This window comes from Leucopleurus acutus (assembly GCF_964270905.1).
Source record: "Leucopleurus acutus genome assembly, chromosome: 1".
NCBI lineage: Eukaryota > Metazoa > Chordata > Mammalia > Artiodactyla > Delphinidae > Leucopleurus > Leucopleurus acutus.
Window position 1 is genome coordinate 180,946,704 of NC_139142.1, and position 72,089 is coordinate 181,018,792.

Here is a 72,089-nt window from a genome sequence, read left to right on the forward strand (position 1 = left end):
TTAAGTGGCCTCCAACACAGAACCCCATTCATGAAGACTGAGAGTAGAATTGCTCTAGAAGCAGAGGGAGGACCATGGTCTTATTCTCAGGACTTTACCTCCTGAAGTTGTCAAGGGAATTATAAAACTCTAAAACTTTGGATAAAGCTGCTTTAAGATCACTGATCTAGCCTAATTTTCTTTGTCCTATCGAAAAAGAGGGAATATATATATATATGAAAAGGACTTTAGAACAACTTCCTATTTTTACATATGAGAAAATTGACATTTAGATGGTGCATTAGTCAGGGTTCTCCAGAGAAACAGAAACAACAGGATAGGTAAATAGATAGATAAAGAGGAGATGTATTATGGAAATTGGCTCACGTGACTATGGAGGCCAAAGAGCCCCAGATATGCTGCCTATAACCTGGAGACCCAGAAGCGCTGGTGGTGTGATTCATTCCTAGTCTGAAGGCATAACTGAGGAACTTTGATAGCAGTACAGCAACATATGGATGGCCCAGCTCAATAAGAGAATTAATTCCCCTTCCTCCATCTTTTTGTTCTATTCGAGCCCTCAATGGGTTGGATGGTGCCCACCCACACTGGTGAGGGCAGTTTTCTTCACTCAGTCTATTGTTTCAAACGTTAATCTCTTCCAGTAACACCCACACAAAAACACCCAGAAATAATGTTTTACCAGCTCTCTGGGCATCCCTTAGCCCAGCCGAGGTGACACATAAAATTAACCATCAGAGATGGGCAAATTAATTATATCTTTGAGATATTTTCATAGTAGAGAAAAGCACAAAGAGTAACTATCGATAAGAAACAAGCAGAATGACACAGCTCATATATTTCAAAGAAAGTAGAAGGAAAAGTAAATGAAGAAAAAATATTAATACAATAGAAGGAAAGACAGGAGGAACAAATAATCAGAAAGTACAAATTATGGTAGAATTAATAAAAGGTTAGTAATAGATGTCAATATAAATACAAGGCTAAATTCTCCAGTGGAGAGACAAAGATTATCACACTGAATTAAAAAGGAAAGTTCAGTCAAATTGTCTATATAAATAATACCCTAACATATAGGGACTTAACAAATGAAAGTAAAGAGACTAATAAAGATAAAACCAGAAAATTAGTGATGTAGTTATAACAATAAATTTTTTTCATTAAAAGCATAATTTGGACAAAATAATTATTAAATAGAAAAGGGATATCTTTTCAGTAACAAAATAATACAGAATTTTTAAAACTTTAACAACATAGTAACAATATGAAGTAAAAATGGGGAGAATTAAAAAAAACTGAAACTGAAAAATTGAGAAATTGAAAACCACAGTCACAGTGAGATATTTTTATTATCATTCTCAGAAACTGATAGCTTAAGCAGACCAAAAACACTAGAGTTTCCCTGTGATATTATGATTTATAGTAAATATATATTTGGTATTTGTCCAGTGTTCCTGACACAAAGCTCCTAAAACCCTTGGAATTTCCTAAGTATTGAGAGCAATCAAGGTATCTCTTGTTGTACTAATGAGGTGACTTTTGGACCATTCCTAAGGATGGGGCTGGTTGCCAGAACCAACTTTGTGACTAGAAGGTTGGAACTTTTAGTCCCACCACCCTGACCTCCAGGGAAGGGAGAGGGGCTAGAGATTGAGTTCAATCACCAATGGCCAATGATTTAATCAATCATGACTACGTAATGACACCTCCACGAAAATCCAAAAGGACGGGGTTCAGAGAGATTTTGGGTTGGTGAACCTGTGGAGATTCCAGGAGAGCGGTGTGCTCAGAGTGTACAGAATCTCCAAGCCCTTCTCCCATACGTTGCCCTAGCATCTCTTCCCTCTGGCTCTTCCTGAGTTATATCCTTTCATACCGAGCTGGTAATCTAGGGAGTGAAATGTTTCTCTGAGTTCTATGAGCTGCTCTAGCAAACTAATTGAATCCAAGGAAGGAGGGGGCTGTGGGAACCTCTGATTTATAGCCAGCTGATCAGAAGTACAGGTAATTACCTGGGCTTGCAGCTGGTGTCTGAAGGAGGTGGGGTGGAGGGGCAGTCTTCTGAGACTGAGCCTTTGACCTGTGGGATCTGGTGCTATCTCCAGGTAGATAGTGTCCAGATTGAGTTGAATTTTAGGACACCCAGCTGGTGTCCAGAGATTTGCTTCTTGTTGGTGTGGGGGAAATCCCCCACCTCCACACATACACACTGGGATTGAGTCCAGGAAGCCAAAAGATTCCCGTATGTTTTCTAATGGTTCTTTTAGAGCTCACCTTTCATGGTAATTATTTTCCACTGGATATAGTTTTGGTAGCCTTGCTTTGGGAGTAGTTTCATAGTTATCTCTGTCTATGACGTGCAAAATTCACAGGTCTCAAACTAGGTTTTAATGTCATATTTCAACACAGAGTCATTATACTCTAATCAGTAGAATCTAATAGATTGAATAGAATGGATCTGAGTCCCACACGCTGTAATGGCACATACTCTTGGTTCTGATGTAGTTTGAGGCACTATTTCTACTCATGGTCAGCAGCAGGTCTTTTGCATTAGCTGTGATCTAGGTACCTCGCTTAGGGATATTCTGAATTCCTACTTGTGAAAAACAAAACATACAAACAAACAAACAAAAACAGTGAGTTGCTGGACCTCAGATTCATGAATGGAATTCAATAACCTATCTCATTTAGAACCGATGGCTACAGTTCCGAAAACTGCCCCACTGTCTCGGCACCACTATAGGCCACAAAAATTGAGCTCCTATTTACTGAAATATTTCCTTTCCATTTCTGACTCCTGGAAATTTCCTTTCTTACTTTCAAACCAAATTATTTGTTTTAAATATATGTGTCTATATTCATATTTTTTCGGATTCATATATTTTCATAAAACTGCATTGTGCATGTGTTTGGAACAGAGGGAAAGGGGTCTACAGGTGCTCGATTTATCACTTTGTCTAAGAACTGGTGACATAACTTTTTAAAGTTACATATCACGTCTGAGAAAGAACTCAAACCAGAATCCTGTTCATTTATCTCTACTTCTACTATATCCCATTGCCTCATGACTTTGAAAGACATTGACCAAAATTTTGCTAAAACTGAAGTTCAAGAAAGTCATGGCAAATAAGTTCATCTCCTACCATTTTTCTAAATTTCATGTATAAGTGATATTATACGATATTTGTTTTTCTCTTTCTGACTTACTTCACTCTGTATGGCAGTCTCTAGGTGTTTGCAAAGCAGAAATAAAGTCACAGATGCAGAGGACAAACTTATGGTTACCAAGAGGGGAAGGGGGTGGTGGGATGAATTGGGAGAATGGGACTGACATATATACACTACTATGTATCTAACAGATAACTAATGAGAACCTACTGTATAGAACAGGGAACTCTACTTAATGCTCTGTGGTGACCTAAATGGGAAGGAAATCTAAAAAAGAGGGGATATATGTATACGTATGACTGATTCACATTGCTGTACAGCAAGAAACTAACACAACATTGTAAAGCGACTATACTCCAATAAAAAAATATATTTTTAAGTTGCTTAAGAGCTACAGCAATTTAAAGAAAGCTTTCTAATTTGGTATTGCTATCAATAAAACTTGAATTATAAGAAAATTTAAAAAAAGGTCATGGCAGTCCTCTGATAAACCATTCTAGTAATGTTGTCTAAAAGTGAGATTGGTATAATTTATTTTCAGTGAATTTATGCAAGTTTCCAATGGTCACAGTTTGAGGCTGGCTTTAGGTATATAATTTTCCCTAGAGAACTTTTAGATAAACTCAGATCATGTCTACATTGGCAAAGCAGAGTTATCTAATAAAATATGGTTGTAGAATTGTCTGCATTAACTTTCTAGGCTGTCCAGATGATTGCTCAAGCCTCTGAATTATTGACAGTTTAGATGTGAGTTTATGATAATAGCATATTTTATTGCCTATTTCTGAGAGATTAAAGTACTGACTTTACTGCATAGATGTGCATCAGATATTATCTCTTTTGATGACCTTAGGGGCCAGTTCTGACCAACCTGAATTGATCACAAGTTTCAAGGAATAAAGGAAAGATTACGAAGAGGGAGTATTTACTATTATCTCCTGAAATAGTGCAGAAATATTTGTGAACATGATTTTTTCAAGGGATTCATAAATTGAATATCAACCTCTCTTTAAACTGCGAACTATTGAGAAATGTGTAATATTTACACTATACTCATGATAAAAAATATACTTGCTCTTGTGAGCTATGTCCTCCCCACTCAAGTCATTGTTCCTGGATCCAGCATCTCTTTCATGATACAGGATTTTAAAAGTCTAGGAGAAACAGGGTACTCAAAGCAAGTGGAAATAACTGGTGTATTTTATTCATATTTCTAATATTCACATATAATTAGATCTGTGTAGGTATAATTAGCCAGTGTAGCTTTAATAAGGGCAGAAATGCAAAAGCCCTTTACTTTCTCTTGTACCTTCATACAAATATCTTCCTACACTCAAGGTTCCTGTGTAGCCAGTTAGCATTATCAATCATGTCAGTTTCTTTCCACCAACATTTAACAGCGCAAGTTCCTGCAAAATGACTCTTGGTCCATCTCCCTTAATATACTGCTAAAGGATAATTTTTAAATGCTCTGAGGCTTTGATTTCTAAAAGTCATTTGCCAAAACAAAATCTGTTTTGATCTTCAAGCAGGCAATGGGGAAGCCAGCCTCCACGGATGGTTCCTCACTCCAGGTGGATACCAACCCTTTCCAGAACACCCCGTGGAGGCTCCTGGAGAGAACCTGCCTCTGCCTGCTTGTGCACCATGGGTCCCACCAGCCTGGAGGATGCCAGGAAAGGAGACAACCTCCCTTCTACAAGAAGTTCAGGGTTATCCAGACAGCAGCAACACACTTCTGGCTACCAGCTTTATTTCCAGTTCTACGATCTTTAAAAGTTGCTTCGCTTAAAAGACTTCATAATGTGTATTTGAATGTAAGAATTCTTATGGCATTTCCTTCTGAGAGTGATTTCTAATATTGAAGTTTGGATCAACTCAGGCAGGGTGAAGGAAAGGATTCAAATTAACTCTCATTTCTTTTATTTCCAAACACCATCAGAAATTGATTCTGCCCATTTCAACTATGTTAAAGGTTAAACTTATTCTCTAAGAAGCTAAAATCAGTATTCTTCGTGGAATATTTTTCTCTCTTCATTTTATTCTGGGAAACATACATTTCTGTTTTGGCTAATTACTTATGGAACATCCAGAAATCACGTGTTATAATTTCAGGCAAGTTCAAAAGGATCTCTGTCCTTTTACCATATAGCTCCAGCAGAGGCTAAGTTGTTTCTCTTAAGTCTTGTGCCTTCGATAGAACCAGGGTACCTAATATTTGTTCCCGTTCCCGACATGTTTACCACTTCGTTCGCCTGCTTACTACCTACTATCTTCTTCTCTAGAGAGACTGGCACCAATCTGGTTTGGTTTGGGAATATTATCATTTGTTGATAATGTGTTTAAGTTTTTCTCACATGATTTAAGAACGTAATTATAACATATCATCTCAGGGTAATAAAAATGTACAATACACATTAAGTAAAGTTTTATTCAAGCCTTTGGCAGCCTTGAATTCCTTCCAGGTCTTTTTAGGGGAAATTTTCACCCCCAGGGGTTGGGGAACTTGGCAGGGAACATCCATTAAGTGTAACGAGGGCTTGGTTCCCAGGGCTCAGCAGTGAGAGCTTGCCTTTCAAAAATTCCCTTTGATTTCATTTCAACAGATTGAAAAAAATCTCTGCTTTGTGTTTTGGACTTCAGTTTATGATTGGAGGTAACTGGTATTAATCAATTATTTTTGTCCTTATACCATAACGTTGTTTTCTTCTGCATTAGTGTTCCAATATAGTAAAGCCCATTAGTGTCTATAGATATTTCATGAATTAAACAAAAATGTGACAAATGTTTCTTTTTAGCAACTTATGAAGGAGGCTCCTAGGTCCTCAGTGCTTCCTGCCCCATGACTAGGTCGTGTTAATTCTCCTTCAGGGAGGTTAAGGGGGGGCAGTGACAGGTGCGGGAAGAGCAAAACAAGGAAATTCCTGGTTTTCTACTAAAGCACGTAAGTTCATTTAGACAGGAACACTGTTCTGTCAGCCTCATTCTTAGCAGTTTTGCAACAAACCTAAATGTTTATGAAGTTATTCATCTAATACACATATTTTCATCTAATTTTATAAAAAGTAATGTTAAAATGGCTGTTGGAAACCTCACTGATAGTAACGAAATCTGACAGGGACCTTATCCAAAGGGAAAGATCGGGGAGAACCTTCCTTGGTTCTCTTATGTTGAGCCCCCCAAACACCCTAACCTTCTACCTGAGATTTTTAAGAGTTTTAATTTTATCTGCTTGAGCTCTTAAATAAAACGAAGTGATCTCAGGATAAGGGGTATGATATAACTGAGGTCCTGGAACTTTGAGTATGGGCAATATATTTTTTAAATTACAAAGCATGACAGTCTTCTTTTGACTGGCATTATTTGGGAGTTTGCCAAAATTGCTACATCTATCTGGAAATGTAAAAATGAGAAGGTACAACCTTAACAAGGAAACGGAGCCAGAGTCTTTATCTTTTCCTTCCCTTGATATCCTTTCTCATCAAGCTTATGTTTTACTTTTTCTTTTTTTTTTTTTAAGCTTATGTTTTTCTTGAGGAAAGAATACCTAGCCAGTTTGAAGCTCAAGAAAATGAATTCAAATAGTAATATTTAAATGTTTTTAAAAAGCAAAGAAATGCAAAAAATCTTTTGGAGGTGATGAATATGTTTATTTCCTTGTTTGTGGTGATGGTATCATGAGTGCATGCAAATGTGTAAACTCATCAGAATGTATATATTAAGTATGTGTAATTTTTGTATATTAACTATACCTTAATAAAATTGAAAGAAAACTTTATACCTATATGGAAATTTTAAAGGATGTTGGAAAGGTTCCATATTGAATATATTCCCCCTGTATGTTGATGCTGGAAATATACCTTAAAATACACCTCTTTTGGCTCAAAGGACTTCTTTTAAGTTAAAATGTAAATACAAATACTATAGAAAAAAAGTCTTATATGCAATAGCAATTTTGCCATAAGGGAATTTATCCATCCTTCTTCTGTATTTTGACAATATGCTAAAACCATGAGATCAAAAGTTGATGATACTAGAAGAGGGAATGGTGGCAGGTTTAAAACCCAGAGTTACAGGGCTGCCCTGGCAGAGCAGATCTGGGAGGGACTTCTGGTTGGCCAGAGGCATTGTAATTTGTCACCTAAGAAAGAGATAAAGGAAGGGAGATATCTAGAGGATGGTGTGTGTGAGAGTAGGATCCTGAGGACAAAATTGGCTTCATCCACAATTTTGTCTAGAGTTGGTCCTAAGCATTGTTTCAGATTCAGATATAGGAACGTGTTTTGTGCTCACCGCTACTCTGGGTATTATCTACTTTGATCTTCACACACACACACAAAACAAAACAAGGATACTGACATGATTATCCTCATTTTAGGGTTCAGAGACCAATTGTGGGTTGCCTGCTTTGGACACCCTGATGTTATGAACCTGCTTGTCGGAGCCTCTACTTGAAAGTCAACCATTGGAGGTCCCTTACTTTTTATCTATCTCGTGGCCTATTTTTTCAGAAGATAGTGAATGGAATAACTAGCTAGTGAGATAAATTTAGTTGAGGTTCTCGGGCTTGAATTTCTCTTAGTTCAATACTTCTGAAAGGTAATAGTTTGAGTTTTTAAAGTTGTTTTCTTCCGTATTCTACTTTGAATTGTATGACTATTGAATAGCCAACTGGAAATGAATGTGTGAGGTGTAGGAGCTATACTGACGTACCAGAGCTGGCTAGTTCTCTACAGAAGTATCCATGCTTCTTTGTGAGCAAATCCTGAGTCTAGCCTGGTAAAAGGCTGTTTCTCAGCCTCCCTTGCAACAAGAGGATGACATTCTGCTAATGAGACATGAGCAGAAGCATGCAGAGCACCCAGGGATGTCTCCTGAAGGAGGGGTGGATGGGAAGCACGTGTTTGAAGAACACCCCTTCCTCCCTCCTACTGCTGGGAACCAAAGGAGTCTGAAGTGGGAAATTCAGGGCTTTAAGCCATTTTTCTTCTGGGTCTTCTGTGCTATGTAACCCAAACTAATTCTAATTGGAGAGTAACCTTGGAAGGTCCCAGAGCTCGTCACCCACACAGCCCCCTTAAGAACTTCGTCTCAAGTGGCTGGAGTGACTGGATGTGCACTGGAGTCAGGTGACCTGGCAGCCTCATCCATTCAGGGATTGGCCTCTGGCCCCCAAGTGGCCTTCTTTAATCTGGCCTTCAGCCCCGAGGTGCCTGGCACAAGAACTCTGATTGAAGGGCAGTGCTTCCGTGTACGACGGAGGGTAGTTGGGTTTCTGAAGCAGGTAGAGAGAGAAGGCGTAACGAAGGATGGAGCCGTACAGTCAGACCATGTCCTGATCCTCGTTCCAGACCTCCAGGGAGCCTGGCTGGACAAACTTCCCTGCAGGCTTCTTGTACTGCCCGGCCTCCCTGCATCTCCTAAGGCCATCAGGGCCACCTGATACGAAGGACACCCCACCACCCAAGGTAACCTACCTATGTATGTTCTCTGTAAGTTCAGAGAACACATCTAAAACAGGGGTGTCCCTGGGGTCCTTCAATATGTTCCCTGGAGGACTCTGTTCTGTTTATAATGCTGCCTGGGACAGGAGTCTAACGAACAACCCTGTAGTAACTACTACGCACCAAAGACTGCAGAAGAAACATCAAACACATTCTTGTCTTTGATATAAGAACAGAGTAGGTCTATTTTGGTTTAAGTTACTTTACATAAATAAATTTATATGAATAATATATGAATATATAATGAATTATTTGATTTGTTTTGTTTCAACATGTGACTTCTCCACAGTGACTCATGAGCCTGCTGCCAAGCACTGTGGTAGAGTGTAGACGTACTGAGCTAGGAATCCTGCAGGTCTGTGAATGAACTAAGTCACGCTTCTTGGCCCTGTTACCTAAAACTAGTTAATTAACTGTTTGTGAAACATCTTCACAGGGTCATCATCAGGGACAAAGTAGGTGCTTATGAAAGTGCTTTAGAAAGGGTAAATCTGAACACACCAACATTGGCTGTGCGTCACGAGAGTTCAGAGAATTCCTAAATCTAGTTCAACTTAAATAAATTACAGACATAGAAATGGAGGCACTAAGAGATGAGTGTCCTGCCCAAATTCACACGGCTATGCAGGATATAGGTGTCATACTATATATTTCAGCCACATTATATTTCATGTTCATAACATGGTGAGGTAGGTTACATAAGGTCCCACAATTAGAAAAGGCAGAACTGGGGTTCCAACTCAGGATAATTTAAATCCAAAGTGTTTCTTCCTGCTTTAAGGTGCACGCTGTTGAGGGCACTGTAATTGGGTAAGTAGGGTTGGAGGTTGAAAGAGCTTCCTAGGCAGAGGAAATAACTTCAGTGAAGGCATGGAGGGTGCTATATGCAAGTATTCAATTACTTAGTATAATGTGTGAGATGGGATTGTCATAAGATTAGGCCAGGGAAAAAGGCAGGGTCAAATTTTATGCGTAAAGGTTTGGGAACCTTGGAAAGATTTTAAGCAGGAAGCAACACGATACGTGAAGTTCCCTTGGTGACACTAAGGAGGATGGTTTTGAGGGTGATCAGGATGAAGTTAGGGAGACCAGTGAGGAGTTCGTCATTGTAATCCAGGTAAGAGGTAATAAGGACCTGAGTTACAGCATTAATTGTCTGAATGGAGAAGATGAGATAGAACTGATCTTTATCAAGGTGCAATGCAACACAACATAGGAACAAGAAGAGGTTTAGGAAGAACAATGTGGACTTTGAAAATGCAGTCATGAGATTCGAATGAGCAAGGGGTCTAGAATGGAAAGATAAACTTTAAAATCACCAGCATATCCATGGGCAGTTGAAACCAAGAGAGTGGAAGAGATTGCCTTTTGAGAGTATAGAATGATGGAGCTTTGGAAACACTATCTGTTAGACTCAAAGAAGTAAAAAACAGCCAGGAAGCAGAGGTTAAGGGGATGCTCCCACATAGTCTTCCAGGCTCTCTGCTTCATTTCAGCCCAAGCCAGGGGAGTTCAAAATGCCAATGTGGAGTCTTAAACTCAGGTTTAATAATCAGAGTCTCAGAGAGTGTCTCAGGTCTCTGAATTTTGAACAAGCGCCCCAGGCGGGGGAACCAGTGTTCTGGCATCGTAAACCAGATTTTTATGTGTGAATGGAACACTTTAGCTGGCTCTAGGTACAGAACTTCTAGACATGGAAATGAGAGGAGATTTCTAAAAAGTTCTAGGCACTGAGGGATCCTTTTCTCAGATTTAGGAACCTTATCAGACTCAACGCAAGCCACTGGAGTAGCAGCTGTTCTTTGTTTTCCACCAACTGCTAAAAGCTACCACCCTCATTCTGAGCTCATTCTAAGGGATAGGCTTTTCCTGTGGTCAGCAGGAGATAGAATTCATTTATGACAAAGTGTAGTGTTAGAGAGTAGAGTTTGTAGCCATGTCATTACTGTCCTTTTACAAGGGATAAAGAAGAGGCAGGGTGCCACGACAGAGCAGTGGGATCAAATTGCCTCAGTCGGCACCATGTCTGGCTGTGTGACCTGGGGCAGTCACTTAATCTCTCTGAGCCTTACTTTCCTCATCTGTAAATGGGGATAACAGTAATTGTCTCATTGTCTTGTTGTGAGGACTAAATGAGAGTATGTATCTAAGGCGTCTAGCCTGTGGAAAGCTCTACTACTAATAAGATAAGCTATTACTAATACTTTTTCTATGGAAACTTAGTGGGGCCAGAAGCTCATAAACTCCCAGTGGGTACTTCACTGAGGTAGTGCTGAGGACTCTGAAATCTTTTCAGGTCCTCAGACTCCCAGTGGAGGGTATGATCTGGGCAAAGATGATTACATTATTTTTCTGTCTTACACTTATTTTCCTAGAAGATATTTCTCAAGGAAAATGAGAGCCTTTGTAATTTTCAACCTTTAAAAATCAATTATTCCTGAGTTATTTTTGCATTTGTGAAAAGCTCCAAATTAATTTCTACTGAATTTTCTTTTCTGTGATCAACGAGGAGGTCAGCTGGTAGAAAATATGATATTCTAACAACGCTGTGTATGGTTCCTCAGAGTTCTAATTGCCTTAATTCTCTGTAATTCTATTCTGAGAACCAACATCTTTTCATACAGTCTTAAACATCTCAGCTTCTTAATATATGCATGAATGACAAAATGTTAATATGCAATTCATGTCGCAGGGTTTACATGTTATAATTCTGCACAGAGAAAAGCCTTAAAATCCAGAAGCCCTGGTCCCAAATGTTCTCCATTCCCATAACACATAAAGAGACAAAACCTCAGAACAGAGGTGCGATCGTGATATTCCTCTCTCACTCATTGTATACAATATCTCTGCCCTGGCCTTTAGATTTCCCTGTACACCTTAAGAAAATGTGGGGAGATAGATTTGAACCACCGTCTAGAGGTAAATGATGCCACGTTGCGTTACCTGAGTCGTTATCTCCCCAACAGCTTTTTATTTCCTCTCCTTTTTTTTTTCCAAAAGAGTACATCTTTGGAAATTGAGAATATTCAGTGGACAGAACTCATAAATCAAATCATTATCATTAATAATCAAAGTGAGACGTTGTAAGAAACAGCAAATTAATCACAACTGGCAGGTGAAGCTACTTCCAGTATGTGCTTTCTGCATACTAAAGGGAGCAGAATTTTCCCCAGTGGGTTTTTATTTTTTATTATTTTCTCAGTGAACACTCAACTTTTTGGTTGACAGGGAACTATAACCGAACCCAAATTTCCATACTACCAATATGACTGATTCTGCTTAACGCAAGTTTATTTTCAGAACCACTTTAGATCCATAATAAGCTACATGATGATTTAATGTACTTTGCTAATACCGACATTGTATATTTAAAACTGGAGGCATGTTTCTAGAGAAGAAAAATAAGCAGTGGTATCACAAATTTGTATTTAGACTCACTACTTATGTCCTGCCTCCTGGGTCATAATTCTTTTCTTTCCTCACTTTTTTTGATAATAATTATTTGATAGGCTATAATCTTAGTTTAAATGCCTTTTTGGGGAAAAGAGAAGAAAAGTTTAAATATAATATCTTCTACTATCATAATAGATGTCAGGAGCATGAATAATGATGATGCCTTGAATTTTGAGAATGCCTTATTTCTCCCAGAAAAAAACAAAACTTATCTAGCATCATGTTTGCCTTTTTGGCTTTCCTGTGAAGGAAGAATTACTTCTTTTAATACGGAGAAAGTGAGTCAAGAATAGTGAAAATTCTGTCCATGCCACATAGCAATTTTGGGTTCAAATTTTAGCGAACTTGTATTTCCTGAGCCAGCACTAGTCAATGCTGTCAGAATTTTCAGTTTTGACTGTCATTTACTGGCATGTAAATTTTTTAAGATAGTAGAAAATAAATACTCATTTCTGGAATGTATTTTTACTTCTATATTTAATTAAAATTTACTGAGTGTTAAAAATGCATTAGAGATTTTAGAGGATACAGAAATGTACTAAACTCTAGAGAGAAAGGCAAACAAAAATATTTGGGGATTAGAAGAGAATAGAAATAAAAAGCAAAGTACATTGGAGGATTGAGAAACGTAATATTTCAGTAATGCCCGTGTGGTTACGAGAGTCTGTGCTTTTACTAGGCATAACTTAACTACAAAATGAAGGAGAAACACTGAGACTGTCATTTTCTTTTACCCAGAATTAGTTTTCCTTTCCATGACTGTTACCAATTACCTTAGCTCAATTCAATAATCCTCATCAGTACTCTAGGAGTTTAACTAGAAAGCAACATTAAGGATCTCAATGTTGGGGTTTTGTGAAAGTAGAATTCTCAAAATCTTTTCAGCAGATTCCTGAATTATTCAAGAGTTGCCAGTATCTATTTCTTTCATATTACCCACATATAGGTATTTTTTTCCATTTGAAAGCATCTCAATTTGGTAAAAAAGCAAACTTAAAGTGATTCTATGATGTGTATTATATTGAAGGCAGAGTGGGAAAGTGGTTTAAAAATAAACAAATGCATTTTCTTTCTCTAACACTACACATGTTGGTTACTATTCCCTGGCAATTCTCTGGACTTTTTTTTTTTTTTCAGTTTCTGTTTGTGGCACAATTTGTCGTTCTCCTTGACTTTCTTTCTCTACTAACCTTTCACCCGGGAAATCATTCAACATGATGAGGCTGTTTCCTAGGTCTGATGAGCTCTTCACTGGGGACTGAGACTTCTCCGGAGCACTTCTCCGATGCCTAGAAGTCCCAAAGGTAGTCTGAATGGATAAAGTCCCAAGTCTCTAATGATACAGAGAACAGATTTCTCAAAAGATGTGATCATTTTCTAACTGAATAGCTCATTACTTCAGTTAACGGTGAGAAAGACATTTGCTCCTTTTGGGAGGGAAGGTGCAACTATAATAATTCAATACTCAACTTTAAGAAGAAAAGCCAAGTAGCAAGTATGGCATAAATTTGTCCTTTTTGTTTGTTTTGCAGTACTTGAGACAACTTGTTAGACGACACAATGTCGCTCTTTCTTATTGGGTCCAGAATATGCTAGAAATGAGAGATGAATACACTTGGTTTCATCACATCTCCTCGATGGATTCTCCGAAGCATCCTATTTATACTCGCTGGACCCTGGAGAATAGCTTTATGGTTTGAAACCGTTGATACAGGGGCCAATTGGTATAACTTCCAAGGATCACATAGGCAGGTTTCTTGACTGTCTGCTGGGATGTTTATTTTTACCTTTTTCTTTTTGGGGCTGTGTTGGGTCTTCCTTGCTGCAAGTGGGCTTTCTCTAGTTGTGGTGAGCAGTGGTTACTCTTGGTTGCGGTGCATGGGCTTCTCATTTCAGTGGCTTCTCTTGTTGTGAAGCGCGGGCTCTAGGCACGCAGGCTTCAGTAGTTGTGGCTCGCAGGCTCAGCAGCTGTGGCTCGCTGGCTCTAGAGCGCAGGCTCAGGAGTTGTGGCGCACGGGCTTAGCTGCTCCGCAGCATGTGGGATCTTCCCGGACCAGGACTCAAACCCATGTCCCTGCACTGGCAGGTGGATTCTTAACCACTGCCACCAGGGAAGTCCCATTTTTATCATTCTTGACATGTGAATAAGGAAAAAGGTTATTAACAAAACACCAAATAAGACTGCAAACCATGGACAAGCAAGAAGTAAAACGATTCTCTGACACGATGGATTGGCTAACACAGGTTCTCCTTCCTCCTTCTTTTCCTTTCTTTTCTCTCCCATCCAGGCACATCCTCAAGTCACTCACGCAGGGCTTCAGCAGAAACTCAGGCTTCTGTGGCCGGTTCCTTGGGATTTACTTGCATTGATGTAAAAAGTGCCTGCGAAACAATGCGCGTGAGGTTATTCAATAACACAAGGGACGTAAAGCGGTGCTGTATCTCCCTGAATCAGGAACATTAATTAATCATATGATGGGAATGCCACATTCTATTTGCCAGTGCCAGAGGCTGCCAAGGTCTTCTGACTTCAATCATCGCACAAGCTGCTGCAGGAGGAAAACATGAATTTAGTTATTAAATTGGAGGGTGCTTGTCTCCTATCACAGAGAAACTGGAAAACAGCCAGGCCATAACGTTCATGTGATGAGGCTGGGGATCTGGATTGCTTTTACTAAAAGCTTTCTCCACCTTTAGTTAGAGAAAAGTGTAAAAATCTGTGTTGGAATGGTACACAAAGCTTGTTTCTCACAAATGCTGATCACAAAACAATCAAGTTTCGTTTTCCTCTCGTCGCACGTGGACTGCAATGGGACGGTGTCTGCGAGGACGGCCCTTTCTCAAGGTGCAGATATTGGCTGCAGAAGTGCCTGCTGCCATGTGTCAGCTGCAGTCATACGACGGGAGCAGAGCCGGGCTTCACAGAAGTGTAACATTTCTGGGGAGCGCGGGTGTGTGCGTGGAGGGCTGTGGCAGAGAGAAATGTGGTGTCTTCCCGTTTGACTTACTTGCCTCATCGTTACATGTTTTCCTGTTCCTTTTCCTTCTCTACCCTCAGCTTTCGAATTCCCACTTGCAAGAATTACCTCAAGGGCCTCTACTGATTGGCTCAATCTGAAGAGAACTTGCTTTGGGTTGTTGCCCCGTCCATCTCCTCTTCCTCCTTTTCTTCCTTTCCTTCTCCCATTACTTGAACTCAGTTCCATTTGCGACCCTTTCTCAGGCCACAAATACCATACATATATGCTCCATATTTATGTGTACATCGCCTTTTATCTCCTGCTAAACTTCTTGAGGGTGGAGATAGATTCTCACCAATCTTCGCAATCCTAAGTGTTAAGTACAGGCCTTTTAACACATTGGTTTTAACCGCTACTTGGAAGGGTGAGAAAAGTGGGGTGGAAGTGTAACTATCAGCCCCAGCAACTTATTAGCTAAATGTATCTTTTAGTAAGTCACTTAAGGATCCTGGTCCCCAGTGCTGTCATTGTAAAGAGTATTATTCCACTACATCGTTACTTTACTAATATTGTATGGTCTGATATTGTATGCTCATTTTATTTGGTCTATTCAAAGTATTTGAATAGTGTTTTTCCCAAGACATCTAGAAGTTTTAATAGAAATTGTTTAATAGAAATAGAATAGAAAAGAGTTTAATAGAAAAATAGTTTAATAAAGTAGAAGACAAGAACTGTAATTTGGGTAGAAGAAGTAACTATGTATTTTTGGTTACATAAATTTTGTAACATAAATATTATTTGTTACATAAATTTTGAATTTATATTCGACGTTGAATGTAATTTTTCTAGATTTTCTTTGTATTTAATAATTCCTGAATTAACCAAATTTGAGAGTGACTAAGTATAGATGCTAATGCATGCTGAATTAATATATATGCAATTAATTGTAATATATGCACATGTTAATATTCATGAAATATTATGTATGGAAGCTAATTGGCTTTTCTTTAGAAAATATCGTGTTCAGAGCTTCATTGCAAATGATTTTCCAAAGCCAACACATCTTTAAACATTATTTGGGACCCTCACATTTAGCCATGGTCTGCTCCATGTTAAATGATGTTATCTCAAATGTCCTTCCAGCTCCTCAACTTCACTTGAATACCCATCTTTATCTCCTGCTGAACTTTGAAGGAATTAAGAAAAAGAAGCATTTACCTGAAGCTAAAATTTCCATATTTCCTTCTCTGAACACACGTTTCCATACTTGCGTCTAAAGAACTGGATAGGAAGGAGGTTCATGGTGCTTTTTGAGGGGAGCTCTGAGTCTCAGCAAACATAAGCACTTAATATATAAACAACTTTAAAAAATCCAGACCCTGGGGCCAGTAATTAAAGGCAGCACTTCAAAACAAGTTTGTTAGGATTACCTGTGTGAAAAGAGAATCACTGCTTTGAGCTTAAGGGACACTGTTATATTCATTAAAAACTGACTACCACCATTCTGATGTTTTGACAGACTACTAGATCATGGAACAGAGTAGACAGCCAAAAAATAAACTTATCCATATAGGGACAACTGATTTTTGACAACGATGTAAGGTCAATTCAATGAAGAAAAAATACTCTTTCTATAAAAGGTACTGGAAAAATTGGATATCCATGTGCAAAAAAAAAAAAAAAAATGGTGACTTTGATCCACACCATGCATCATATATAACACATTGACTGTGAATCTATAATTCCTCCAAACAAACGAACAAACAAAAAACCCATTCCATCAGCCCTTCATGGACCTACCGTATAAGAGCAGAGTTGAGGAAAAGCTTAGACAGGAGCAATCCTACCAACTTGTAGCAAAATAAGAAGGGAGAGTTTACTGGATGAAGGAAATTGAGAAGGTGGAGAGTTTGGGAGAGGTGAGGAAAAGCGTGTTGTCAGAAATTGGACAGCATGGATGGGGCAGTTTTGTAAAGGTGACACATACCCAGGCTGCGGAGTTGTTGGCATTACTTGCAATCAGCCGAGACCCATGAGAAGACACACTCAACACCTGAGAAGGAGTAAAGATCAATACTAGTAAGTCTCTATTAACTAATACAGCGGACCCCAACCTCTTCAGCACCAGGGCCCGGTTTTGCGGAAGACAATTTTTACACGGACGGGGCGGCGGCGGGGGGGATGGTTCAGGCAGTAATGAGAGCGATGGGGGCGGCAGGTGAAGTTTCGCTGTCTTGCCTGCCAGCACTCACCTCCTGCTGTGCGGCCCGGCTCCCAACAGGCCGCGGACCAGTACCGGTGGTCTGCAGCTCGGGGGTTGGGGACCCCCGAACTAATATAATATAACCAGTACCAGAATACAACATACAGAGTGCCTTTTATAACATAGTAGAAACAAATATTTTATCAGGCAGGTAAAATTTGTAATATCGGGGATCTGATAGATTTACAGTTCAGCTATCCTAAACGTTGATAATTCATCAATCTCTTATATATCTAGGACACAGAGAAGAATGACAAATTTAGTTAAAACTGGTCACTGAGAAGCCAAATCCAACTCATAAAGTCCAAGAATTAAAATTCATTTACTGCTTAAAGGCGTCGGGTTCCAGAGCGTGTTTATACATACTTTGAGCTCAATTCTAACAAACCTGGCAAACCACCTGCGTCAAGAACTTAAAGAGAGGAAATATACTTCTAAGGGTAGTTACACTGACAGCAGCAAGTGATAGCTGACGTCTTAGTTCAAGGGAAGGGAAATAATCATAAAAAACAGAAATAGTCACTAAGAATGAAGTCTTCTGGGGCTTTTAGTGAGGATGTTAAATTCCATTTAGAAGTCTTCTGTTTTATAATATCAAGAAATGCTTGATGTATTTTAAAATATTTTAATTAAAATTATTTTCTTAAATGTTGCTTATAAGGGGCAAACTGTTATTTAGGAAAACTATTGTGCTGAAAGATTATTCTCTGAGAGTTCTACATAGCAAGTATTTTACTTTATATCATTTATTTCCTCATGCAATCCGTTGTTTCCTTTTGTGAAGATAAATGTTAATCAAAAATACTTATCAAAAAATTATATGGGTGGGCTTCCCTGGTGGCGCAGTGGTTGAGAGTCCACCTGCCGATACAGGGGACACGGGTTCGTGCCCCGGTCTGCAACGGGAGAGGCCACAACAGTGAGAGGCCCGTGTACCGCAAAAAAAAAAAAAAAAAAAAAAATTATATGGGAAATAGTTTAAGGCACAGGAGAGAATTTTTTTTTTTACAAATGACTTTGTTAAGCAAAATCATTTTTGATTTTTATTTAATTCCTTAATGTCATGTTAGCATTTTTAAAAGGGTACTAAATCTAAATATTTTGAGAACTGAATATCTTATTCTAAATTCAGTATCATATGTAATGACTTTTTATCAATTTCCTAATCAATGAAATCCATTTTAGGCATTTTTATGAACAAAGTATTATGTCAGTCACTGTGGGTAATTCAAGTTGACTTAATACCCTGTTCTCAGACCAAAAGACTCACATTGAACGATGGGACAAAGCTATAAAAGCCATAAAAAGCTAACTGAGGAAAAATGGGTGGTTCAGGAATGGAATGGGCAATCTATGCTGGAGAAATCAGAAAGAAATAACTATATTCAGACACAGAACTCAAAAAGCATCAAATCCATCCATCACTGCCCATTTCAAATTTATATGTGGAGTAAAGGAGAAGGCACCCAGGTGGGAATCAAGAGACCTTGGCTTTATTTCTTATTCCTGTAATTTGGGCCATGCTATTTAACATATAAGAATTCAATTCACAAATCAAGAGAGTTAAATCAGATGCCCCTTTCATGATGAAGATATACCTCTCTATAGACTTCTACTCAAAGTAATAGTTTGTTGACATGAACACCTCTTTATTCATATAAACCAAGTCGCAGATGGTAGAGAGTTATTCCGGGACACCGTAAAAACCCCTTACACACGATTCCTCAGTGAGTTATCTTTAATATGGATATAATTATCACCTTCTTTGCCAAAAGCCAGGAGCTCTGCATACTTTCAAGATCCTTTTCAGGTCAAGGCCCTGTGGGTCTATGAGAATCATTAACTTTATAATCATGCACAAGAGTTTAGTTTAGATATATGGCATGGAAAAATATATTTCAAAATGCTGTTTAAAAAGGTTGCTACTCCATTGTTGATAATAGCTTCTGCTTCTTGTAGTTTGAAATAAAATGTCAAAATATTGACAAATTTCTTGTTTAGGGGCAACATACCAAGTACATTGCAAAATCCCGTGTCTTAAAATTTTTCTCTTCTCCCTTCTCCTCCCCTACCCTGCTCTCCTCTCCTCTTCTCTCCACTCCTCTCCCATTGAGGTGCTCAATCACTCTCTCTTAAACTACATTAAAAGGATCTATATGCCAACAGAGAGAATGCAATGGAACATCAACTCAAATTTGGAACCATAGTCTAAGATTAAAAAAACTTTTTAAAGTGATAATTGTCAAGAAAGATACAGTTGCACTTTGATTTATGCAGACACACAAAACGAAGCATGGGAGTTTTGTAAATCAAAGGCTGTTTAAAATTTACTAGTGTTCTGGAAAAATAAATAACTTCTATTGGAAACACTGTTTAAAATTGCTTAAAATTAAGTAATAACTGTCTTCTTTATTGTTAAGGAAACTCTGGATGTCAAACTATCATATTTATTTAGAGAATTAATTTAAAAAGTTAAACCTGTTATTACTTTCACGCATCAAACCACAAAATGTCTGGAACATGTAGTTTTAGTTGACAGGCCTCAAGAAAACTAGTGGGGCTAGAAAAAAACCCCAAACTGCTCAATTTAAATTATCACAGGATTGTAGGGTCCCCCATCTGCACTCTGTATGCTAATGATAAATTCATGTGACAAAGCAACATCTAAATGGTGTGGAAGAAAAAGGGAAAGATGACAAGTACAAGGAACATTTTATAATTTATCAGGGTATTAGTACAGATCTCTGATTTTAATTAAGGAAATACATAATTAACTCAAAGTTACTTAAAATGTTTATGACATTATACTTGAGATAAAATCCATGGGATACCATCAGAGGGGAATCTTACATTGATGCTGGTTTAGTAAACAGAACACAAAATGTCATGGAATTAATCACTAAATCCCAACTACCTAAGTGGCCATGATACTTTCTGACTCACTTTCCTCATCTGTAAAATGGGACATCTATGCAGGATTGTTGGACAGATTTGCAGCTCTGAGACATGACCCTTAAAGATTTCCTTGAGATCTCTTTACCACCCAACTAAAAAACCTCCCACTAAAGGTGCAGTCATCCAATCTTATGCTAAATTCTATAACCTCAGAGATAGTAATGGAGAAACCATCTCCCATGTTTCTATGCATACAATTTTTCTCATCAACCAGTGGATTGAAGAAAAACTTCAATATGCTCTGTTTCCCATCTTCTTACTTGCCTTCTATTTTCCTACGCTGCCCCCCAAGTCTGGAAGGATTATTCAAGTCTTAATATTGCAGACAGAAACCAGTGTTATAATCGTGTTTTGGTTTGGTTTGGTTTTGGCAATAACTTCTTGACTGGCCATAAAATTTTCTGAATTCCATGAAATCTAGTATGTCACTATGATATCTTGACAAACAATCCCAAGGTTATAAACTTGGAAATGTATGTGAAATAACCTGGTGATAAAACAATTTGATAGTGGTCAGAAAAGTGGGGTTCTAGCCTCGGTTCTGCCTGCGCAAGTCTCAGTGATTCCGGTTATATTTTCCTCAATAGAAAATCCTAGTTGGAATGGTAGTTGAATGGTCTTTAAGGACCTCTAGTTTTAAAAGTCTAGGAGAATATAAGAAACACCAAAGGCAGGGACTTAGTTAATAATATCAAAAAGTATTTGGGCAGGTATGGCTTGCTCAAATTACCTGTATCAATCCTGAACTTTCCTTTTTATGTGTAAACACATAAATAGTAAGTGGGATTATCCTCTACTGGCATCTATACTGCTTTTAGGAATACATGGGAAAGGTATCCTTTTTGAAATCTCAATATTACTCAGGTCTGTTGACATTAATATTAATTATGCTGCCTTGTATAATTCGTTATGTTAGCACTTTATTAAAACAGTGTTAAAGTATTGATAGATTAGCATAGCAGCTGAGCCAAATAACGTGATGTTTTCTGCTGGGAAATAATCACTTATAAGAATTCATAGCTTTGTTCCCATATAATCACTGAGTAGTGACTTTTATTTTTTTTCCGGAGTTTTTTACCTATCACATGCGTTGAAGGTAAGATCATACCATCAATTCGTTTTCATAGTGAAGTGTTGGAAATGGTCACCTCTGCAACCATTTAGGGCCCCTGAGCAGTTACTGGTGGGCCCACCAAGATTGGCTTCATGTTGTTTCAGTGAGATTGACACTAAGATTGACATTTCAGTGAGACTGACGCATCTATGGTGTCAAACAAATATTCCAGCAGAGAGAAACTCTGAATACTTATGCATCTTGACTGTGCTCACATCACAAACTAAGTACAGTCTTTTTATTTCAATGTTTTAATTCATCTCTGTTTTCAAAAATTTTCTATTATTTCAATGAAATTATTTGAAAAAATCATAAGTTTCAAAGTTTTTTTTCACCCAGCTTTATTAAGCCCCTAATTGATGTATAAAATCTGATGAGTTTGGACGTATGTACATATTTGTGTCACCATCTCCTCAATCTAGGTAACAAACATATCCTGAAAGTAACATTGCCACAAGGGAGCAAGTTGACTGTGGGACCCTTGATCCCCAGTGTAGAGTTCCCTGAAAATAAACTTGACCAAATGTTTTTATAAAACTAAAATCATCAATTACATATGTTACTATGTATAGTTATGATTTTTATGCTCTTCAACTGATATAGTGGAAATAGGAGCTAGAATTCTGATTTCAGTTCCTCTCCTTTCAAATACTAGCTCTATGATCTTAGGAAGAAGTTAACGTCTCAGTTACAAAATGTATAAATTGACAAGTACAGCTATAACATAAGGTTATATTTGAAAATCAAATGCTATAGTTGATGTACGAATCCATTGTAAGCACTCTAAAGGCAATTTAAAAATGGAAGGTATTATTATTTTCCCTGGCTGGTTTCTTCTCATAGTTAAATGAAGGCATTAGTGTAAACCATTGCCCTGCTAAGCTTTGCTCAGTTAATATTTTGTGAATATCATACTTAGGTAGATAAGTTACATTGTGCACATTACTTTTGTAATAATCTGCACTTTGTATAGGAGACATTGCTTCCCTTTATTAGCACAAATATGAGAACAGACCATAACTTGAATTTAAGAAGTTGAGGAAGGTAGAGGGCTAGTGAAACTAGAGTGCATTTCCCCATTTTACCATCATTGTCACAGAAAACAAACAAAAGACAAAGTGAAGAGACAATAAACTAGATAGCCAAAAGGCATAAGAGGGGGTGCTGTATTTATAAATTGTAGAGAAATTCAGTTTTATAGCCCATGTTTTCTAAATTCTCACCATGAGACAGGAAATATCACTATCTTCCAGGGCTGACCGTATTGTTGGATTAGTTCTGCCTAGAAATCTAGTTGTGGGGCAAGAGACCCAGTGCTTTTCTAAGGTTCTGAGTGGACAAGAGCCATGCTGCAAATCAGAGAAAGATTTTCTGAAAAAAGCTTCAGCTCTAAGAAGCTCTCCATCGGCAAAGGGGATTGTACAAAGCAGCCTGTTCCGTAAGTGCATTTACAGGATTTATCTACTGTGATTAACAACATAAACAATAAAAAAATGATCATTGACATTTGGGGAATGTAGTCCAAAAAGATCCCATTTTAAGTGTGATTTTGAAAGGCACTTTTTGTAATCTCAACATTATTTAGGAAGACTTGAGGAAGGTGGCTTTGGTATTTCTTTTCCCCCGACATTGTTTGTTTTTCACACAAGAAAACACATCATCCCTTCTGGTTTGTCCTGAGAACAAATTACTCTAAAATGGCTTAGAGAATATGGGAGATTGCTTATCTTGCTATATTTAATAGAATAATACAAAACTGCAAGCTTTGACTACTTAATAAGGAAAAGATCTTCTGCCATCATGTGGAATGTCGGAGAATCTTCCCTTGTTTGATGTTTTTGTTCCTTTGCTGGCTTTTCTATGAAATACATTGAATTTCCTGATGGAAGAGTAATTATTATTTCCACAAATAAAATGTTTAAAAATCATAAGGTAAACAAAGTGAAGGGATTTCAGAAAGTTAAAACTTGATAATTTTGGTTCTACCTTTCCCAGATTTAAGAGACAGATTTAAGGGAAAAAGAAACCTTCCAATTCAGAAAACAATCACAAACTAGAAATGAAAAATATCTTTTGTCTAGCCTCTCTTTATTCCACTGGGGATTTTTTTTTTTTTTTAGTTGGGAAAATATTTGCAAGTCTGCCTCAACTGATTGAATGGTTACGCTGCTTTATCTTGCTACTTCCTTGGGATATTATTTTGTAGCCATAGGTATCTTTTTTGCAGTATCATTCAGTGTTACCAGTGTTTCCTTTTCTTTTAACAATTCTCATCTCAGCCTAGTTATTAAATACATCTCTCCAGTTTCCTCACCCAGATCTCTCTTTTCATCTCATCAATTATTTTCAGGGAGGGGGGTGACCCACTTCTCTCTAATAAAGGTTAGAGGCATCAGCTAGCTTGGAAAAACCTCCTGCTGATAAAATGATAATGCTTGATTCTACCTGCCACACAGGGACCAGTTTCAAAGGAAATTTTTGACCAAGCTGCCATTCAAGCTTAATTTATATGCTAGAAAGAGCCTTCACCAGAGGCCACGTATTTCTTGTTGAAGTGATTCATCATATTCCACAAGTAATGCAATCACCTCTCATGTGGGAAGAGCAGTGGGAGAAATGCAAATAAGGAAAGGGACAACTTTCAATGAAAAGGAGAATGGGTCCAAATTATCCCTTATTATGGGGTGAAAAAATATGATGTCAGCAGCAGGAAAGACATTGTTAAGAACTGCTGCTGACTTTGCAAGTACCTTTTTTAAATGAAATTTCCAGTTTTTCATGGAGGAATAATCTATATGTAGTTGGACTTATATGGCAGATGCAATTTTCTACTCCTTCATCTAATTTGCCACATAGATTCATCTCTTTTTCCTCCTTTAAGTATCTTATGGAAAACTCACTTTTTTCCTGAATTATAGCATTCTAGGAATGAAGGAGTTAAACCTATTTCTTTAAGTGAGGGGAAAGTTGTTTCCTGCAAATATATCTCAGTAGCCTAGGAGAAATGTTCTGCTAGATTAGGATGATTGAAAAACTCCACTGATAAAGAAGGAGATGAAGTAGTACCTGGAACCGTTTCCCTCATCCTCTCTAGACGACTGTGGTCAATCCATCACTTTAAACTATTTCTCACAACTCATATTTTCCACAGGGTCTTCTCCAACTGAATTATATATGATCCACATTATATATATATTTTTATTTTTATTTTTTTAACATCTTTATTGGAGTATAATTGCTTTACAATGGTGCGCTAATTTCTGCTTTACAACAAGGTAAATCAGTTATACATATACACGTGTTCCCATATCTCTTCCCTCTTGCGTCTCCCTCCCTCCCACCCTCCCTATCCCACCCCTCCAGGTGGTCACAAACCAACAAGCGATCTCCCTGTGCTGTGCGGCTGCTTCCCACTAGCTATCTATTTTACGTTTGGTAGTATATATATGTCCATGTCACTCTCTCACTTTGTCCCAGCTTACCCTTCCCCCTCCCCATATCCTCAAGTCCATTCTCTAGTAGGTCTGTGTCTTTATTCCCATCTTACCCCTAGGTTCTTCATGACCTTTTTTTTTTTTTCTTAGATTCCATATATATGTGTTAGCATATGGTATTTGTTTTTCTCTTTCTGACTTACTTCACTCTGTATGACAGACTCTAGGTCCATCCACCTCACTACAAATAACTCAATTTCGTTTCTTTTTATGGCTGAGTAATATTCCATTGTGCATGTGTGCCACATATGATCCACATTATAAACACCCAATTCCTTTACCTTCTTCAAACATATGCAATTTATTTTAAATACACCTGTGGACATTGCATGTGTGTGTATGTGTGTGTGTGTGTGTGTGTGTGTGTGTGTGTGTGTATGCATGTGCACATGTTTTCCAGTAGAGATGACTATGCCAAACTTACGACAGGTGAAATGATTGGAAAAGAACATGGTTATTCAATTTTCATCCAGTATACCGTATTGTATACCTTCTCTGTGTTCCGTACACTTTTCACTGACCCACAGAAATACCTGTGATACCTAGTTACCAAGGATTTATCAAGCAGTTGGAAATTTAGGCAAGCAATTGGTTGGTAAACTTGTGGAGGGCTTTTCTTAGTGCATATTTTACAGAATCAAGTTCAATGTCTCTTATAAAATGAGTGCAGGAGGATAACAACTTATCAAATCGTAGGGTACTTTCTCTCCCCACTTAAAGTTCCTACAGTTATTTGTCTATCATTTGACCACAAGGCCCCTGTTAGCCTGGGAGGAACCGATCTGTGTTTGGAATATATCCTGTTGCTTCAGCTCTTATTAATGATTTTTATCTGGAGTCTTTAGTTATAAGCTGAGTTCCTAGGAGTCAAGGGTGAAATCCTCTCTATTTTGAGTTATGTGTCTGTAGTGTTCAGTAAAGTGTTACGTCCACGGGAGATACTCGCTGTGTGTTTATCACAATGACTGTGTGATAAAGAGCTAAGAAAGAGTGCACGTGCACTGCAGAATTGCTTGGGCAAAGGGGCGAAAGACCAAAGAAGAGAAATATAAAAAATAAAAAGAAATGATATCGGAAAGGGCAAATTGTTGATATTTGTTGTCATTGCTATCACAGTGAGACCTATTTAAATAGAAGGGTACAGATAGGAATTTGGTATCAAGTCAATTTACTCTGTGCTCCAAAGTCGTTCTCGGTTCGTGAAATATTTGAAAGCACCCTCGACTTCTGATGTATGGCTTTCTGACTTGAACTGATAAAGCCAGAGGCCAGAGATCTTATCATTCTCTTTCTTTAATTCACCAGTGAACATAATGATCCTGTCCACTAATAATTAGCACTCGTTACGATGATGCCCATTTGTCCTGCATTCTTGGTGGGTTGGCTGGTGTGGTCCCTGGACAGTTTTAAGTTTTCTCAGTTCAAACACTGCCAAGCTGTCAATGCACACCCTTTCAAGTAAAAGCAATGAGTTTACATTTCCACCTCATAAATCAGAACACTCAGGATGCACAATTATCCTTCCTGGAAATTATAAGAATTACATAGCACTTGGGAAAATAGGGACTTCATCATTTATAACTTCATCAACTTTAAACTGTAGATCTCAATGAGTCATTTCCTGACGTTAACAAAAATAAATCCTCATTGTTTTGCACACACCCCCCCCCCCAAAAAAAAAAACCATTAATCTGAGTTATTTGCAGATTTTCTAAGATGAAAAATAAATAAAGCATAGAAACCAGGTGGGTCTCAGTGGGACAACTGTCATTACCCTGATAGGAACAGGTGAAAATGACAGCATTTTAAAATAATGTGTTAAATAAATACACTTGTAAACTATTTTGAAAGACAACAGAGCAAACTTTAATTATAAAACATAACAATCTATGTGGATGTCCTTTTGTGACACTCGGTACTTACTACTCTTTGGATATTCTTTTCTGTTAAGACCTGGTAGGCCAATTACAGTAATGTAAAGATTTTCAGATGTGACATTGATGACAAAGAGATCTGACCAACTTTTCTTAGGTAAGCCCTGTAAGAAATATACTCTGCTGGACTTTTACTTTTCAAAATACAATATAGAAAATTCCTATTGATTTCCATGTGGCTATCTACTTAGAGGATTTGTGGAAGTGCCTCAGTTCAGCAAACAAGCACAACAATAACACACACACACACACACACGAAGAATGGGGCCTGAGTGAAAGGGAAATGGAAATATAGTATACAAGGTTTACATCAGCATGGTTTTATTTTTCAATGTCATGCAGGCCATGCAATAAAGACTAAGATTTTCCTCATTATTAGTTTTCAAAAAGAAGTGTAGAAAAGCAAATTCATTACAAATAAAATTTTCCTCCTAGTATTCTCCAGACATTAACTTGACAAGTAAGATCACCTATGCCCTGAGTCGAAGGTTTTCTAGTTTAAATCAATAAATGAGCTGGAATATTTCAACTGGGATTAGACTAAGGAGCACAAACAGTTCCCAATGGACAGTCACAGCTCCAGCAACTGAAGTTGCTGTTTGGCTCAAACGTCATGTCTCCCCTGCGTGTCTTATTTACCATCCCCCAAAGGTTAGATACAGAGTCCAATAAGAAGCATGTTTATTTGGTGGTACAAAATGCCTCTGGGCCATTCCCAGTTTTCACAACTACTGTCTAAATGTTTTTGAAGACTTCAGATTGCATTGTTGTGTCAAAGTTCAAAGGTAAAGTTTACCATTAGCAAAGTAAGAATTACATAGTGCCCTGGAATCGGTACAGGAATGTTCTAAAGTTTATGTTGTAGCAAGTCCTTGGCAATGTGTGGTGGTGTGTGTATTTTTGGAGTGAATGCTAACACAGGTGTTTTGAGAACACTATGTACTTCAGCTCAGAATTGTTAAGTAACTGTAGCCAAGTAGCATAGCTGATTTGAATTTCGAGTGATCTTTTTAAATATAGATTATCATTGGTACAGAGAGACAAACGATTCACTTGGAGCTTGTATTCAACTATAGTTGTCTTTGCAAAAAATAAAAGTCAAATCCCCTGTGAGAGAGAAGATACTGATGTGCTGAGTCACTTATTTTTATACATAGATTTGCATTAATTAATGAATTAATTCTCAATAGGAATTTCTTAGGTGCTGGGAGAGTAAGGATGAATAAGATTAAAAGGCTCACAATCAAATGGGGAAGAAGGATTTGCAAACCAACAGCTACTATAACAGAATATGTCTAAGGAACATGGAGAGGCAAAGAGGGAGCCATTGATTCTGCCTAGAAAGAATGTTACCAGATGGGCTGGTCAAGGAAAGTTGTGTTTTGAATGAATTAAGTTTATTTTGGGGTATTCTACATATAGATATATTCTAGATCTATTCTATATCTACATCTATCTCTATCCATTAGGGTTCAATCAAAGAAGCAGAGCCAGGAGACATATGTTAAGGGATTTATTACAGTATGCTAAATAAAATAAGCCAGACACTGAAGAACAAATACTGTATGTTTACACTTCTATGCAATACTTAGAAGAGTCAAATTCATAGAGGCAGAGGGTAAAACAGAGGTTAGCAGGGGTTGGTGTAGGGGGAAATGGGGAGTTATTGTCTAATGGGTACAGAGATTCTGCTTGAGATGATGAGGAAGGTCTGGAGAGGGATGGTTGTGATGGCTGCTCAACATTGTGAATATGCTTGATGCCACCAAACTGTACACTTCAAAATGGTACATTTTATATTATTTTTTTAAATAATATTTTTAAAATATTAATTTTTTAAACTGTTTTTCTTCTTAAGAAAAGATTTTTTGCAAGGAATTGTTCTATGCCATTGTGAAGGTTCGCTAGGCAAGTCCAAACTCCACAGGGCAGGCAGTGGGGAGGGATGGGCAGGGACTCCAGGCATGGGCTGAAGCCACCATCCACAGGTACAATCGTTCTTCAGGAAGCCTCGGCATAGCTCTATGGCTTCCAGCGGATTTCACCAGGGCCACCCAGATTATCTGGGATGATCTGCCTCGCTTAAAGCCAACTGATCATAAACTTTAATTGCATTTACAAAATTCCTTCACGGTAACACCCAGATTAGCTTTTGATTTATTAACTAGGGACAATAGCACAGTCGAGTTGACAAATTAAAAGACCATCACGTCATACTTCTAAAAATATATGGATGTCACCTAAGAAGAAAGAGATACAAAGAGAAAAAAGCTGGTATACTCTCTCTCTCTTTATTTAAATGTTAGAACATTCAAACTTTAACAAATCAATTATAATATGTTCTAACAAAAGAACATTACACTGTTTTCAAATGGCGATTAGATTAATTGACAGTGTCTTTCTCTAAACTGTGCTTGTTTGCATGAGAGTTTGTGTTGATATACATGTACTGAAATATCTGAAATCAGTGATTGCTTTTTTCTTTTGCAACCCCACACAATGTATTAAAAAGCTCTTCAAAGAGTATTAAAAAAAAGTTTTCCAGATGGCACTAAGCTCAGGAGCTAATTTTTCCGAACTAAATCCATAACAGACTCAAACAATTCTCAATGCATAGTCAAGTTTACATAAATTATTTTTTTTAAGTCTTATAATTTGTTATCTTAAAATATATTTTAAAAATTAACAGCTTGACTTAAAGATACTTGGCAATAATAAACTGCACATTTAAAATATCCAATTCAGTAAGTTTATTTACCCACGAAACCATCACCATAGTTAAGAGAGTAAACAGATCCATCACTCCCAAAAGGTTTCTCATGCCCTTTTGTAATTCCTCCTCACCACTTTCTCTCCATCCCCTGACAACTGAGATATAATTTCTGTCCCTATAGATTAGTAGTATTTTCTAAAATGTTTATGTAAACGGAGTAATAACAGTTCGTATGCTCTCTTTTCTGGCTTCTTTGGCTCAGTATAATTATTCTGAAATTCATGCATACTGTTTGTTGTGTGTATCAGTAGTCTACCCTTTTTATTTCTTCATAGTATGCCATTATATGGAAGAACCACAATTTATTTATACATTTACCAGTTGATGAACATTTGAGTGGTTTCCAGTTTGGGGTCATCACACATAAAACGGTTACGAACATTTGTGTACTAGTCTTCGTGTGGGCATATGTTTTGATTTCCTTGGGTAAATACCTAGAAGTGGAATGGCTGGATCATATGATAGATGGATGCTTATCTTTTTAATAAACTGTCAAACTGTTTTGCATAGTGGCTGAACCATTTTGTTTTCCTACCACAGTGTATGAGAACTCCAGTCCTCCACGAGATCGTCAAACCCTGCTTTGTCGGACAGCTTTTCATTTTTAGCCATTATAAAAGTCTGTACAACTATATCACTGCATTTTATATTTTCATTTTCCTAGTGGCTAATAATTTTGAGCATATTTTCACATTTCTTTTTGCCATCCATACATTTTCTTTGGAAAAATGTCTGTTCAAAATTGGTGCCCATTATTTATTGGGGTTTTGTTGAGTTTTGGCAATTCTTTACATGTACTGCATGCAAGTGTTCAATCAGATACAATTTGTAAATATTTTCTCCCAGTTGGTGGCTTATCTTGTTATTCTCTGAACAGTGTCTTTTAAAGAGCAGTGGTTTTTAATGGGATGAAATCAAATTCATCAATTGTTTTTCTTTTTTGGTTGACGTTTCGGCCTCTTATCTAAGATATCTTTGTTTAACCTAAAGTCACAAAATTTTCTCCAAGAGTCTTTTTAGTTTTGGGTTTTAAATTTAGATCTATGATACATTTTGAGTTAACTTTCATATATGGTTCAAAGTATAGATTAAAGGTATTTATTTTGTTTTGGTTTTGCACAAGAATTGTTCCAATACCACTTATTGATTTCTTCACTCAACTGCTTTTACACAGATGTCAAAAATCAGTTGTCCCTATATGCATGGGTCTATTTTTAGGCTCTGTTCTATACTCTATACTCTGTTCCCTATTTCATCAGTCTGTCTGGACACCAGTACAACAACATCTTGATTACTGTAGCTTTAAAATAAGTTTTGAAATTTAGTATTGATATTCCTCCAACTTTGTTCATTTTCAAAGTTGCTTCGCATGTCTTAAATCATTCGCATTTCCATATGAATTTTAGAACTAACTTGTCAATTTCTATTTTAAAACAGAACCTTCTGAGTTTTAAATTAGAACTGCATTGAAGTTATAGATCAATTTGTTGAGAAGTGAAATCTAAAGAATATCAAGTCTTCTGGCATATGAATATAGTATGTCTTCTCATATTTTAGTGTTTAATTTTATGCAACAGTGTTTTATTTTTAGTACACAGGTATTGCACATCTTTTGTCAGATTTATTCCCAAGTCTTTCATATATTTTAATTATTTTCTAAATTGTATTTTTAATATGTAAATTTCTGACTTCTGGTTCAGCTCTGATAATTAAAGAGCTTAGAAGTTACTCTTCTTCCTTACAAGAAAAAGCTGAACAAATTGCACATCAAGGATATTTCTTGGACTCATCAGAGAACTGAGGTCTCAGAGCATGGAAATATGGAGTGACAGGTGCATCCAGAGTGTCTCAGCGAATCTGCTTACCTGCAGCAGAAGGCACTGCAGAAATGTAATAACAGGAACTATTAAATAATTTTGACAAATTGCTAGCAGTTGAATGTGAATTAGCTTGAGAGTAAGAAACCCTTTAGGGCTGCAGTCTTGGAGAGGGGTCCTATATTTCTGTGAGTTTTACCTCTAGGAACGCATGAACCCCACCAGGTTTTCATGATGACAGTCCATGCTTGTGGCTCTGAGAGGGGAAGGGGAAGAGTAACCATGTGAAATATGTCCAGTATATTCTCCATAACTTAGGGAGACCACCAGGATCCTCCTGGGTGTCTTATTCATCTAAGAAACTCTATCAAGGTGGTTAGCTGGAGCAGCCATAATGCTAATTTTGCTGTTTTCCAGTCTCATTGATCATTGTCTCTCACTGCGTGAGATCCAGTGCCTTGAAAACCATCATTTCATATATTTTTCCAATTTTTAAGTTGTTTCCAGTTGAGGGTAAATCTGATTTTAGGTATTCCATTTTGGTCATATGAAGAAGTCTTAAATTTTCATTTAATGAGAGCAATTCAGAAATTTCTTTCAGTTACTATTTTAAACCTATATGTGCTTAGCAATTTACAGCAGACCTTGTACTAACACAGAGAAAACAGTTTGTGAAATTTGTTATTTATTCCTAGTTACACTTACGTCAGTGATTAGCCGTTGGTTACATCTTATTTGTAGTTTTTTTTTTGCTTGTGATTTGTTTATAGCTCCCATCAACAAATCTTTGTTCTGTAAAGCCTGGGATTAAGGGAACTCTTGAAAATGTTAAGGAGGTGTATTTGATCCAGGTGAAACAATCTAACATTTATAACCACTGTTGTTTCATCTTTGTAACCCCGTCTAAACTCTGATGTCACTTAGTGTATATAATTTACTTAATATTTACAATAATATATTGAGATTATCTAATTACCTGTCAGTTTCCCTAATTGGACTCTAAACTCATCAAAGGTAGTGATCATATTTTATTAATATTTTTACCTCTGGTATCTAGCTTGACAGTCAGTAAGCTCTTAATGCATTTTTTGAACTAAATTGAATTATTCTAGATCCTGAGTGAGTATATTAGGTTACTGTACTCCCCCTTTCAAATGTAAAAGTTTCTCCTGGTATGTAAAGTATAAAAACCTTTCTCAAATTGTCTACTCTCTTATGCAAAAGAATGGAATTTTTTCAAAATATAAATCTTTCATTATATACTCTGATATTAAAACTACTTCTCTGTGGTTCTTCTCTTCTATTTTGGTTTCTAATTGGTATTTACTTGATTTATAAATCCCTTTGGCATTATTCTTCTTATAAAGGCATTTTGTCTATCTAAATTAAATCTCATTCACTTGATTTTCTTTTACATCTTAAACTCGCAAGATCCATCTGCAATTTTTCTGTTTTTAACTTTCTAGTCTTGAGTATGTCATCTCCTCATTTGCCATCATCTCTAGGGTTTACTCAAATTATTGCTTTTCCTTCTCTTCAAGTTAACCTATTAGAAGGATACTGACCATAGGATTAGTGACCTTTTGAAATCTTCCCTGAATTTTGGGGTTATTCTTGACTGTGATCATCAGTATTCACTATTTTCAACACGGAAGCATCACTGACGTGCTTTGTGGCTATAACAAAAATAAAACGCTCCTTGCTTATTTGTATTTCAGAAAGAAGATGATTAATTCAGCCTAAGTTTGGATCACCACCAGAGATGACCCTGCTATCCAGAGAAGCACAATCTTCAACCTTCAAGAAGCTGTGGACGTATAATGACTACAGAGTTACTTGATTAAAAAAAAAAAAAAATCACAGTATCCTTTAGTACCAATTGCTTATTTTGAGGAGGATATAATTTTCTTGAACAACTCAAAAAGCAATTATTATTTTGAGGTAATTATTTAGAACTTGGTACAAATTTTAATACTAGCTTTGTAGGCACTTATTTATATTAAGGATTATTAAATTTGCTCATGGATTATTAATTTTACTTCCTAGACAACCAAGAGATAGACAAGCCTGCAGGGAATATCAAATTCCATGCAATATTCTCTCACCAAACAGATAACAACTTTTTATCAAAATTCTATAATTCAACTTTAAATTTAAATCTAAGTAGTTTTAAGTTATAGCAGTAATTATGCATGTCATTTCTAATGTCTGGAGGGATAGTTTATGTAGGGCTCATAATTTTCCCCTGTTGTAACAAGAATTTCCTAGTTGCTATGAAATCATGAGACTCCTGTGCAAGTTCAATTTGTTTATCATTTTTGTCTCAGACAATAGAGGCTGAAACATAGAGAGAAAGAAGTGTATTTGCTAATAAAGCATTCTATGGGAGAGAGAAAGCAAATGGCTCTCATGGGACTCTAATGGGATAATATGTGTGAAACTATTCACAAAATTACAAACAATAGGCAAACGTGAAGAATTATTACTAGTCATGCCCACTCTTAGTTTCCAGGCCAAGTTTCCAACTGGAGAAAAGTACCCCAAGCTTTTCTTTTCCATGAGGACCATTCAGAAAATTTAAATGACATTAATGATATATTACCATAATGATGTAATAATACACTAAGTGATAATGAAAAGTATATATGCTATTGAGAAGCTTGTTTGCATATATACATTTATATTTTGATTGCAGTAACAATTCAGTTCAACAGATATTGACAGAGTTGTGTCAGACTCTGTGCTCGACATTGTGACTGAGATATACAAACCTATGGTCCCTATATGTGTGGAAATTACAGCCTGTCGGGGGAAGACAGATAATGACTGTTGTAAATAATATGATGTGACGACACATTTTTCTCATTTAAAAGACTTTCCCAGTAGTCATAAAATAATTACTGAACACTAGCAAAATGCCAGTTCCTCTCACAGGCTCTGCGGGGATGGAACATGGAACACAAAAGTCAAGTTCTTCAGGCAAGAGGGAATGATTTAGTTATGGAACTTGGATCTATGTAAATAAAAGAAGAGCATTAGAGAAGAGATAAATGAAGGCAAAATAAAATCGTCTATTTTTCTTATTCTTAACTGAACTAAAAGATAATTACTGAAAGTTATAACAGTAACAAGATATTGTATGATTAGAGCACATAGATAAGTGAAATGAATGTCAGAACGGACGGAGATGAGGAATTTGGAAGTTGGTTATAAGATACTGGCACTACACATAAAACGGTATAGTGCTATTTGAAGGAGGACTTAGATAAAACCATAAATTGTAACTCTAGAACAATCACTAAATTTTTGAAGAAATATATTTGATATCATAAAAAAGGAGATAAAATGGAATTATATAAAATGCTCAATTAAACCAGAGAAGACAGAGAAAGAGGGAAAAAAAGAAACAGAAAAAATGCAACTTCAAGACTTACTATAAACCAACATTAATCAAGAAAAGTGTGGGATTGGTGAAAGAATGGACACATAGATCAACAGAACTGAATAGAGAGTCCATAAATAGACCTACAGAAACACTGTCAAATGGTCTATGACAAAGGAGTAAAAGCCATTCACTAGAGAAAGGATATTTTCAGCAAATGGTGCTATAATAATTTGATAGTCATATATAAATAAGGAAACCCAGATACAGACCGTACGCTTTTCAAAACTCAAATAAAAATATATCATAGACATAACTGTAAAATGCAAAGCTATGAAACTTCTAGAAAAAACAGGAGAAAAGCTGTGTGACGTTGGGTTTAGTGATGAGTTTTTAGATATGACACAAAAAGCACAATCCATGAAAGAAAAAAAATGGTAAATTGGACGTTTAAAGTTAGAAGCTTCTGTAAAACTCGTGTCTGATGAAGGACTTGTATCCAAAATAAACAAAGAACTCTTAAAACTCAACAATTAGAAAACAAACAACCCAATTAAAATGACCAGAATATCTGAACAGATATCTCACCAAAAAAAATATACAGATGGTGCATAAGCATAAGAAACAATACTCAACATCATTTACCCTTAGAGAAATGCATATTATAACAGTGAGGCCCCACTACACAATGACTAGAATGGCTAACCCTTACTCACCCCACCCCTCAACCAATGTCAACACCAGTTGCTGGCAACAAGGCAGAGCAGCAGGAAGTTTTATTTATTGCTTGTGGGGGAATGCAAAGGGGTAAAACCATGTTGGAGGAGAGTTTGGCAATTTTTAACAAAGCTAAACGTAGAGCCTTACCATATTTTCTAGCAATCCTGTGTCCTAGATACTTTCTCAACCCATTAGAAAACCTATGTCGACACAAAAACATGCCTGCAATGTTTATAAGAGCTTCATTTGTAATTGCCAAAAAACTGGAGGCAACCAAATATCCTTTAATATAGGGTTGGAGAAACAAACTGTTGTATACCACATGAATATAAATGCATATTGCTGAATGAAAGAAGCCAGTCTGAAAGGCTGTGTAATTCTATTTATATGATATTCTGGAAAAGGCAGAACTATAGAGATGGTACAGTTCAGTGGTTTCCAGGGGCTCTAGGGTAGGTAGGTTACATAGGTGATATACAGGGGATAGCTGGAGAGTTGTGAAGCTATTTTGTGCGATACTGTAATGGCTAATACATAACACCATATACTTGTCAAAATTTGTAGAACTTTTCAACAAAAAGAGAGAACCTTAATGGTAGCTACAGATGATGGTGAAATGTTCTCAGGGGCTCAACCGTGGGGTCTGGGTTCAGTGAATAAAAAAATTACAGAATTAGGGAGTGAAAGACTCCAGAAAAAGGGAAACCAATGGGGCTATGTGATAAATTCAGGTGCATCACACATAAGGATGTGGGAGAGGAAGTTGCAGGGAGAGAGAAATTTTCACTCAATGGCAAAAGCCATAGGATAGCGCAAAAGGGAGCATTAGAAAGAGCTGTATTTCTATTACAAATAACAGAATTGTTCTACACCTGGTTAAAAAAAGAAGAAGCAGGATTCTCCCTGCGCTTATAAAGATCAGACAAACTGTACTGTTCCCTACATCATACATGCCATGTCCTATTACAACTCCTTGAAGGATTTAAAGCAAAATATGTATCTTCACTCTCCATTTACTGAGCAGTAAAAAGATCTACATTTTAAGAAAAACACCCAGAAGAAAAGAGTCAGCAGCCATTTCCTGGTTCTACTAGTTCTTTTCAAATTCTTTGCTTGGGTACACTGTTTTTTCTGTTTCAGATTGCTCATAGATAAAATAACTTTGGTTTTAGGGATATTGAGAGAATAAGCTAAATGATTTGTGTAATTTTTTTTTTTTTTTTTGCGGTACGCGTGCCTCTCACTGTTGTGGCCTCTCCCGTTGCGGAGCACAGGCTCTGGACGCGCAGGCTCAGCGGCCATGGCTCACGGGCCCAGCCGCTCCACGGCATGTGGGATCTTCCCGGACCGGGGCATGAACCCGTGTCCCCGGCATTGGCAGGCGGACTCCCAACCACTGCGCCACCAGGGAAGCCCTGTAATCGGTTTTTAACTCAACATTTTTTGAATACCCCTTACTTGAAGCAGCACTGTAATTTACTTTTCATCATTCTGGGTCTCTTCCTTACTGATTTTATACCCTTTGAGTGAAATAAGTGCTCTAAGCCTCAGTTTTCTTATCTTTCAACGAGCATAAGAGTAATACACGCGTCACTGGATTGTGCTGAGGGCTGCATGAGATAATGCATGGAAGGGCTTTGCTCTTTTCCTGGCACATGGAAAGCATTCAAGAAATAGTACTTGTGATGTTTATGACAGTGACGATGATGATCAAGATGACGGTTTGTTGTTAAATCCTTCAAGTTTTCTGGCTTCAAAGAGATTTACACCAGTGGGAAGGACCTTTCAGCTATGAGAGTCTTTATTTAGTCATTCTCTTATGCATTCACTCCTTTTCTACATAAAATGTAAAATCTTCATCCTAGTAAGTCAAGGGTCACCCAGCCTTCTTCCCACTACCATTTCTCTTATTCTCCAACTCTCTAATCTGCTTACCTGGTATGTTTCTGATGTCCCAAACAACTTTCTAATTCCTGTCTGCTTTTCTTAGTCCATTTACCCAGGCTGCTGTATGAGACCCATTTACTTTAATAATTTATACACATTCATGTTATTCAGGATCCAATCTCTAACAGGCATCATGTTGGGGGCTTTTATATATTTTAATTTTTCCAATACACACGTATGGCTGGTATCACTGTGTCTTTTGCGTAAATGTGAAAGTTGAAGCTCTCAAATAACAATGTACCAAAGTAACACAGCTGGGTAGTATGTAAAGAACTGAGATCTGAAATCAAACCGAGTGCTTCTTCTACAAGGTTCTGTTGTCACCCACATTTATGATTAGAAAGGATTTCCCCTGTTAACATAGTGGTGCTAATTACATTATTGTCTCTCTATTTTAAAAGGATTTAAATAGCTTTGTATTAAGTCTTTCTCCCCAGTAGATTTTAGTCTCCTCCTGGTAAGATTTCTTTCCCTCCAATGATGCTACTGTCCCATTAATTTTTGCCAATGGCATCAACACCCATGCTGTTGCTAGAACCAATGAATTGTTTTCAGCGTTTGCCAAACGTTCCCTCTCAAATGGCATTTCTTCTTGAAATACAGTTTTTTCTTGTTTTGCCTCACACCATAATGTCCCTAATTTCACTGTTACCTCTGTGGCTTCTTTGAGGGTCCCTATTCATCTGTTCATATTCTACATGTAAATATTTCTAGATTGTATCTGAGGCCATTTTTCCTTTGCACTAGACACTCTCCCTAGGACATCACATTCACCACTATGGCTTTGATTATTTTCCATAAGTTGGCGACTACCAGCCATAAACTTTTTAGATCTGTATGTCCAGCTGCACATTGGATACCTTTGCTCTGATGTTCCACAGGCATGTAGCTGAACTCATCAACTCTTCTCCCTGCTAATGACAAGACATCCTTCTCTCTCTTTTTTTTCCATTTTAATGAACAGCACTACTGTTTACTCAATCAGAAATCTAGATGTCATCCTAGCACCTTTATTTCCCTCTTACACACTTATCTAAACCTGCTCATGTGACCATCTAAATGCATAGAGAGTCTAATAATTCCTATCTTACCCAAATTACTAAAACATCTCTGTAACTAGTTTTCCTGCCTCCATTTTTGTCTGACTTCTACTCAGTGATAGACTGTTCACTAGACATTAGAAGTGGAAGCATTCCTTAGTTTGGTTAAACATTTTTACTTCTTTTCATAGCTCTCAACCACGTTTTGAGGGTATGCTCACTTGTCTCCTTTTGATGTAAACTCTGATAAAAAGACTGTGTCTAATTCCCAATTTTATTTCTCACAGCTTACTATAGTGCATTGAACACTCAATAAAAATTCGTTAGATAAATAGATGAATGCATTACTCAATGACTACACAGAAATTTGCATGATGCACAGTTTCCTAACTCCACTTTTTAAGGATACTTGAATATTTTCTGTTTGAGAAGTTTTTAATAAAAGTAGAGCGTCAAAAATCAAACCGCTCCCTGGTATAAGATTTGTAGATGTGTTATTTACCAAAGGGCAAATGGAATAAAATATTGAGAAGAGTTAGTGTATTATTGCATAGACATGAGGGGGAAGATTGCACTTATTTTCTGAACCACTGCTGGTAGTACTAATAATGTTACATCTAATAAGATAAGTGATCAAATTCATTTACTGAACATTTATACATTCTCTATTCTGGGTATTGGGCTTAGTAGGGTGTCTTCCAAGGGTTCGGTCCTGTGGAAGATGCATATTTTAATCCAAAAATTACATTTCAATTTATTATTGAGTTTATTATGATACTTCAGACTAATTTGAAATTTGTATTTCTGCAATCATTCATCAGTTCATTCAGAAAGATTTAATTGAGCCCCATTATTACCGTAGGAGTTTACCATCAAACTACTAAGTAATTACTACACATTGTGATCGGTGCTTTGACAGAACCATGACAGGAGAGAAACTTCTATACTGGCTGCTCAAGAAGGTTTCCTTGAGAAGATGTTTTGGGGAAATTTTCAAGGAGTAGTAGGAATTAATCAACTGGAGGAAGAGAAAGGCTACTCTCGGTAAGCAGAGGCAATGGCAGGTATGAAATTATAGAGAAAGCAGGGCATATTTGGAACTACAATATGATGCTTAGAAGACATATGAGAGAGAAAAGAAGAAGGTGCAGATGGAGATGTTATTCGGGACAAGATCTGGCTGATTCCTGAATGCCACAGTAGTTAAAAGTCCTTGTCCATAGTTTTAACAATAAAAATTCAGGGTGTTTGGTGTATTTTGGTACCAGAGAGCTGATTATTGACTCTCATCGTTGTGTATCAGAGTCATAGCTGATCACAAGCTCAGGGAGAAGCATAAAGTCATCAAAGGCAGTCAGGTGAATCTGGCAAAATGAAAGTGATTGTTGTAATATTTTTGGATTCAGTTCAGCTTTTGAATCTTTTACATCTGTGCTTCCAACCGATTCATTTTAGAATTTGTTCTGAGGACAACTTATGGAATTTCTGTAGTTCAAGGACTTGTTGCTAAAGTGGAAACGAGTCAGTTTTGAAGAGTGACCTATTGCCTTTGGTGTGTTGATAACTTCCTCTAACTATAAATGATAGAGAAAAAAAAAAGCAACTGCATGTTTCCTATTCACAAAAAGGTATATTGAAGTAAAGCATTTATCATTTCCTTTGACTATCAATAGTTTCGCATTTGCCCTATCTTTCTTCTTTCTTCCAAGTAGACTGAAAACCTGATATTTATTAATTCATCTATCCCACATTATCATTTAACAGAATGTTCTCTGTTCATTTCACAGAATGGGGAAGTAAATACATTCAAATTCTAAAACTCTGGATTTAGAATGTAAGATCAAAGAATTTTGCCAAATACACATTCCTAAGGAAATTTCTTTAATACTTTTTCGTTTTCAGTACAAGTTATGTGCAATATTATCAATGGCAATAATTGATATATTGGGGCCTAAATTCAGTGTTGTGCTATCCAAACTCAGGGCTTATTTAACTGGGTTTATTTCTATTTGTTCACCACTCTCAACACTTTGCTGGCAAGGCACTTGGAAGCTAAATTTTATAGGAGGAAATTGCGTTTACTCTTCGTAACTCTCTCCACGGGCAGAGTATTCCTTGAGTGTACTTCGTTCTGACATCTGCACTCTCTGTACCTGATGCTTCTTCAATAGAGAGAGAAAGGCACCATCGGGGCTTCCCACTGAACTCTGCCCCTCCTGGAATGCCACGTAGTATTAATCTCCCACCACCTGAGTTTTATTATCCCTGGACTGTCACAAAATGTCAGCAACTCTGTATTCATTTGTGAATAAAAACAGTTTTGCTCTTGATTTCAGGGGATAGACGCTGAGACAGCTTTGGGAAAGAGTCATCCTCATTCATCTTTTTACTCAATAAGAATGTATTTGGTGCCTACCATGTGCCAGGAATGAAAATGCAAGAGCAGTGTCTTTGTGGTACTATCTCCTTCTCAACATTCTCAACATGGGAAGCTAAAAGTCTACTGGGTGAGAATTGAGGACATACTTAGAGGCTGAAAGTGCTTTTGTTGTTCAAATCATTCTGCTGCTGTTGTTTCCTGTCCTGTCTATGTGAACACTGACGACAAAGCCCAAATTAATCAGGAGTGTGCCTTCAGTTTCCTTCTCAAATTCTTTACAGCAGCCAGTCCTTAACTGCTCAAATAGCCTTTTCAGCTTTGAGTAGTGACCAAGGAAAATATTTTCCTCCTACATTTGTGTAGGGTCATAACCAGCTGTTATTTTTGTCCAGATATCTAAGAACTTCTCTTAATCAATAATTCAGGATCCAGGCTCCTTCTCTTCATGGCGTTCAGAGTCACCTTGCTCATCTGCACTGTTTGGCTGAAGGAGAAAGATGGAGACTGAAGAAAGCTTTCGTAGAGCTGGAAGGGGTCCCAAGCAATTCTGTTCATATTCCATTAGTTAGACCTGAGTCAGAACTCGTTTCTGTAGCCACATTTAAGTATAAGAAAAGCTGGGCAATGTAGCTCTTCTTCCCAAGGGGGAAAAACAGCAAAGGGGATGGATAAATATTTAGCCCATCTCCACCATACCCCACTGATTTTCTATCAGCAATAAGGAGGAAGTGGGCTGGAGAGCAGATCCCAGGAGTCTGGTAAGAACACACTGGTTGGCAACACTTCAGGCTTCCCTTGGTGCCCCCTCTTTGGGGGCAGAGTGTATCTCATACAGGCTTATGCCCTTCTGGAATTATTCACTTTCACTGTAGTGCATCAACTATCTTCTACGAGCTCAGGAGGACAGACAGAGTATCTAAGCCCAATCAATGAGCCTTCATTTCTTGGGCAACTAGTCTATGCAGGGCACATATAAGCCCTGTGACTCCTTACTTTATATTTTTTTTCCCCTCAGCTTTGCTGAAGTATATTTGACCAATAAAATTGTATACATTTAAGGCATACAACATGACAGTTTGATATACCTATACATTACTTAATAATTACCACAATCAAGTTAATTAACTCATCCATCACCTCATATATTCATCTTTTGTGCACGTGTTTGTGGTGATAACACTTAAGATCTACATGCTCTCTTAGAAAATTTAAAGTACACAAATATTGTATTATTAACTGTAATTATCATGCCATACATTAGATCCTCAGAACATATTCATCCTATAACTGAAAGTTTGGACCCTTTGACCAACATCTCCCTATTTCCCCCACACCCAGCTCCTGAAAAACACCATTCTGTTTTTTGTTTCCATGCATTCGACATTTTACTTTTATTTTTTAAATTTTTTAATTTTTTTTAATTTTTGCGGTACGCGGGCCTCTCCCTGTTGTGGCCTCTCCCGTTGCGGAGCACAGGCTCTGGACACGCAGGCTCAGTGGCCATGGCTCACGGGCCCAGCCGCTCCGCGGCATGTGGGATCTTCCCCGACCGGGGCACGAACCCATGTCCCCTGCATCGGCAGGTGGACTCTCAACCACTGCGCCACCAGGGAAGCCCCTCGACATTTTACTTTTTTAGATTCCACATATAAGTGAGACTATGCAGTAAATGTCTTTCTCTATTTGGCTTCTTTCACTTAGCATAACGTCCTCCAGATTCATCCATGTTTTTGCAAATGTTAGAGTTTCCTTCATTCTTATGGATATTTTACACACACACACACACACACACACACACACACACACACACACACACACACACTTGTGTGTGTACGTGTATGTATATATATGTTGTCTTTCTGATAAAACCCATCCTAACAAGTGTCAGGTGTGACATGATATCCCATTGTGGTTTTGGTTTGCATTTTCCTGATGATTAATGATTTTGAGCGCCACTGCATATACCTTTTGGTCATTTGTATGTCTTCTTTGGAAAAATGTCTATTCAGGTCATTTGCCCATTTTTAAATAGGATATTTGTGGGATTTTTTGCTATCTCTTTGATTTAATTGTCATTGTTCCCGTAACTTCAGATGAGGAAAATAAAGGAAAGAGAGAGTAGTGCTTAAGTGCTCCCTGTACATGAGGCATTTTTTTAGGTGCTTCATGTGCATTATCTTATTTAACTTTCAAAACAATCTTATACTTAAGTACTATTCTCATGCTTTAGATGTTGAAACTGAGTCTCAGAAGCTTTAAACCAGTAGCTTAAGGTTATGTAGATAGTAAACAGTAAGGCAAGATTTTAATCCAGAATGTTCTGATTTCTGAGTTTGTGGTTTATCCAACCATCTTTTTACCTCTCATATCCTCCCACTTCATCCACTGAGCCTTCACAAATGACATCATTTGACATCTGTCTTTCACAAAGTAAACGCTTGATGTATACTGATTAAGAAATACCTATGGTGTCTGACTTCTTTCAAGTATACATTTGTGCTGATTAAATTTGTGAAATATTTTATGCACAGATAGCTTCTTTTTTCTTTTTCTTCTTGTCTTCTTTTTTATCTATCATTATCCTTTACCATTTGCAAATAACCACTCAGAAATTTTTAGTTTTTCAAGTAATTATTTGTGTTGTATTACTCTTGTCTATATGGTCATTTCTTTAACAAATATTTTTAAAAGAACCTCCTATACGTAGGCATTCTGCTACAAACAGGAATGGGGTAGGGGATATAAAGATGATTGTGACCTAGTTATTTATCCATGAAAAAATACTTCTTTTCTTTGGGCAAGTATACTCAAATACTTAAACAAAACAAGGATTATGTGTCCTTTTAATAGAACTACAGTTCACGAAAGTGTTGATTTTGCATCTTCTCTATACTGCAGGAGAGTGAGTCACCTAGGAATGCACATCAATAGTCTGAAAATTTTGGTGTTCACAGGAAAGTCTGACTTATTTTATGCTCAAGCCATGCTGAGTGTTTTTCACTCCCTCCCTCTTTTTTGGGGGGGACGGATTTACTATTTGTTCACATTCAACTGCTATATTCACATCTCTGGCATTTGAAATCTGAAGAAAACAATTTCACTAATTTAGAGAACATTTTTGGTCATGGCTACCCACTTCATCACAAGACCTCTTTACCTACGAACTCCAGCCAAGGTGTCCTGTCCAGGCCCTTCACTGGTCCTCCATCTCTGCATCAAGACATTGTTCTCCGCTTGCAGTGCCTCTAAAGAGGCCACACTACAGAGCTGGCTAAGCAGAGGTTTATGGTGCTAATACCAACTTTACTATTGACTAGTTGTATGAAATTTGGCTACTTGACCTCTTTGGACCTCAATTTCCTGAGCAATTAATTAATACAAGTTGGAAATTCCATTTTTCGTTCTGGATTGTCCCACCTAGGAATTTTTACTAGCTTCTCTCTGAGTTTTACAAAAGTTTAAATAGGTGGATGTTTTGAAACTCATCAAAACCTAAGATCTTAAGCATATTGACCATTTTCAATAGGGCAGAATGCTGTGGTGAAACCTTCACTGCGTAGGGAATTAGGAAACCACATCAAGGGTAGCTTTGGGGGAAATTCTCTGGGTGCATCACTCAGCCTTTCAGGCTCGGTTTTCAGCCCCTTTAAATAAAGAGAATAAACTGGAGGTCCTCCAAATCTTCAGAATTCAGATGCTTTGCGATACAACATCAACTTAAGTTGTTGAAATTAACATGATGGGATACCATCTTCTGTCTGAATTGGTCACTTTTCATTCTGTGTAAAAGGGATAAAAGTAAACTTTCATAATTCTTTAAAAAGTTTTGAGACAATTAGGTGAGAACTTAGCTGGAATATGGAATAAAAGGTAAATTTTTATGCTGCTTTCTCAAGTAATTCTCATGATTTTCCTGCACTATGCCTAGATAGATATATCATATTGATATTAGCATATTTAAACAAATCTGAACTATACAAATCCAAATTGAACAAATAGATGATTATGGAATTATTTTTTCTCATTTCAAAAGCATTTACTTTAATTCATTTGCTATACATGTGTTTTCGTGTTTTGTCAGAGAGTTTGGGAAGCAGCAAAATGTAAAATTACAGCTGAAGAGTTACTATAATTTTCTTTAAAGACTAGTCCTATTCAGCATCTTATAGATATTTTATCACTGACTTCAACCTAAACAAAACCAAATTTTCTTTCAAAAGAAAGCATTTTTGGCAAACTTGAAGGTGGTCGGGGAATTTGTTCGTGATTTTTTTTTTTTTTTTTTTGCATTAACAGCCTGCGTAGATTAAATAAGAGCAAGCTTCAATAATTGAGTGAGGGGGCTTCCCTGGTGGCGCAGTGGTTGAGAGTCCGCCTGCCGATGCAGGGGACACGGGTTCGTGCCCTGGTCCGGGAGGATCCCACATGCCGCGGAGCGGCTGGGCCCGTGAGCCATGGCCGCTGGGCCTGCGCGTCCGGAGCCTGTGCTCCCCAACGGGAGAGGCCACAACAGTGAGAGGCCCACGTACCGCAAAAATAATAATAATAATTCAGTGAATATGATGGACTAAACTAGGGGTGCTCTTTCAGGGGATAGTTAAGAGAAACTGAGATGCTTCTGTATGTGATGTGACCAAGGAGAAATTCATAATATTTTCCAAGTAAATTACTAGATTGCATATGTTTAAGAAAAATACTGTAAGTCTACGAAAAGGGGGGTGGGGTGGAATAGGGTAATTTCCATGTGCTACAACCCAAACTGGTAAAGCTCTATCACAATTAATCATCCTTACGAGATTGGAAGAGTGTCTATCCCCACCCTAGCCACCCATTTGCGGAGACAGATATTCACCGAGTTCTCCAACACCTTAAAGCAATTTTCAAGTAGCAATATCAACTCTCAGATCCAGAAATTATAGTAAAATCTTTTTACATGCTCCCTCTTCATTTGGCGTTCTTCTTCTCTTATTCCCTTTTCTCATCCATCCCTGGCCCCTGTCCATTAAGGTTGTACTGTTGCTCCCCTTTCCAGGCTCTGGTGGCCTCATACTCTCCCCTTGTCAAAACGTGCGTTAAAGAAAGTCTCTGAAAGAATTGTTTTTTCTGGGATGTAACAACAACTTAGAGTATTGCCCTGCCCAGGAGATTTGCATTTTAACAGGAATCAAATGCCTGGGGCTCAGAAATGAAACTCTCACTGTGTAATTTCAGGCACCAGTAAGCAGATGGGACATTTATTTGGGTGGCCTGAGGGATTTTCTTGAGCTTCTGTAACTAGGTGGGTCTTCTCCAATTCAGTCCATGTAGAAAGTTATTCCAGACATTGCCAACGTTACCATCATCTGTATTATGTTGTTGATTGTAATATGTCACTAAATTCAGAAACTCACTCTCCAGTATCACCTATGAAAACTTGTAATGTCTCAATGTCCTGGACAATATAAGTCAAGTTCCCATATTACCTATTCTATATTTCTTTTCACCAGAGTTATCTAGATGTTTCAGTGCTCACTGCCTGATTTTCATCTAGCTCCTCTACCTATCCTTGCATGGAAAAATCAAGATTGTGTAGAGAGGGAAAGGAAGAAGGACAGGAATAATCAACAAAAAATATGAGCAAGCAATGTATGGTACGGAGAACACGAGCTTGATCCTTCAGGCTAATTTACAGGTACCATACAGTTTAGGTGATGTCACTTACAGTAGTGGATTCTTTAAATCAGATAATGATTTCAATCTGCCATTTCCCTGTTCCTTGGACGATGATAACTTTAAGAGTCATACCCCCTAGAGCACAGTTAAATTGATAACACTGAGGTTGCTTTTAGGAGAACTTCGGCTGCATGCCAAAATACAGGGCACCTCAGGATACACCAGTGAAGTACCAAAAAAGAAAAAAAAAAAGCAAAGCAACTTCCAGGGAGCTACCTCAAAAGGAGAAGCTTAACTGGTTTGACTGCAACTGCTAATTTGTTCATTGGGACTATCTTCATGATTATGTGACCATCATCAGTTCTACTGCAAATGGATCAGAATCAAAGAATTAATGGTGCTTTGATCCATTTAATTATACAGACATTCTTTGAATGACCATAGTTTATTCACTGTTACCACTACCTTTCTAAATTAAAAAATCTTATTTCTGGGTTATATTCCAGATTACCCTAGCCTTTATCACTTCTGAGTCCTCTGTTGTAATAGAGTCCACACGACAGTTACCAGTTTAATCTTCTGAAAAGCTACGTTCATTGTGTTATATTGTTCCCGGAAAATCTTTTATAGAAGTTAGTTCCTAAAAAATAAAGCAAAATCTTTACTTTATTATTTAGAACTCTGCAGCCTAAATCCACCTGTCTCTTCAACCTCATTTTCTCATGAATCTCCTGTATTAATCCTCCACTCTACCCTAAATTTTTACCCATTCTTCTCCAAATTCCCCTAGAATTTTCTCACTTCACTGTCCCTTTGCTCACTAAATCACTGAGATTTCTTCCTACCCGTATCTTTTAATTTTTCAATAAGTAACTCAAGTCATACCTCTTCTAAGAAGCCTTCTCAGATATCAAATTCTCAAATATTTCCTCTTCTTTGGCATTCATAACTATTGTTTTCTCTATTATTCAAAGGGTAATTAGTCAAGTGCTGTCTTGTGATACCACATTCATTTTGTCTAAAACTCTTTCCCTCTCCTTATAATTATGCTTGTAATTATGCATCTTGTCCCCATAGGTCACAGAAAAATGATTCACAAAAGATATGTTCAAGAAATAATTTCTGATGAAGGGATAACTCATAAACATGGCCCGATTAAAGCCATTCATTCCAGGGAAGTAGGAAATACTTTATTTATTAGAATGTGCTGAATTTTTTAGAGCTACCATATGATCCAGCAATCCCACTCCTGGGCGTATATCCAGAGAAAACCATAATTCGAATAGATACATGTACCCCAATATTCATTGAAGCACTATTTACAATAGCCAGGACATGGAAGCCACCTAAATGTCCATCAACAGAAGAATGGATAAAGAAGATGTGGTACATATATACACTGCAATATTACTCAGCCATAATAAAGAATGAAATATTGCCATTTGCAGCAACATGGATGGACCTAGAGATTGTCATACTGAGTGAAGTGAGACAGACAAAGATAAATATCATACGATATTGCTTATATGTGGAATCTAAAAAAAGGGTACAAATGAACTTATATACAAAACAGAAACAGAGTTACGGACGTAGAAAATAAACTTATGGTTACCAGGGGTAACCGGGGGGATGGATAAATCGGAAGATTGGCATTGATGCATACGCTCTACTATATATAAAATAGATAACTGATAGGGACTTACTGTATAGCACAGGGAACTCTACTCAATACTCTGTAATGACCTATATGGGAAAAGAATCTAAAGAAGAGCTGATATATGTATAACTGATTCACTTTGCTATACACCTGAAACTAACACAATATTGTACATCAACTATACCCCAATAAAAATTAATTAAGAAAAGAATGTGCTGAGTTTTTTATGCTACTAGTTTCACGGATCTTTAAGTTTGTTCTTTCCAGTGTAATGCGTGGGACATCTACTGTCTGCCCAACTGTGTCCTCAAAATCTCTTGTTATAGAGAAAATTTGCAGGAAACTTCTAACCTGCATGTAAGTATGAATTTTTCCTTAATCCCATTAGAGTAGACATTTAATTGATGTTATGGAAATAGTTGGGTACTTGTGTTTGTAAGTTGAATTTTCTAGGTGTTTCTTTTTAATCTGTAAAATATGGGATAATTAGAGTATCTTCCTTAGAAGTTTATGAAATTTAATAATTTAACAGTGGCTCTTAAGCAGGGTGGGAATTTTAACCTCCAGGAGATATTTGGCAATATCTGGAGACATTTTGTTCCTCACACTTGTATTAAGGGAGATTGCTACTGGCATCTAGTGGGTAGAGGACAGAGATACTGCTAAACGTCTCACAATTCACAGGACAGTCCCCCAAAACAAAGAATTATTTAACCCCATATATCAACAGTGCCAAGGTTGAGAAAGCCTGATATAGATAATGAATTTGAATATATATTTAGATAATTTATTGGATAAATTATGGTTCGTACTTGTCAATTAGTCCAAATATCTCTTGTGGATTAAACTTTTCTGTCATTTAGTTGTGGTTGATCTCCTTGGTCTACCTCTCATACCTGTGGTAAGAACCAGGTAGTTCATGGGGCCAGGACAGATAGATCTGACTTGATGAACCCGTCATGATTTTGTATGTGATACATAAGATTTATCACACAGCCATCAACCAATAATGTAGGAGTCACATACCTACTATTATTATGGTAGGAGTTTCAATGGATGTAGACCCCAATAATTTAAAAGTATTTACAATATTTTTCTTCCTGAAGACAGCAGTCCTGATTGTTATGAGAGTCAATTGTAGATTGAGAGCCCACTGAGAGGAGTGAATGATGGCATATTCCAGTCAGAAGCAACAGTCAATAAATACTCATTCGACTAATATTTCCAATAGTATTCAACAAACACTATTCAAAAATAAGCACTCCACAAGTATTAACTTATATACGACATAAATGGAATTTTAAATTTATTTGCTGAATAACTAAAAGTCATCCTCCATCTTCCTATCCTTCTTCACATGGTGAACTCCTACTCATCTTTCAAGTCTTACACAGGATTTTCCTCTCTAAAAGTGTCCCCAGATATCTCTCTGCCATTCTTGGCTCTTGGTATAATTAAAAGCTCCTCCTCTAATTCCATAACCTCCTGGAATTTCTCTCTTTGCACTCTTAATTATATTGTATTTACAATTGTAATTAGTTTAACTGTACTTAATTGTTAGTATCTACTCTACTGTGTCTTCCTCCCTGCCCCCCGCAACTCCTTAGCCCCTCTCCCAACAAGACCATGAGCTCCCCTACACAGGGTCTCCGAATTGTTTATAACTGTAGCTTTAGCATCTTGCAAAACGTAGGTGTAATATTTATTGTATGACGATAAGTATATATGATACACTGAATTCTTATTTCTAGGAAATAATGCTGAATTCCAAAATAGCTACATTAACTTCTGTAATATGCTAAAAAATAGATTCATTCTTCAAAATTCAGTGAGGGTTTGGCATCTGGATATTACTCAAGTTTCTTATGATGTGTCTAGGGCATTGTTATTTCATCTCTAAAATAAAACTTATGCAATGGTAAATCCTGCCAAAGCTGCTGATTTCCCTAGTTGCTTTCGTCATTCCCTTCATTGCCAGCCGTGAAGGATGGATGGTAGTCAAGAATTTCTCAGCAATCCATGCATGACAAACTGACAGGACAGCTGGAGGCAAAGAGAGAAGGCTTAAGTTAAGTGGACCTCAGGTAGCTTTTCTTTTTGATTAAAGTAGATGAAAACAGTCTTGCTAAAATCAAACAGAATAAAATGGCCATGAACTGATTATAAAAGTTGGCAAAAAACCCTAAAGGATTTATCAGTAATCATTATGGTACATAATGTATGGTATACCGTATGATACACGGTATATGATATACGTATATATATACGGTATATATACGGTATATACGGTATATGATATACGGTATATCATATATATATGATATACGGTATATATAAAATAATAACAGTATATGATTACTATGCATGGAGTTGGGATGTGTGTTATAGGAGGTGTATGCACTAAGTTTGCAGATTTGGGAGACAGACTCCTAGGATTCAAATTTCTACTGTGCCTCTCACTACTTGGTAACTCGGGTAAGCCTTTTACCCCTCTGTGCTTTTGATTTCTCAACTATAAAATGAGAGTAATACAATACCTACCTCATACTGTTACTGTGAATATTAAATGAGATAGAAAAACACAAAGCACCATTTCACTGTTATTAACGTTATTAAATACCAACAGCTTTGCAGAGTCAAATGATTCACTTTCTAATCAATGATACATATTGGATATCCAATCTTAGCTGAGTGGTTATAGTTTCCCCCTTTTTTTCCTGAATAATATCTCTACATAGAGAAAACCCAGTTCTTTATACTTCTTGACTCTCTTGTGGAATTAGAACTTGATGGTCTGATGATTAGAAAGCTGTTCTCCACCTTCTACTTAATTCCCTTGAGTCATTCATGTGCTCTTTGGCTTCCTAAATGTTTTGAGGCCTGTGTAATACTTCGGATATAGAAAACCAAATGATGACCCTCACAGATTAGGTGAGAGCCTGAGAGATGAGGATAAGACAAGAAAGTGAGGGACACACTCTCAGATGACACTGTTTACCTCCTTGATAAATGTGGTGTCTTGGTAGGACATTTTTCTCCTTCTCCTCCTTTTTCCACTCTCTGGCTGATATAACTGAGTTGTTGCCAAGCTGTTTTTTACTTTTACTCCACTCTTCCTTTCTGTCCCCTGGAACACTACTTTCTTCCCTTGGAATTGACAGCTGGATCAAGTTACTTCTGAAATTCAGGATTAAAAGGAGTTGCTTTTATAAAACCTGTCTGTGATTATCACTCCTGGAAGTTTTTTCTAGTTTGTTAAAAAATAGAGAGGAAGATAAGCAAAATTTTAAAGAGGGAAGGAAGCAGTGATAGGGAGAGAGAGAGAGAGAAAGAGAATGAATATATCTGTGATGAGAATCTGAAGCAGGAATCAAGTAAGATTGATTGCCTGACTCGCTGGTGAGCCAGGGTGAGTACAATTTTCCTGGTAGCTGAGTGTTTCTTCCCAGAGGGCAGTTAACTCTCTCAGGATGATGGCTATGCTTACCACTTTCTAGGACGGATTCAAGAATTAAGAATCTACTATGATCCAGAATTCAGTGTCCATCAGTCCATAAGTACGTGCGTAATGTACACTAAATTCTGCATGAATTCTGGTACCCTGATAGGTGTTTAAGAGATAAAAAGATGTATAAGATAACCACTACACTTAAGTAACTTGAAAGCATACTAGACAGGTGATATTACCACTAAATAATTAAAGAATGAGATGCTATAATAAAGGATGCTAAATTATGTGGCATATATAGTAAAGGCTTCAGAAGGTTAAAACAAGAAGAGTATGGTTAATGAGTGTCATCATTTTCAAGGCCAACACACTGGAATTTTGAAACACTGTTTTCATCCATTCATTAAGCAACTATTTATTAAGCATCTACTATATGCCAGACACTGTGTCACATGCTTCATTAATGACGTAAGGTATATGAAGTGCTTAGCACAATGCTAGTGATGACGATAATGGTGATAACGATGACGATCATCATCACCATGAGAGGTAACACTGCGTAACGATTACAGAATGGAATTTGAACCTGGACCACCTGGTTCAAATCCTGATTCTGCTCCTTCCTAGCTATATGCCCTTGGGGAAATCATTAGACTCTCTGTACCTCATTTTACACATCTGTAAAATGAAAGTAGTTATACCTCAAGTCTCCAAGAATTTTTGTTAAGATTACAAGTTTGCACTAGATAAAGATGTAGAATAGCACCTTGCTCATATTAATCACTTTAAAAATATGTATCGAATAAGAAATAGATAGTAATGATTTCACCAAATTCTAAGTCCCATGAGAGTAGTGGACCATATAGGTTATATGTCCTGCACTTAGAAAAGTCCACAGCACTTATAAGAATCAATAAGTATTTGTTGAATGATAATAATATTATTATATTATAATTATTTAAGTAATTATTATGAACATTATTTTTGGAACCAATTATTATAAACCTTTGGAGAGAGGCATGTATCAATGTTGCAAATTTGGACAAAGTGTTTCTCTACCTGAATTATCTACATTTACAATCACTGTTTTGAATATTTTGACCAAGAAATCAGTTTAAAAATCATAGAGCTTCTCATATTATACTAAATGCAATTTGCTACTTTTGAGGAATTTGGTAAACCATGACACGCACACACACACACACACACACGTACATGTCTAGAAATTAGTTTAAGTGATTACAGAATATTGAACAGATAATTTTAAAATAATGATAATATCAAGTTCATGTATTTAGTTGTTATTAATTAATTAAAATTTTGTCTTGTCACCTTATAACAAATGATCATTGATTTTATGAGACTGTTTCAATACTGGAGCTTTAAGTAAAGGCTATGTTTTTTTTTTCAATTCTTGTTTGAATTATCCAGAAATTACCACTGCTCTGAATTACTTCAGATTATGTATGGAGAGTTGAGTGGACGGAGGAAGGGGCATATAGATGTATACAATCCTTTCCTCTGCTTGCGTACAACACATCCTCAAGACTGAGGACATGATAGGAACCACGGTCAAACAGCACTTACAGACTTTAACAATAAAACGAATCCTTCTTAGTGAGGAAAGAAAATATAAAACACCAACTGTCACTCAACAGATAGAGCCCTGGGCCAAGAGATGAACAGGCCATAAAGTAAAGACATCTGTGTGTTCTACTGCCTCGGCTACTTGTTTACTTTTAGAACTTGAGAAATAGGGTATTGGTTTCAAGAAAAAGAGTTCTGGTCTCTGTCCTACTTTATATTTTAGTATAAATGGAGAACTCAATATTGAGGACATCCTTTGTGAAACAGGTAAACATTTTCTAACCCTAAGAGCAGCTCTATATATCTGCTCACCAATATATCCCCTGTGTCCACAGAAGGTTCTGATGCATAACAGGGAGTTGGTAATTATTAGTAGAATGTTTCAAGTCTTTTTTAATGAAGATTTCCTAGACTTGAGACATTCAACAAATAAATACCTAGATTGACCAATTATTTACACTTTGCCCCATTTGTCTTAGCACAGCTTCTTTCTCTAACTCCTCCTTATTTATATGAACCATTTAAGAGAAAGATGAAGGTGACATTGTGCTTTTTTAACCCTAAATACATACTAAAGTATTGTACTTCCTAAAAATAAGAATACTCTCTAATACACTGTACAATTATAAAAACAAAGTTTAACGTTAATACACTCTCTTATCTAACCCACAGTCTATATTCAAATCCAGTTGTCCCAGTGAAATTCTTTATAGGATCCTGTCCAGGATGGCACGTTACATTTCGTTTCATGAGACTTTAGTCTCATTTAATCTAGAAAAGTTCCTCAGTCCTTCTCTGTCTTCCCTGACTTTGACATTTTTGAAGAATGAAGGTCAGTTATATTGTATAATGTTCCTTGTTCCTATATACAGTTTTAAAAAAGGAAATCACATTAAAGATAAATGGATGGGGACTCTCCTGTCAGTCCAGTGGTTAAGACTTTGCCTTCCAATGCAGGAGGTGCGGGTTTGATCCCTGGTCGGGGAGCTAAGATCCCACATGCCTTGCGCCGAAAAACCAAAACTGGCCCACATCAAAAAAAAAAAAAAAAAAGATAAACGGATGCACAGATTATAGCCACAGGGATTAGGAAACGGGGCTTCATTTTAGTTCTGGGACAACCTTCTTTTTCAGGATTGAGATTCTTCCTCTGTAGCTACAGCACCAAATTATGAACCAGCTGGGTCTGGATAGCCCTGATTCATTGCATAAGTGTGATCAAATTATTAAATCACTTGGATCTTGATTTCTCTTTCTTTAAAACCAGTATAATGATAGTGGGCCTTCTTTGCTTCACAAGGATGTTGTATGTAAAAAAGAAGAGATCATTATTACGATATGTGAGGTCTTTGATGAAAGGTAATCTATAAAGCTCAGATCAAGTTATTAATCCTTATTAGATCTATAAATACTCTTCCTGTTTCTGAGGGCACCATATCCCCAAAACCTCATTCTATATTAGACACCACTGCCAACTCCCATGACCTAATTTCGGAACTTGTAACAGCTCTTGCCAAGAGAGTCTGACACAAATGAAGAATCCTCCAGCCTTCAGTCTTCCTTATTCATACTTTCTCTTTAAGAACATTTCTGATTGATGCCCAAGGCATCTATTTCACAATCTTAATTTCAATTTGCCTCACCCTTATGTGGGACTCTTTCCTGCTGATTTTGGAAAAGTCTAACTTTTCCTATTTGCAACTAGATTAGAAAAAGTATTGGGACTGAGACAGTCAAACTGACTGAGTGACTTCCCACTGGGACTAACTCAGCTCAGCCTCTAAGTACTGTCTAAGAAAAGCCTGCTATAAACTTAGGCAGCAAGAGCACGGTCTGTATGTGGGGATAGTCTCAGCTGAGTTCTCTGCAGAGAAAATACACAGAGTGTAGGTACAGGGTACCATATAGCTGCTCTGGACTGTCCTTAGAATTTAATGGGAGAAGTAGCCTTGTTGCAAAGTCTCTTGAAAAACTGTTCATTAGACCCACAGATTTAACTTGTGAAATCTGCTTGTTTCCCATCCTCCTTTGTAAAACATGCAAGAGGAGCGAGAGATTGTCATTTTCTCACCTAAATATAGACTCACATCTCTTAGTCAAGCTTGATTAATCCTCTTAACACCTCTGTAATGGGGATTGCTTGTACTCAGTTGCAGGACAATTCTTGCAATTGGTTCTTGTCTCAGCAGAAAGCATATAAGAAGCTTCATGGCTAATCCAGAAATTGTCTTATATGCTCTAGCAGCCCATTTGCATTATGAAACTGAATCGCCTGGTTTTCATTCCTGTGTGCACTTATTTGCCTGGGCTCCCTGACTCCTTCCTGGCTCTAAACGTAATCAGTTCTGCCTAACTTATAGACAGACTTGATCTCAATGATCTTATTAGTCTTAACCTTCCTTTGATGATCTGAGCTCTGGTTCCTTCTGTTTGTTGTGGCCCGTAGTCCCAGGGCAGCAGAAGTAGAAAAGTTCTGTGTGTCCAAAGAAACCAGAAATGCGAGCATTAGAAAACGTTCAGATGTGTACTTGGCCGATCGCTATCAGCCTTCTTTGGGCGACTCTGGGATAGATGCTTAGCCGCTCCTGTGAAAACAAGCGAGACTCTTTTGCTGGGCATTTTATCGGGATTATATACATAATAAACAATTCTATGTATTTTCTGTTTGGGCATAGCTATTACTAATGGTCTACAGAAAGAGCTGATGACTCAAATGAACAAGTCCCTTCAATTTCTAATTAAATTTTGTGGAAACCCCAAACTGAGCTGATGATACCATGCCTTAGCCTAAACAGTAATTTTTTACATTAAAAAAAGTATAAATGAGGATTGGATAACTAACAAAAATGTATCAGACTATCCAGACTTAAAGTTTCTTCCCCTTTCCACCAGCTTTAGCTCTTAATGACTTTACACACTAGAAAAAGGAAGAAGAAAAAACGTTCTTGGAAAAAATGTATTTGGCTTTAATGTTGTTCCTATCAGTATGTTCACTGTAGGTAACTACTGATATTGTGCTGAGTGTTGTGGGCAAGCATATCACTTAACCCCATTTGTCCTTAACTCAAAAGAGTTGCAGGACATACTGAAATGCCTTTAGTGCATTTCTAAACTGAATTCACTTTCTTTTTATTTTGGAATATTTAAATTTCTCAGTTGTGTCACTGAATTTGACCACATGCATAGAGATGGCTTGTGTTGATGTGTGTAAGATACATATTAGGCTACGTATGTATATCAAAAGTAGAAATGGCGAAACAGTGCTCTAAGTTACTGGCCCAAGGGCTTCAGCCATAGCGTGACACCAATGCAAACGAAGGATGAGTCTCTGTTGAGTGCATTTAATACACTTAATATGCTTTCTTGAATTATAGTTACTGTAGAAATTCTCTGATGTTCTCAACTTGCTGTATTTAAGTATGAAGAAGACCCACTTGATTCTTTAGTTTGCAAGGTGAAAAGTTTCACAGTATTCCTCATAACTAAGGGAGTTTTTAAAAAAGGTTTCTATAAGTAAAGGTTAATGGCATTTTTTTCATGCCAATAAATGCATGTTAACTGCCAAAGCTGAAACCCAAGAATGTGATATAAAGTTGTGCCCGATTTCAGGAAGATTTAAGATGTTCTTATGAGTCGAGGACGAATTGCTCAATTTGAACAACATTTTATTCTGAATGGTTGTGGAACACTGGCCACTTTTCAGGAAGAAATGGATTTTGGACTTTTCATGCCATCCTCCTCCTGCTTCTCCATTCATCAGACCACATACACACACACACACACACACACACACACACACACACACACACACACCCACACACACACACACCAATAAGAATTTAAGAAGAGATTATTTTTCCAAAACGTGATCACTTCTGACATTTTGAAAAATTTCTGAACCAGACACAATGCAGTTGAATGCTTGTAATGTTCAGAGGGATCTAAAGAAATATCTTCTAGTTATTCCAACACAGTTTAGCAGGGGACGTGAGAGATCACCGAAAGATTGTTTGAAAGTGAAGGATTGAAGAAATGAAAAAGAAAAAGAAAATTCAAACAAAAATGATAAGCCTTTTGTATGCTAGATATTTTGTACATCAGCAACTTAGCATGGCATGTAGTTACTTAGAAAGGAAGAAAGGGTAAGATATATACCTTTATCTATGTATTTATATATACACACATATGTATGTGTTCATTGTTTTTCTATTTATAAAATACCTTATATAGACTTTTCTAAGAATAATACATGCTTTACTTTTCTCTAGTTAATGTTTAAAATGTATATTTTGTATTTTGCTAAGTGCCATGTGCTGAAGCAGGAGGGGAAAGTGATCATAAAGAAAGAAGCCTAACTACACATTAAAGATGATTTGCCTGTTCTAGCTGAAAATGCAATCATTTCATTCTCATCGAGGATCTAGTTACACAATCTCCCCACATTTCATTTGCTTTGAAAAATATATACTCTGTGCGCTCTCCAGAAGGCAATTGCTTCTCCCCAAAACGTGTTCTACTTCTTTTAAAGCCTCTGGTAAAATTTTTATCTAAGCCATCAGATTTAGCAATTTGTAACTGATCTAATCTATCCACAAAATCCTTGCTTACTGAAATTGCATCCAACAGTTCCTCACTATAAACCTTTCAGTTCGCATAAAACTGAATGACAACCCGTGTCTCCTTCTTTTTATTTTCATCTCGTTGCTTTTCTTTGACCCCCAAAGAAACAAAGATTAGATAAACAATCAGAAATCATGAATCATGTCAGCAACTGCCAGTTATAACATAAGGAAATAATCACTTAGCATTAACATCATTAGAAATAGCCACAATAAGAGCAATCATTAGGTGGAATGTGAATAACTACAGTGTTCTTTCTCATGTGTCCCCCGACAGAACATTACAGTTTTTTTTTTTTTTTTTTTTTTTTTTTTTTGCGGTACGCGGGCCTCCCACTGCTGTGGCCTCTCCCGTTGCGGAGCACAGGCTCCGGATGCGCAGGCTCAGCGGCCATGGCCCACGGGCCCAGTCGCTCCGCGGCATGTGGGATCCTCCCGGACCGGGGCACGAACCCGCATCCCCTGCATCGGCAGGCGGACTCTCAACCACTGCGCCACCAGGGAAGCCCCAACATTACAGTTTTTAAAGGTGTATACGTAGGTGCCAGTGTCTGAAGAAGACTTTCCTTTTATTCATTCATTTTTTAAAATCACTCACTCATTTTCCAAATACTTATTGAGTATCTTCTGTGCACTTAATAGTATTGTAGGCGTGGAGGATATAGCAATGAATAAAAAATAGGCATGTACCAAACAATTGTTTAATTAAAAAATGATATTGTTTCAAAAATTAACTAACTATAAAACAGAGTGACACAAACATTGGTTACCTAAGCCTATTTTGAATAGGCTTCTATTTGGGAAAATACTTTTTCTTGCCTTCTGTAAGAATTATGAGCTTTGTATCTGACACAGAAGCTGAACTAATACTTGTTTAATGATGACATCTCGGTTGACACTAAGATGAAATCTTTGGCTTTTTAGATTTCTAAATGCCACCTATTAGTTTCTTGAGTCCTATATTAAGCTTATGACAAACGTCTTTATTCAATTCTAAGCCAAATTATGGCCAGTAACTAAAATGCTCCCAGACAATAAATGTGTTTTGGGAGGTTCACCATTTCTTGGGTGACTTGAGCTCTCTGAATTTTATGACTAGACCTGGATTCTCTACCAGACCCCATAAATGTATAAATTAATGTGCAGAAACCATGACAGCTATGAACTTGGGACCAAAGAATCCATCTGATTCTTAATATTAAATAAGATGAAATCAATTAAATTAGGAAAATTTTAATGTCTCTCAGTAAGACAGGAAGGAATTGTTTGAAGTCTTGCCATGTCCTGAACAACTGGGCTTAGATGCTAAAAAATGAGAGATTATCTTGAGAATAGTAGTAGGAATTGCCACCTTTTTTGTATCCTATAGCACTTTGTTTAGAGAGGGCATTTTACGGCCATATATGGAACAAGTGGTTGATTGATTGAATAAATTATTCCTCTTAAAAGAGTAAATAGGAGTACTGAAGAGTGTGAACATCAAGCCCAACTTTGAGATTTCCAGACATGACTTGCAATGCCATAACTTATAGCATGTGTGATGCCAAGAGGTGAGTCTACTTTATTTAGAATAAGTATACCATGTATCTCCCCCGCCCTCCCTTTTTTTCCTGCTTTGCTCTGCTCAAGAAAACTTGCAGTTGTCCAGGTATGAGGAGGGTGGCTTTCTTCTGCTTTACATTTTTTTCTGAAGCTACAGCTTTTTCAGAACCCAACTTAATGGAGGGATGGATGCATTTTATTAGACTCTGAATATTGGGTGGTCGTAGAGATTTTACTTATTTCTATTCCTCTTACCCTAAAGTTCAAATTTTCCTGAATTAACATATGCTCTCAGTCCTCCACTTAGCCCTCTGTGTTACTGATTGTTCTAAGATTCTGGCTTGGTGACTTCTTACTATTCTGATAGCTTTCTAATGCTTCCAAAGAAAATTTTTAAAAATATATTTTATCCAGTATCTTTTCTGTTTTCAGTTGAAGGATTGGTATGAATAACCTAACCTCACCTAATCCCAGAAACAGAAGTTGGAATCATCAATAGCTTTTCTTAATGGATTTCTTTGGGATTGCACCTTCCTGTGATAGCCAGCATGATAATTACCACAAGATGCTCTAAGAGAAATTCTACCCTAGAACTGGCTCATGCCTTAAAATTTCTGTATCCTGGGCTTTTACAAAATGCATAATAAACTACAAGTATGTAGATATGTATATAGGCTACATTTTCATGACTAAAATGTTAATATTTATAATAAATAAATAACAAATATGCTAATATTTATAGTTATCAGCATATATAGAATATGCTAAAAATTCTGCTATCACATTGACAAAGTTTGGTTCCTTTGTTAATAGTATGTCTTCTCTGTCATATGCAAAGAGCTTTGAACAAATTTATCCCCAGAACATCAACTAAATTTTGAGTGTATAAAGTAAAATCTTCTTTAACTGGTTCTTCCTCATTCTTTCCATAACACTTTATAGCGCCATTTTCCATTCTGAACTAGCAGCATCTTTGAGTTATTTGCATTTTCCCAAAGTCATCGTGTTGTAATGATACCATTATCCAAATAAAGTACAATGTCAATTAATCCCTCTCCTCCAAGATAAATGCCCTTTAGTTGCATTAGTTTATTCAGCCTGTATTTATTGGATGCCTAGTATGTGTTAGGTGCAATGATAGACATTGACAAGTAGGCTAGATACAGGAAATTTGTTACACAGCTAGACTACTTTAACTGTCTCCATCAGAGTCTCTTTTCTATTATTTTTGAGAAAACTGTACAGTGGAATAACTAATGTGTTACCTTCAACATGATTTCCTTTTCATATGACGCTCCCTAATAATTTCCCAATAATAATCAAATGAGGACAAGCGAGTCAGCTGTCTTTGAATTCACTTTTAAATGATTCATGGAGATAATTATCTAAACAGGAAAATATGGGATACATTATATTTCATTTCTTCATATTAAAGGTTGCTTAAGAATACCTCTACTTAAATGAAAGCTGCCAGTATTAACGTTTTTGGGGGGCAGATTTAATCAAACAACAGTTGAGTTGACTTATTTCCTACTTCCATAATCTTTAATGTTCCTCTTTGCTCTTCAGGCTGAAAATTTTTATTTCAATGTAATGTGTCACATGTATCAGTTGAGCTATAAATAGATTACTATACAGTACACAATATTTAGAACATTAAGATCCAGTTTTGTCTGCATATACTGAAAAGACTGAGTTGAAAAACAACAGATTGTGTTGAATAAACTAGGATATAGTAGAGGCTTGACTATAATAGCACTCCTCTACCTCATTTATCCTATAGGTCTGAACTTACACATCATTAAAATACGTAAGAACAATATGATAGGAACTGAGTATTTATATGAATGTTCCTTAATCAAGTGTGTTCCTTCAAATCTACTCTGGAATTTCCTTCTACATTGAAATTTCAGGCTAGATTGGTGCATAAAAAGTATATATTTTGAAATATTATGCTTGTTTCTATCAGAAAGTTTTCCTCATTTTAATAGTGAATAAATCATTTTATACTATTATAGAAATGGAATGAGCAAAATTTTAGATGTAGCTGTCATTCTTAAGACTTCCTACACACACCCAAATTTAGAACTAAGAAACATAAACTTCTATAAATCATCCCCATAGGAAATTCCTCTGCAAATTATAGTTTAGATCTCATTTGATAATAATATTAAGTTTGAAACTTAACAATTCTACTTCATTTCTTGTATTTGAAACACCTTGCAAAAGCATTAACTAATTAATCAAATTAGATAACAATTCTTTACGAACTGAGCATCATATTGAATCATTTCCTTCAGAATATCAAGATGGTATATGTATATATGTCACTTTTGAGGTAATAATTATAGCTATGTGCAGTAAAGTATTTATTACCTTATCTAATTAATACACATTTTGGCATGTCAGGGTTTGTGGGTAATTATAGTTTTCTGTTGGGTAATAATTTGTATGATTTATGAAGCCTATGAAACAACTCTATGAGCCAAAAAGCTGTCTGGAATAATTACTGTTAAGCAGTGTGATCAACAGGTACACCCAGCCAAGAGAACGCAGCCCTGAGGATAAGAGCCTCAAACAAACAGAAACAATCTGAGGTGTTCACTTCTCAGCCTGTTTTTTTCTCACCTGAAAAAAAAAAAAAAAAAGGCCCACCCACTGTTTTCAGCTGTATTAACAAAGACCTGATTGCTTAAGTATATGCAGTTATTTTCCAAAGTTAATGTGCTGATGTGGAGGACTTCATAAAAGAAATAAGTATAACTATCATGGATCATATAAATTTGTAATTATTTCAGGAAAGACTAAATGCAGACACATTTAATTTAAGAATGTCAATACATTCTGTGGCTACTGAAAACTCTCAACTAGAATATGATGAACTCCTACTCTCCACTTCTCAACTTTTGTCAATTCAATAAGCTCTGAGTCTTATTTCCTTCTGGAACCGAGACACCTGGTTATACTGTCCCAGTAGGAATTGCGGGTGTAGTTTGTTCCCTAAGAAGCTTTGCTTATATTCAGGAGTTGACTGTCGCAGAAACTTGAGGGTTGGAAAAGAGCTCAACTATCACCATCCATATTTATACAACAGTTTTCAGGAAGTTGGTGGGTTGTCGTAGAATATAATGCAGGTTATTCTTTATCAGACACTACTTTTCTTTTGCTAAGTTTATTTTGACCTTCCCATCAGTCATCCTCTTTTGCTCCATATTAATGCCCTCAAGGTAGGGAATGTTTTAATTGGCATTCAGCACATACACTGAACCAGGAGATCCTATCTTACATAAAGAAGCAGCTGGTAAATTTCTGTGAACTGTTCTCAATATGTGGAAAGTTCTTAAATTAGTTTCATCTTTCTCAGGGAGACTCATACATTTATATCCTGTAGGAGTATATTGAATTTTTAGTTATTAACTCTAGGTAGAGCCAAGTTCTTATTATTTTTTTTTAAACTTGAAGACTAAAAGATAATGTCGGATAATACAGACTGTTGAAAGCAATGTCACAGGGTATTCCATTTTAAAATTAATGCTAAATTGTAGAGTCAGTAATCCACCGCATAATAGATACTTATGCGTAAGTTGGAAAGTTATACTGCACGAGAATACCAAGAGCTCTAGGAACAGTCTGGAACGGAAATTGGAGATTTCTCCTGACATAGTCCACAAAGCAGCCACCTTCACTGGCCTCACCTTTATCAAGTGTTTGTTTTACGGTGAATCAAGGCAAAGAGAAGAAAGAGATGAGATGGGACAAGGAATGCAAACAGAGGTCTGAGAAACCCATAGCACATACCACCCTTAGTCCCTAACTTATTTTGAACTGGGCAGCCTCCTCTTACAGTAAAAGTCATCCAAAATGAACACTCCCTCCTTTTGACTCTCAAAATGTACTTTCAGGGGAAAAATGGAATAAACAAAAGAAAAATCACAGCAAAGAAAATTTCTTAATTCCAAACAGGCTCTTTTTGGTAAGAAGTGTGAGTTTTAGGAAGAATATGTTAATGAATGCCCCCAATTTAGAAGCTACATGTAAGCTCATTCTATTGTACCAGGCAAAACAGAGTTCAGGTCAAATGATGACGCTAGAAAGAGAAAACTTCTGTGCTTTTAAGTATTTTAAGTGGAATTTGATAGGTGGATACTTGAGTAAAGATGTGTAGTTTGTCACAGGGCCTGGCATGGTAGCAGCACCCAAAATTTGTAGTTCTCTTCTCTCTTCTCCTCTGACACCCATACTCTTCCCCCTCCCCCTCCACACACACACACACACAAACACACACACACACACACACACACACACCCCCACATACCTCCTGTGAAAGACAATGGCTGCAAAGAGGTTCAAACCCCTCTAGGAAAACAAACGAAAAGAGGTAAACTAAAGTTCAGAAATCCAAAGGTTTACCAGGTCAAAGATAGGAGTGAAACCAAAAGTTATGTCAGGCTATAAGGGGATGTAAGTATAGAATAAAAACACATCATTAATTCTTATGGTTGTAATGTTATCTACCTGCTCATCATGGATTAGACAAAACCGTATGTTAAGACCTAGGTTAGAATTACACATGTGTAGTATGGATGGATATATACATATATACACACAGAGAAACATACTATTATATATATTTATATGTATTTAATCCTATGGGAGCCATTACATATATAGTTCTTAACAAAGCTTGTATGTTAAAAAATAGTTTTATGTCTTCAAGACTTTTGCTGTCATTTCTGGATAATCATTCTTTTTGCTTTTTGCAGCCATATGTTTATTGATTAGTTTCTATATCTTTAATATTTGCCATTTACCAACCTTTGAGGTTTTTATTCAAAGGTTTTATTTTATAAGCATTTTAATTAAGAGCATGTATGATATTTTCTTTTTAAAGTTCTGGGTTTGCTTAAAAACTGGTTTATTAACCGTAACACTTTGAAAATATAAAAATGAGTACTATTAAAATATGGACCCTATTGATGTTCCCTTACAGAATATTTTAGATGTGGAAAAGTTTCATTCACCTTGTCTATTTTCCCCCATTAGTTTCCTGTTCCACTGCATCATCCAGTAGTGTTATATGCATTAATTCTTGCAAAGGGGCATAACACAGAGCAGAGCGTGAGCAGAGTCTACACCTGCTGTCTCTAGTCAACAGGGTCCTGTTGTTTCTTATTAAACAGTGGTCCACACAGTGGTGTTGCTGGGAATTTGCTTGTTCTTTCCAAGAACTGTCTTCTTTCACTTCAAGAGTCAAAACCTCTATTTCATTTTGTTTTGCTCTCTCTTAAGTGTCTTTCACAGGGAGTAGAAACACATACAAAAATTTGGTGTAACTTTTGGAATTTTTCTTCACTTTGCTAATAATCATTTTCTGAAGTGTAGCTTCCTTGCTTTGAAGATGCAACATCTTTTGACGTTAGTTATTATCATTGCTCACTTTCTAGCAGTGACTCCATAAAAACAAGAACAAAAAGAAGATGAATGACTTGAACTGGACTCTTGCCTAGTCGACGAGCCTGCTTTGCAAGTTAGGTGACTCATCTCCACAGTGTTATATCCCAATTCACCTTGGAGTTTCTTCATCTTATATTTTCTATCAATTGACTAGAGGTTGGGGCTGTGATGGGATCTGATTCGAGTCTTTCCGAATTGCAGTAGACCTATTATCATCTACATCTATTATCACAGGGTGTTTTAGGGGTTTGCTTGGAAATTCTTCCTGTGCTATGCTCTCTACCTCCTGACCATAGAGGTGAAACATCTAGATTACAAGGCATTAACTATAGCCAATAACTTTGGTTCTTTAAAACTCTTACTCAGTTTACCTCATTGTACTGCAGTTAGATTCATCTGATAATCTTCATGTATTGTTAATTTACCAAAGTAAATAATCATATTCTGATCTGCTGTGTCTCTTTGCTGCCAAACTTTAGTCACAGAGTGCTTGCCAAAAAATATTAAATTTTTAAAGTTAATATTGTAGGGTGTCTGAGTGGAGAGTGCAGAGTGGAGTGGATAACTATGCTGATGGGACAATTCGAAGAGTTAAAAGACTCATTCCTCAATCATATGAAAGTGCTCCATATAATTTTTGTTTGGGAATTTAAAAAAAAAAACTTATTATATGGTTAATTGGAAAGCATTTTTATCCTCTTTGGTGCCTGACAGACTAAGTAATGTTAGAAGCTGAACACGGTAAACCTTGGAAAAACACTTTTTAAAGTAAGATATTATGCAATTTTAAATGTAAAGATTAAAATTTTTTATTTTAGTTTTATAATTTGAAAACACTTTTGTTTCAGGTGCTTCTGAAAGAATACAGTAGTATCTTAGAAATGGTACAACTACCTTGGGAAACTGTTCAGCAGTTTCTTATAAAATATAAACATAGACTTATGATATAACCCAGTCATTTCAGTCCTAGCTGTTTACCCAAAAGAAATAAAAACATAAGTCCAAACAAAGAGGTGTACAGAAATATTCACAGCAGCTTTGTTTGTAGTAGCTCAAACTGGAAACAACTCAAACGTTCATCAACAAGTGAATGTATCAGAAAACTGTGGTATAGCTATATAGTCAAAAGCTACTTAGCAATAAAAGGGAATGAACTATTGATACGTAAAACAACATGGAAGAATCTCAAAATAATTATACTGCGTGAAAGAAAATGCAAACTAATCTATAATGACAGAGAGCACACCAGTGGTTGCCTGGGGATGAAGGGGTGAGAGGAGAAGGAGAGATTACAAAGGGGGATGAGGAAACTTTTGGGGTGATACTCACTAGCTTGTTTTGATGGTAATTTCATGGATGTATACATAAGTCAGGACATCAAATTGTATGCTTTAAACATGGGCAACTTATTGTATGTCAATTACACTTCAATAAAACTTTTTAGAGACGGTAAACAAAAAGGAGAATATGTAACCACATATATCCTTTTATCAATAAGTGAGGTTTTAAGAAACTGAGTTTAGAAGGCTCATCACTGCTATGATCTGGGAGAGTTCTATGCCTTTCTCAAATGCCAAAATTACCTGGAGATTTCCCATTCTTGCCTCTCCCTCCATCACATGGTGGGAGGCAAACATAGCTGCACAAGTCAATGATATAATTGCTTGACCATATTGTTATCCTATATGTGGAAAGAGGTATTACTTAGGGCACATTCGTAAGAGCAATTCGATTTCCAGGCTACCAAGAATACACTAGAATATGTCCTTAACCTACGTATTTATGAATAAAGGGAACAAATTGCAGTATTGATAGGATGGAGGAAAAGAAGAAATTTACGTTTTATCTAAGTTACAATGAATCTAAGTTACCTCTTACCTCATGGCTTGGGATTTCATCTTCTAATACTGACAATGTTTTCATATGTCTCATGCTCATTCATTTATTCATATATTCAATAAGTATCCTAAGTGCCTATTTTGCACCAGGCCCTATTCTAGAAGTTGGGATACATGGAGCTCATCTTATAGTAAGATACTGCATAACTAATAGCGATGCCTATTAAGACAGATTTTGGAGACTGGTTAATCATTCAATTTCCATTTCACATAAAAATTATTCCACCCCTACTCTCTTCCAGGCACTATAGACAGGATGCAAAAATGAACTAGATTTTATCTAGCTTCGTGGAGATAATTCAACAACAAAGATCCACATTAGATAAGCAATTACAAGCATGACAAATGTTACAGAGTCACAAGTATAAGATTCTGTGAAAACACACAGCAAGGGAATTTCTCTGATTTTTGAGGTAAAGGAAATACTGGCTAATAAATAAAATCTACTCTGAGAGATGACTTGAAGGATGAAGCCAATACTTGAGTGATGGTTAGTTCTATAACTAACCCATATTCAACACCTACCAATTTTGTTCTCATTTGTTCACTTGTCTATAACGTTTGTGCACATTTCTTCTAAAGCCAGGGGATTCTTTTAATGGTGAGCACATATTACTCACCCTCGTATGTTTTTCCTTACAGTGCCTAGATCCATATGTTTGTTCCTATTTTTGTTTCATAATGATGATAATAATAATAGATGGAATAACTGATACTCAGAAGTCTTGGTCAAGGTTCTCAGCTAACAAGTGAGGAGGGCTGTATTTAATTGGAACTGTCCTTCCAAGTAATTATGAACATATTAAATTATCTTTGATATAGAGCTTATTGCATACATTTTCAAAAACATGTTAATATATGTATGAGCTATGGAAATTCTCCATTCGCAAGAGCATTTGGTCAGATTATTCCATCAACTGACAGTGTTAAATAATATTTGTTTAATGACTATTGTTTTCTTTGTGCCTATGACAAGTTAGTGTCTTTGTACAACTAAAACACTTTCAAATCAAGCAAGAGTGAGGTTTATTCCAGAAATACCTTCATTTCTCTTCTTTTTATGGGAGAAATTTTTACACTGAAATCTTTAATAATTATTTACTTGGCCCTAGATGACACTGTTTTATATATCTTATAGCACGAATTAATATTTCTCTAAAGAAAAGACGGTTTATACCTTGCAATGAGAAATGATTTTTGACCGGTTCTTGGTATGTTATAGCTCTAAAGGAAACATTTAAAACCAAGTATCATAAGAAATACAAAACAGAGTTTACATATGGACTAAAAGATACTAATAATAATAACTTACATTTATTAATTCTATACTATCTTGCAGGCTTCATTTTAGGATTTTCCATTTATTAATGTATGTAATCCTTGCAGCAATCTTTTAAAAGTTTACCCATTTTACAGATGAGAAGCCTGAGGCTCTGGTTAAAAGACTTATTCTAGGTAATAAAGCTGGTAAGCTGAGAAGCTAAGATTTTCACCTGTATACAGTCTGGCTCCAGAGCCCATGCTCTTAACTTCTGTGCAAAAAGTGTCTTTAAGGCTACCCTTAGTGGTAGGAGCCACTACCATACTGGGTGAAGTTCAAGGAATTTACTCCTTAGCAGGCAGCAAGAATAGGGGCTCTTCTTTGCATACAGGAGATGACAGCTCCTTTAAACATGATCTACTAATATCTCAGATGGGACCCAGTGGGTTCACACCGATGGTTTAGATTTTTTAAATTACAATACATTTTGTTTAGAAGAGGGATTAAAGTATTTGCCAAAATGATTTGTGTTGACAAAATGGCTTAGTACATTTTGGCAGATTTATTTTGGAGGACGGAATAAATTAAGGTGTCTAGCAAAAGATGTGCTACAGCCACTGAAACAATTTCAAGTATTTCAGAAACTCTATTTTTATTCACTTTGCAAAATGTGCTTAGTTGAACTGCCAGTCTCTGTTACATTTCCATTTCTAAGCAATTAATTAAAATCCCAAATCAGTTTTTTCTTGATCATGCCAGCAGGGGTTGGTTACCATGGAAATATGAAGATCAGCTGTATTTGGAAGAGACAAAAAAATGGCTTGCATTGGTCTTTTATTTTGGAAACATAAGTGATGGTCTAGAGTAGCTTGTTGGCTCAGTAATAGGAAGATCCGCTCTCCCAGTAGCAAGTGTGGCAGCGACAATTGGACCTTACTGACAGTCTGAGGATGACATTTTACCTTCCAGGGATATCATTTGGCCAGTTGAAAAAGTCATTAACTCAGCTTTTTCATGTCTTCTATCTACAGATTAAACCCCCAAATGTAATTGATTACAGAGTATTCTGTTGTAGCTAAGCAGGATTTCAAATCAATAATTGGTTATATTTTGCAAAGACCCATGAAAAACTATTTATGATTATTTTTTTCATACGTCAGGCCAGTGTGCTTTAGACAGAAAGCTTATTTCCAGACAATAGTGCAGACTGAGAATGACTGTGATTGAAACCACACTTTTTTACATTTTGGAAAATGGAAGATTATGGGATATCATCTTTGGGTATTTAATTAAAACCCAATTCAGTAGTGCTGCCTTAAAGACAGTGCTTTAAGAAGAAAATTATAGTGAATAATACTAATATGCCTGTATTAAAAAAAATCAGAGTTGTACTGAAAAATCTAAACCTTGTTAAAGAAGACATGATTTTAAAGATGTAGATGATAATAATAACTTTCAATATTTATTAATGGTTATGTGCCAAGCACTGTTCCTAGTGGTTTAAAAGTATAAACTCAGTGTTTCTCAGTGACACCATGAGGAAGATTCTAATATTCATAGATGTGGTGACTGTTTTAAATTACTTGAATTTATCTGAGTGAAGAGATTCCGTACTTTCATGTGCTACTAATTAGCTGTCTGTGAAATCAGAAGATGGGTAACAGCTTTCTGCTATGCTAGGCTTATACAGGTCCTGTATGAAAATTTATATTTGTCTGTTAGCTAGTGTTTGTCTGAAAATCATTAGGAAAAATTCGGATATTAAAAAGAAAGAGGGTACAAATCAAGATTTCATGTATTGCTCTAGCATGAAACCCCAGTGGGAACCATCCAGGAGAAGCTCCTGTCTGTATATAGTGATAATTAGGAAACTGGGAATTTTTCAGTAAAGTTTTTCCTTATTGCTATAGGCAGTCAAAATAATGTTGCCATTTGCCTCTATGAAATGCTGTTACGTTTTCCGTATAAGAAAGTCCTCAAGGCATATCTACGTGTCTTATGCCTATATGTATTTTAGAGTGATAATTATTTAAGATGAGTGGTAGTCTTTTTAGTTAGTATTTGGAAGAAAATAACATAGCCACAATTCATTTTCATTTACTATAAGATGAATAGAAAGTTGAGGCACCTCTGGCAACACAAACCATATGGGTGTCTAGAATTTGGGAGCCATATCACACATGATATATATACTGTATGACTCATAGCATCTCTCCAGATGCCTGCTGGATAGGTAGATATTTCAAACACATGCAGAGTAGGAAAGGTGATATAATATGCTGCTAACTGTTGCTATATACACCATTCCCGCCGATCTAAGGTCTCCCTATATAATGGCCTGGAAGTCTGAATCAATATTTCCCAGCCTGTATCTCAATATGTCTTGCCTATAGGATCTTTGTTTAGACTTCCTTTTGTACCTTCTAAAATCCTATATATTTATCAAGTGCATACTAAATAAATACCACACCACTATTCAGTAAGGAGAAATCCAAGAAGAATAAGACCCGTCTACTGATTTCTAGGGGTATAAAATTTTATCATATTGCCTATAGCACAGAATATGGTGATTTGAATGCCTTGATGACTTAGGAATTCTTGTTGTTACATTGATCTCACAGTGAAGGTCCCATACGCTATAGACAAACATAAACAGAATATATAAACTGACATCTACTTATTTAATTTCCACTGAGCCCATGTTATGTTCCAGACACAGTACTAGGTACTGAGGAATGCAAAGATATATAAGATATTGAAATGAAAGGTGATATACTGTCATTATGAAAAATACTATTTCTGATGCCTAGCTAACTGTTTAAATTCTTACTCCTTTACTTACTGTGGAACCTAATCTCCAAAGGCAGATTCTCAATGAAACATACTTCCCAGTGTGAAAGCCCTCATTAGACCCCTCTGTCCTGAATCTGGGCTGACCCTGTGACTCATATTTCAAACAACAAAAGGCAACAGAAGTGACTTTCAGGGCCAGATCGTAAGAAGTCTTGCAGCTTCAACCTGGAATTCTTGGGATGTTTTCTCTGGGGACACTCTCTAGCACATTCACCCTGAGACTTCAATGCTATGTTGAAGTCCAAACCAGCCAAACAGGAAGCCACATAGAGGGAGAGAAATAAACCCTACAAGGTCTCAGCTGCTTTAGCCTCCCCACTGAGGCACCAGAGATGTGAGCAAAGTAGCCAGTATCTTTGTCCACCCCACTCGGGCCTTCAGATGACTCCCAGCCCAACTGTAACCTCTACAAACAGTCAAGAACCTCTCAGTTGAGACACATCAGCCCACGAAACAGCATGAAATAATAATAATGATTGTTTTAAGCAACCAAGTTTTAGGGTAATCTGTTGTATAGCAATAGATCATTGGAACACTTAGATGCTGTGTGACCTTAGACAAGTTCAATTCCCTTTGCTCAGTTACCTTATTGATAAAATAGCGATAGTCAGAGTAATACACCTCCTAGGGTTGTTGTGTCTGACCTTCAAGAGGGCATTAGCTCTCATTATCTGTCCCATGTGGTAGCCACCGGCCATCTGTGGCTACTGGGCATTTGAAATATGGCTAGTCCCAACTGAGGGTGCTATAAGAATAAAATACGCAATGAATTTTAAATTCTTAATGAAAAAAATGTAAAATATCTCACTAATATTTAAAAACTTTGTTTACATGTTGAAATGATAATATTTTAAATATACTGTGTAATGTGCAATGTTTTATTAAAATTTATTTTAGCTTTTTAAAGTGTTCTTTCTGGAAAAAAATTATATACGTGGTTTGCATTTGTGGCTCTTGTATTTCTATTGGATAGCACTCTGGAATATCAATATCCGAAGGGCAGAACTTTATTCACTGCTATAACTTCACTGCCTCTAAAAGTGTCTGGCAAATAGATGCAGAGTAAGTATTTATTGAATAAGTGACTAATGCCTGCCTGCAACCAAATTAGATTTTTGTCATATTAGTTATATCTTCCTAACCTTCTTTAAATAGTTTTGTGTGGTGAACCCACACTGAATCTACTCATAGGTAATCCATGAGTATTTGATAAT